The 58,723-nt window shown below is 40.3% G+C and overlaps 1 protein-coding gene across 1 annotated transcript; it reads right to left on the bottom strand.

The window, feature by feature from the left end:
* Positions 1-30,931: 30,931 nt before the first annotated feature.
* On the bottom strand, positions 30,932-41,574 carry LOC137088872 (myosin heavy chain, fast skeletal muscle-like). Its single transcript, XM_067452232.1, has 39 exons — positions 41,380-41,574; positions 41,075-41,218; positions 40,820-40,976; positions 40,706-40,733; positions 40,494-40,599; positions 40,301-40,393; positions 40,143-40,206; positions 39,960-40,058; positions 39,713-39,816; positions 39,433-39,571; positions 39,216-39,334; positions 38,964-39,113; positions 38,705-38,875; positions 37,562-37,868; positions 37,404-37,471; positions 36,984-37,071; positions 36,728-36,845; positions 36,471-36,594; positions 36,251-36,387; positions 35,904-36,159; positions 35,560-35,802; positions 35,305-35,481; positions 35,073-35,218; positions 34,887-34,977; positions 34,412-34,801; positions 34,213-34,339; positions 34,022-34,140; positions 33,746-33,942; positions 33,480-33,663; positions 33,235-33,400; positions 33,018-33,142; positions 32,621-32,929; positions 32,296-32,499; positions 32,081-32,206; positions 31,762-31,932; positions 31,579-31,683; positions 31,401-31,496; positions 31,172-31,303; positions 30,932-31,051 (listed from the first exon to the last, which is right to left on the bottom strand). The coding sequence occupies exons 1-39, from the start codon at positions 41,572-41,574 to the stop codon at positions 31,031-31,033; spliced, it is 5,796 nt and encodes a 1,931-aa protein (XP_067308333.1). The 3' UTR covers positions 30,932-31,030.
* Between the last annotated feature and the right edge of the window lie 17,149 nt (positions 41,575-58,723).

Here is a 58,723-nt window from a genome sequence, read left to right as displayed (position 1 = left end):
GAGTCAGGACCACGGTTTAATGTCTCATCGGAAGGACAGAGTCCACTATATGGAGAAAAAATCCTGGAATGTTTTTCTAAAAAATAAAATAAAATAAAAACTTGAATTGAGTAGGACATTTTAATTCTATAAACTAAACTAACTATAAAACTTTTTTTAAAAATTATTATTCCTTTATTTAACCAGGGGAAATCATATTGAGACTATTGTCTTTTTCAAATGATCCCTGGCCAAGAAAGGCAGCACTTAAAAATGTATCAGCACCTCAGTAACACCTAACAAGGACAAAAGTTAAATATAACAACAAACAAAATAACCAGAAAAGGCAGAAGAAGAAAAAACAGCAGCCTATATACAATTGCACTTATGGTTGAAGGTTTCTTTGATATATAATTTAAAATCATTAAGTGGAATTATAGTGCCTGCATCATTTATGCATTTGGCTCTATAATTGTCACCTTTTGACTTTGTTTCACTTTCATTCACTTTATGCAGGGCCGTGCACAGACATTTTGAGGGGCAGTGGCCCAAACCAAAAAAGGGGCATTAAGGGGATTGAGCATCATCTTAATGTAGAGAATGAATAACAAACCTTTTACAATCATACTGTAAATACATTTGTTAGGCTTTAGAGCTAATTAAATTTGTTTTTCTAATTATTCTTCCAAAAAAATGATTCTAGGCTAATTTGATCTCTTTTCTATTTTACATTTTTGTTGGAGATTTAAGTAGAAATGAGAATCACTAAAATTATTGAATATATTTTGAGACAAAGGTATTGTTTATGGTATTTGGGGTAAAAAGGCATATTTAACATGATGATAAACAGCTGACTGACTTCCATTTGTTGACATGACATGGTTAAGATTCAGCTGGTAAATATCTTAAGTTGGGTGTCCATCTTAAAGGTAACATCCTATTTATAATAAAAATATGATAATCATATAATACAAATATATTTAGTTGTTACACCGATACAACTTTATTAAATTATTATGGGATCTCAGTGTTTTCAGATTATTTACTTAAAAATTAGTTTCTGTATTTTAAAAATATTTTTATATTAACATTTACTGAACAATGGTTGATTATTTTATTAATCAAAATAAACAGAAAATACTGCAAACGTTGCTAGAGATTTTTTGAAAGCATTAACGTTTAATGCTTAAAAATGCCTAAATTTTTCTTAGGGTGTGCTTGTACCCTGATACAATTTATTTATATTTATAATAATAGCCTTTATTACCTTTTTTTAAATTGTGTATACGATTAATATGGTTTAAATAAAATATCATAAATATGACATGTTATAGATAATAGTATTAACTCGTAAAATTGATTATAATCAGAAATCTATTTTACAGGAGTTAAAGAGTGACAAACTGTCAGCAATATTCAGTATAGCCAACACTATGGCGATTTACCCGCTGGCATGCTGAAGCTTTGAATCCATGTTTGCACTGTTGAAACAAACAAACTAGCTACTAATTTGCGGATCAACCACTGTCTGTATGTGGATCGTAGTTTGTAGCTAATATTCTTCGACATTCTTTAACTGCCGTCTCCACAGAGAGCGAACACCGCCGCAGACTTTGAGCGATGCTGCGGAGCGAGCAGGAAAACACGGAACGGATTAGCGGAATTAGTGGATTTTTAGCGTAACAGAATGCTTTTATGGGAATCCTCTGAGGGTGAGGGAGGGAAGAGGGCAAGAGGGGCACCTTAGCCGATGAGGGCAAAGGGGCAGTGGCTCTAGCCACCGGGCCACCCCCCTGTGCACGGCCCTGACTTTATGGTTGTTTAGTTTGCCTTTGTTCCTGCCATAATTAGTTGTCATGGTTACTAAGTATGTTACTAAGCGGACCTGTTTTGTATGTAGTTTGTTTGCCTGTGTATTTAAGTCCTTCATTTCTTTCTGTTGATTGTCTAATTAATTTTGACACCTTACCAACAGAATGAAAGCCTGTCAACAAAGACGGCATCACTTTATAGTTAAATGTCCCTAGGATTAAAAATTGAAGTTTTTAATGGGTTTCAATGGGGACATTTGTGTCCCTAAAGTCCTGAGTTTAAATATCCACGGTTTAAAAAAAATAAATAAAACGAAACTAATATTAAACAAAATGGCATTAAAAGGTATATAAATCAAACTTCTCTTAAGTGACACTGTCTGGCAGTGACGGCGGTTGTTAAAGGGTTAGTTCACCCAAAAATGAAATTGATGTCATTAATGATTCACCCTAATGTCATTCCACACCCGTAAGACCTCCGTTCATCATCGGAACACAGTTTAACATATTTTATATTTTAGTCTCAGAGCATAATGCAGTCAATGTCCACTTCACTGTCCATGTCCAGAAAGCTAATAAAAACATCATCAAAGTAGTCCATATGTGACATCAGTTGGTTGATTAGAGTCTCTTGAAGCATTAAAAATACATTTTGGTCCAAAAATATCAAAAACTACGATTTTATTCAGCATTGTCTTCTCCTCCATGTGCCTCCAAAAAGAATCAAACGGTTAATGAATCAGTGAATCGATCAAAGATTCGGGTTGCCAATATCACGTGATTTCAGCAGTTTGTCACTTCAGAATCATTGATCGACAATCATTTTTGGGTGAACTAACCCTTTAAATTTACAGCATGAAGCAGCATCTCAAAGTGCTTCCCCTGAGCACTGAGTTTTAACAGACCAGAACTATCGCAAGAGCTGTTCTAAGTGTATGACTACAAAGGTCATCCCGCCCCTACAGGGCCTCTTCTCTTAATGACTGTTTTTCAATCAACATCAACAAAAAGAACGTGAAATATCAACCCACTCCTATACGTCCTTTATATTCATCAGATGATCTCTTCTAATAATAATAATTATTATTTGTTACATTTATATAGCGCCTTTTCTGGGTCCTCAAAGCACTTAGTTGAACCCTAAAGCCACAAGATGCATTATACAACAAAAGATAAGAAGACGCTCTGCTCATTAAGAACTGGTCTGGAAAATGTTTGCTCATGAAGAGCATTGCTCCACCGCTGACAGCGAGAGACAAGTGTCAGTGAGGCTTGTAGACCTTCACAACAGTAATTGGCCTGAAGTACGAATTTCAGAAATTAGGCCTACTGCGAGGAATGCTGAATAAATTTGTTGTGAAAATGCTAATATTGAAACAACTGGCTCAGCCCACCAGTGTTGGGGAAACTGAAACTAGTTAGCTATTCAGAAGTTAAATTTAGTTAAGATTAGGTCTGTGTGATTAATCAACATCGGAAATAAATTGTGTTGTGAGCATGCATAATTTCTAAACTGCCAATATAGGCACGATTTTTACACCAGTCCCGGGGTCGTTCATATGATGTGTCTAAAAAAGTGTGGAAAATGCGGGCCATGCCGCTTTCTTCTTTCCCATGAAGACAAGGAAGTTTCAGCAATGGATAAATGGATTTCCAGCCCTTGCATGTGCTCTGCTACTACACTCACCTAAAGGATTATTAGGAACACCTGTTCAATTTCTTATTCATTAAATTATCTAATCAACCAATCACATGGCAGATGCTTTAATGTATTTAGGGGTGTGGTCAAGAAAATCTTCTGAACTACAAACTGAATGTCAGAATGAACATAAAGAAAGGTGATTTAAGCAATTTTGAGCACGGCATGGTTGTTGAGCGGGCGGGTCTGAGTATTTCAAAATCTGCTCAGTTACTGGGATTTTCACGCACAACCATTTCTAGGGTTTACAAAGAATGGTGTGAAAAGGGAAAAACATCCATTATGCTGAAGTCCTGTGGGCAAAACAGCAGAAGACCCCACTCATCAGGTACCACTCATCTCTACTGCAAAAATAGGAAAAAGAGGCTACAATTTTCACTAGCTCACCAAAATTGGACAGTTGAAAACTGGAAAATGTTGCATGGTCTGATGAGTTTCGATTTCTAGTGAAAGAGACATTCAGACGGTAGAGTCAGAATTTGGTGTAAACAGAATGAGAACATGGATCCATCATGCCTTGTTACCACAGTGCAGGCTGGTGGTGGTGGTGTAATGCTGTGGGGGATGTTTTATTGGCACACTTTAGGCCCCTTAGTGCCAATTGGGCATTGTTTAAATGCCACGGCCTACCTGAGCGTTGTTTCTGACCATGTCCAACCCTTTATGACCACCATGTACCCGTCCTCTGAAGGCTACTTCCAGCAAGACAATGCACCATGTCACAAAGCTCGAATCATTTCAAATTGGTTTATTGAACATGACTTCATGAGTTCACTTAATTTGTATTGTAAAACAGCTTTTTACAATACTTACGGGTAATCCTAAACGGTGGGAAATACTTAAAGCAAAAGTTCTGTCTCTCACAGTTAAACTTCCACCTAAAACAAGGTGATGGTCACATAGAGAGTGTAAAAGCAATACGCTAAAAAAAGGGACGGAGGACTGTTGGGACCCCAAAAATTGAAGTTACTGGCAAATTAAAAGCTTTGTACTAGAGTCCTGCACGGGTCCATTTTTGGAGACCCGCCCATACCCGCAAGGTTTAGCACCAGATCCGACCCGTGAAAATATCAAAAATAAATCTGCACCTGCCCGTTACCCGACCCGTGCCCACGATAAATCACACACGCTAAAATCATTCAAATTAAAATGCTTTATTTTTTATCCTGCACCTCTCTCAACATCACAACAGCGTCATGAATGGGCTAATGAAACAGGCAAAAATGCCTTTAAAGACTCGTTGTCAACAATTTTAAAAGCTACTCCTCTCACCAACTTTACTTTTACTTCATCCATTGCTACTCCTGCAACGCTCGCTCCTTCTGGGTTACGAGAGGCATCAACAAATGTTTCAATGTCGCAGTGGTGGTGAAGTTATGGGTCAAATGGCATATCCTTGTTGCGTGTATGTGTAATGGTAATTTGGACATAGAAATTGTAATAGCCTACAATATGTTCGAGGGGGGAAGAAGGAGGCGGGAACCGGTGAACATTTAAAAGACTTTAATCAAACAAAACGAAAGTAATGTGGGCAGCCCCTCATGGACATCTGCCACGTGCACACACGTGAAGTTAATAAACGTAATTTCGGGAGGAGTACGCCCATCTAATCTTTCAATTAATACCAAGGTATAAAACCAGCAGCTTACCTCTTCCCCTTTTTGGTTCCTGAAGCATTTGGCCTGCCCAACTCTGCTTGACTGGCTGCGCTGCTCATTTCACCTGTTGATCTCCAGACCGCCGGTCTCTCCGCTCCACATAACAACTCGCCCAAGAAAACCTCTCTCTTCTTCCATCTAGAATCATCACAGGGCTCGGTCGATCCTCATCGCGATGCATCGAGGCCTTCATCATCATCAACATCATCCTCTTCAGCAGTAACGTTAAGCCTCGTACCTCCTGCTGAGGAATGGTCCGTCAACGCGCTCAGGCAAGCGCTATCCAGTGCGGGTTTTCCATTTCACCCAGAGGAATTCAAAAGCGCAACTTCACGATCTGCTCGTGTGCTTTCACCAAAAACTCTCACTCTCACGGCGCATTCAGCGTTCTCGCGGTAACACGCAAACATCAACACAAACAACTGCACGATCTATACGGGCTGTTTCAGTTTCAGTCGGCAGCTGCCGACGCTTTCACGTCCGCCCCTTAATTCGGCCGGCACTATCGCGGCCGCAGACATTAGTTCCGCGTCTGCTCGCAATAGTTCCACGGCCTCTTCGACTGTTACCTTTCACCCTCCCACAGGTAAGTATAGCTTCTTCTGTTCTTCTTTCCACGCTTCCAATATTTCTGTCCTTTTTGGCTTTTATTCTGTTAAATCGAGAAAAGCTATATAATACAATAATTTCTCCTCTGCTATTGGAGCAGGCCCAAAGCGTGAGGCTGCCTCCGCAAACGGTCCTGCCCCCCCTCCCTTAATTTCTTCTCTGCTATAGGTGCAGACCCAAAGCGTGAGGCTGCCTCTGCAAACGGTCCTGCCCCCCCCCCCCTTAATTTCTTCTCTGCTATAGGTGCAGACCCAAAGTGTGAGGCTGCCTCCGCAAACGGTCCTGCCCTCCCCCCCCCTTAATTTCTCCTCTGCTATAGGTGCAGACCCAAAGCGTGAGGCTGCCTCCGCAAACGGTCCTGCCCCCCCCCCCTAATTTCTTCTCTGCTATAGGTGCAGACCCAAAGCGTGAGGCTGCCTCTGCAAACGGTCCTGCCCCACCCCACCCCCACTAATTTTTGCCTCTACTATCAGAGCAGACCCAAGCGTGACGCTGCCTCCGCAGATGGTCATGCCCCTCCCTCTCTTTCCTTTCTCCGCCGCCATTGAAGCCGATCCAAGCATGGGGTTGCTCCCCAAGCTTTCTATTCTCCAACCTTATTCAATCCAGCTTCTGCTTCCTCTACAGTTCATTGCCTCCTTCTCAGCTGCATTGCTCTTACAGTTCCTACTAGATCATTTCTATGGATCCATCACCTGTCTCCACCAAGCCTCTGCGCCTCAATCACCCCAGGTGGTTGGTCCCGTATAGCTCATAAGCCCCGCCCCTCCGTGGTTTCTAATGGATACGAGTTAAACTAAACAATCAAATTACACTTTATATTTTCCAAGATGTTTTCTGTCTTTTAAGGCAGTTTTATCACTATGATTTTATTTCAAGTTTTTGTTTTAAATAAGTTTAGCTTAGTTAGTTGTTTGACGCTATAAAAGTTGTCACTGAGGAACCAGCAGACTTTTTCAGGAGAGGAGTGGAGTTTTTATCTTAATTTCTATATTTCCCAGATTTTGGCATTAATATTAAGAGCATTAGCCCGAAGGGGGACACCGTTCCAACCCCAGCATTGCAATCCTACTGGACAACTTGGAGAGCTTTTTCAAACGATTCCTACAACCAACTTGTTTTCCCAAATTCTCCCTCTTTTTTCATTTTTTGATGTCATACGAGATGTCGACCCAATCTAGTACCATCAAAGTCTATCTCGGCTGCTTTCAATTTCTAATCTACAACCATCCATCCGACCATCTATGATCTCTAAGTTTTAAACAAGAACACCATCCGTTTCCTCATCAAAAGCAATAAACGGATCAAATTAAAAAACTGCCTTTTCATTCCTATCTTCAATCTCCCGACACCCATCCAGCAATATCAATATCTTTCCTTCTCCCTTGCCACAGGGAGGTGCAGATCTCCTCACATCTCGACCCGCTGTTTTCCGATGAGAACAACCTTCCTGTCACCAAGGCAGTGAACTTCATTAAAAAAGCTTCAGCAAATCCCCACCCACTCTGGTAATTAGGCTTACTTATATTCACCTCACTTCTTCCGTAATGGAGCAGACACCACCGCAGGCCAAAAAGGGCTGCCACACCATCAATTAAACTACTGGGTTGGTGGTCCTCAGAGGCCTTTCGATTTTACTTTGTTCGGACCTCAGCCTCATCAAACAAGCCATCTTCACTTGATGCTGCAGTGCTCTGCCAATTTGATACTGCCGCTGCAGTATTTGGATTTACTAGATATCACCGTTGTAGTCCTTCAATTAATGCCACAGTCCCTCGCTTGATGCTCCAGGGCTTTGCTTGCCACTACAGTGCTCCTCCAGTTTAATGCTGCCACTGCAAGTGCCCTTATTATTTAATGCTGCCACTGCAGTGCTCGTCATTTTGATGCTGCCACTGCAGTACTCCAACTATTTAATGCTGCTCTGCAGTGCTCCTCCAGTTTGATGCTGCCACTGTAGTGCTCCTCCAGTTTGATGCTGCCACTGCAGTGCCCCTACTATTTAATGCTGCCGCTGCAGTGCTCCTCCTATTTGATACTGCCACTGCAGTTCTCCTCCTATTTGATGCTGCCGCTGCAGTGCTCCTCCTATTTGATGCTGCCGCTGCAGTGCTCCTACTATTTAATGCTGTCACTGCAGTGCCCTTACTATTTAATGCTGCCACTGCAGTGCTCCTACTATTTAATGCTGCCACTGCAGTGCTCCGTAATTTTGATGCTGCCACTGCAGTGCTCCTCCACTTTGATGCTGCCACTGCAGTGCCCCTACTATTTAATGCTGCCACTGCAGTGATCTGTCATTTTGCCGCTGCTGCAGTGCTCCTCCTATTTGATGCTGCCGCTGCAGTGCTCCTCCTATTTTGATGCTACAGTGCTCCGCCACTTTGACACTGCCGCTGCAGTGCTCCTCTTATTTGATGCTGCCGCTATAGTGCTCCTCCAGTTTGATGCTGCCACTTGCAGGGCTCCTCCCTTTTAATGCTGCTGCTGCAGTGCTCCTCCAGTTTAATACTGCCACTGCAGTTCTCCTCCTATTTGATGCTGCAGTTTTCCTCATATTTGATTCTGTCACTGCAGTTCTCCTCCTATTTTATGCTGCTGCTGCGGTGTTCCTCCTATTTTGATGCTACAGTGCTCCGCCATTTTGATAATGCCGCTGCAGTGCTCCGCCATTTTTACACTGCCAATGCAGTTCTCCTCCTATATTGATGCTGCAGTTTTCCTGCTATTTGATTCTGCCACTGCAGTTCTCCTCCTATATTGATGCTGCAGTTTCCCTGCTATTTGATTCTGCCACTGCAGTTCTCCTCCTATTTGATGCTGCCGCTGCAGTGTTCCTCCTATTTTGATGCTACAGTGCTCCTCCATTTTGACACTGTCGCTGCAGTGCTCCTTCTATTTGATGCTGCCACTGCAGTTCTCCTCCAGTTTAATGCTGCCACTGCAGTGTTCCGCAATTTGATGCTGCCACTGCAGTGTTCCGCAATTTGACGCTGCTGCAGTGCTCCACTAATTTGATGCTGCATCTCTCCTCCAGTTTAATGCTGCCACTGGAGTGCACCTCCTATTTAATACTGCCACTGCAGTGCACCTCCTATTTAATACTACCGCTGCAGTGTTCCTCCTATTTAATGCTGCCTCTGCTGTGCTACTCCTATTTGATGCTGCCACTGCAGTGATCCTCCTTTTTCGATGCTCCAGTGCTCCACAATTTGATACTGCCACTGCAGTGCTTCTCCTGTTTGATGCTGCCACTGCAGTGCTCCACCATTTGATGCAGCCGCTGCAGTGCTTCGCAGTTTGATGCCGCAGTGCTCCGCAATTTGATTCTGCCACTGAATTGCTGCGCCAATTTTATGCTGCAGTGCTTCTCCTATTTGATGCTGCTACTGCAGTACTTCGCTATTTTCGTGACTGTCGCTGCAATCCTTTTCTTGATACTGCCGCTGCAGTGCCCAGTGCTCCACAATTTAATATTGCCGCTGCAGTGCCCCGCCAATTCAAGACTGCCGCTGCAGTGCCCCGCCAATTCGAGACTGCCGCTGCAGTGCCCCTCCATCTTGAGACTGCCGCTGCAGTGCCCCGCCATCTTGAGACTGCTGCTGCAGTGTTTTGCTCAATGCTGCTGCATTGCCCCGCCATTTTGAGACTGCCGCTGCAGTGCCACAACATTTTGGGACTACCGCTCCAGTGCCCCGCCAATTTGAGAATGCTGGAGGCTGCTGCAGTTCCCCGCCAGTTTGAGAATGCTGCTGCAGTGCTTTGCTTGAAGCTGCTGCAGTGCCCCACCAATTCGAGAATGTTGGAGGCTGCTGCAGTGCCCCGCCAGTTTGTAGAATATCCTCTTAGAGCCCCTCTATAGCAGACAGCAAGCCAAATCTGTTTACCACTTTCACTAAGATTATATGGGCACACAAACTCGTGAAGTGAAGTTAATAAACGTAATTTCGGGAGGAGTACGCCCATCTAATCTTTCAATTAATACCAAGGTATAAAACCAGCAGCTTACCTCTTCCCCTTTTTGGTTCCTGAAGCATCCCTCCTCCTCCCCTGCTCCTCCTTTTGTACACCACATTGGTGGTGATTGAGGAGAGATCCCTGACACGAGTGTAAAGCGCTTTGGGTGTACAGTAGTACATATGAAAGTGCTATATAAATGACTCATTCATTCATTATTTTATTCATTCAATTTGCCTGTTATAGGGGGGCAATCGGAGCTCGGGTAGAATATCCTCTCCGAGCCCCTCTATAGCAGACAGCAAGCCAAATCTGTTTACCACTTTCACTAAGATTATATGGGCACACAAACTCGTGAAATAATAAAACGTAAACACAACTCAACATCAAATCCAGGTCTGGTGATCTCTCGTCCTTATATGTAGGGCCCTATAATTTCCGCGATCACGGAATCGTGGACGGAATTGCGGAATTGGCATATTAACGCGGAATCTGCATATAAACGCGGAATCTAGTGTTAACGCAGATTTCCCCGGAATTTTACATATTTGTAATGAAATTCTGTGTCGTGTGGGTGGAGAACCTATGTCTGAGGAAAGTGCAGACGGGGGGGGGAGCAAATCTCCGCGACACAACCCCTCCCGTCATTTCAGCTCGCCCTTCAAAACAATGAAAGTATGGTGAAGTTGGTCTCCACGGCTCTGCTTTCGGCTTCGAAAAAGTTAAGAAACTCGACGCTAACGGCGGTTTCACACTGCACGCGCAGGCGGCGCAGAAGCTGTGCGTATGGAGAGCGGGAGCCGCGCGCTCGTTGCGTTCGGCAGCATTGGTCGCGCGCGCACCTGAACCGCGGCTCGTGTATTGCACAGACAGACAAATATTGTCCATTCTGTCAGATTTTCCGGTGTTCTGCTCGACCCCTGTCATCTTGTGCTTTGATTTATAATGGGCACATTAGGCAGCAATGCATATCTGCTGCAAATGCGACCATTTCCCCCTCTGTTAGTCTGTTCCAAACATGCATTTAACATGCTGGATATGGGTAGTTTACATGATAAGTAACCTTAAAGTTAAAATTAAGCATCTAGTTTAAATCATTTAAAGGGGCCTTTGAAGTTGGGGGAAAAAACTTCAGGCAGTGTTGTGTTTCCGTGTATTTTTATTTTTCACAGCTCTGGATATCATAATGGATGATTTCATGGTGAAATGTGTTATTTTTTAATGTTAATTTTCAGCTTTAAATGTTTTACTTAATAGTACTGTATGTAAAAGATGATTCTTATGATTTTTTTTTTTTTTTAATTCTTTTTAAAAAAAATTACTTGAAAGTAAAAGCTACTGGAGCACTTTCATTTTAACTTATATAAACTATTATAATTTATTTTACCGGAAAGTGTAAAGCTAATAACCATTAATATTTAAAGTACTTAAAGTGCAGTGTTATGTCAAATATCATATTTGTCCTAAAAAGTAAATGTGATGTTTGTTACCTCAATAAATTTAAGGTCATTCCTTTTTAATATATACACTGAAAACAAGTCTTTTGCAATTTTGATCCTCAAGTGAATTTGTCTTGTTTAATTTTTTTACACTAGCAGTTTTATATTCTTAAACAGTTTGGAAAACACTTGAATAGCTTCATCTTGCAGTGACACACTCAGCACATTTACATGGACTTGAATAAATCTGAACTTTTAAAGTAATAATTTGCCATTTTAAAGGTGAAGTGTGCGAATTTTAGCGATGAGGTTGTTAATTGCAATCGCCCACCGCTCACCCTTCACTTGAAGCACATAGAAAAAGCTACGGTGGCTAACAGGACAAAAATGTTGTCGTCGGAGAGAGCAGAATGACTAACACTGTAGAGAAGTTTGTCAGTTTAGGGCTACTGTAGAAACATGATGGCGCAAAATGGCGATTTCACTGTAAGGGGACTCGCGGTGTACGGAGATAGAAATGGCTCATTCTAAGGTAATAAAAACCATCGCGATCACATGGTAATGCGTATCAACTGAGTGTGCAATCTCGTGGAATGTATACTCCAAAATGAGTTTTATGAGTACATATGCTACGCAGTTTTTCGCGTGCATATGATACGCACTTTATGGCGTGTATATGACGCTCTTGGGTAGGATTAGGGTGGTGGGGTGGAGGGCCCGTACGTATAATACCCCATAAAGTGCATATCATATGCACACGACAATCTGCGTACCATATGCACGCCAAAACTCATTTTGGCGTATACATTCCACGAGACTGCACACTTGTACGCATTTTCGTGAGATCGGGCTGTAAAAACATATGGTACATTATATAAGATCTTTTTACACCACTGAAAACATAGTTATGTATATTATATTGCATTTATGTCAATGGATCCTCATAAATAGTTTTTTTTTATTTTAAATGCTTTAATCCAGTTAAAATTGTCCCAGAATTTTTTTTTTTTTTTTTGCGAAGTAACAGACCTAATACAATAGTTATACCTTACACATAATACATTTACACGTTAATCAAAAACAAATGGAATGGAATGCCAATAAAGCTTTGAGTCTCAACATATGAATATTCATTGCATTAAAACAGTTTTATACTGGGGTTCCAGGGTCTATAAGAATGCATATAAGCTTTTTTTTATAGAGGATGTTTGAAGTGTGGTTAATAATAAGATTCATTTACTGAGATATATTTAAATATATTTAATATATTTTTAGTCTCTTAGACCACTAGCATAACATGAGGATTAAGAAAACCGCACAATTTCATTGCAATAGAATTACTGAGTAACTGAATGATGAGTCTATGCTAGCGCTCTCTCTCTCTCTCTCTCTCTCTCTCTCTCTCTCTCTCTCTCTCTCTCTCTCTCTCTCTCTCTCTCTCTCTCTCTCTCTCTCTCTCTCTCTCTCTCTCTCTCTCTCGTTCACCTTGCCACAGAAATATTGCACATATTTTTCATCTGCGCTACTACCCGCCCGCACAGAGTTAATTATCTGCCCTCTACAAGCAAGATTGCTACTTTGAGCCCTGTTTCCACAGAATTTAACCAGAATAATTTGTCCCAAGAACTTTTTCCCCCCAGACCTGTTGCTGTCTTCGTTTCCATCACGGTCTAAAGTACCGTGAAGATTAGTCCGGTGATGAAGGACTGCACGCGACTTTCCAGTTCCTGCTGTATTTCATCCTCCAAATTTTCATCATCACGTGTAATAAAGCCTCAAGCTTGTTGTCAGTCCATCTGTCGTATTTTTTAAAGGGGTGATGAATTGAGGAATCAACTTTTCCTTGAGCTTTTGATATATAAAGGTCATGGTAATATAAGAATATCCTCTAAGTTTCAGAGCTGAAAACTTCCTTTTTAATCAAAGAAATGCTTTTATAGACACCAGGCTCAACAAACAGTCCTGTGCTTCTACTGCTTCTACAATATCTTAATCTTCCTCGATGTACTGTTGTTGACCGTCGGTGGGCAGGGCTACTGAACTACATGTAGTCATTATTCTGTAGAGGCTGTGTTTCGTCGCGCTCAGACACTGGACTCAGACACGTATGGGCCAGGGCTCGAAAAGCCCTGAATCCGATGAATCTCTTTTTCCATTCTCGTTCTGCTATTCTCTCTCTCTCTCTCTCTCTCTCTCTCTCTCTCTCTCTCTCTCTCTCTCTCTCTCTCTCTCTCTCTCTCTCTCTCTCTCTTGTTGACATCTGAAGGGTGGCACTGGTGCCAAATGTGTATGCGTGTGCGTGTGGTTCGTGCTTTTATCGTCCGATCTCTGCGGGCTATGTGTGATATAAAAATAATAGTCCAATCAATCGCAGGTCGATGAGAAATAAAAAATTGTGTTTGTTTGATGAAGACATTTACAAGCACTATGATCGAGATAATCATTCTGATTTCTTCTCTTTCACTCTCTCCGTCATGTGGACTGACAGAGGAGCTTAAGCTCATTAAATATGCAAATCGTATCCAATCTTAGCTGTGGGCGTTTACTTCCAAGTCTTCAGTGCGGCATGCCCATCAAAACCCAGCGTTTTTGGTGAAGCCTCAAAACCAGTGTCGAAAATAGCCTATTACTTATTAGTTATGATGTTTCTGAATGTAAAAAACACACGAACATCATTAGTTGACCTCAGACAACAGTATGAAAAATAAAAAAGCCAGTTCATGACACCTTTAAAAATCATTGTTGAAAAATGCATTAAAAATTAATTGTTGAAAAATTCATTGTTGTTGCTCTTTATTCAGCTCTATCTCATTTTGAAACTAATGATTCGTATGTGAGGATGCTTTTTTATTGATTTTAGTTTGGCTTTTAATACCACCTTGGCCTCAACACCTCCTTGTGCAACTGGTTGCTGGACTTTTTTTTGGAAGACCAAAGACAGTTCGGGTTGGCACCAACACATCCAGTATTATTACATTGAACACAGGGTCCCCTCAAGGATGTGTTCTTAGCCCCCTCCTTTTCACCTTGCTAACCCATGACTGCACACCAATGTACAGCACCAACCGCTTCATAAGGTTTGCGGAGGAGAGCTGTGGTGGGTCTCATCAATAATAATGATGAAACAAACTACAGAAATGAGGTGAGTAAACTGGCCAGATGGTGCAGTGACAACAATCTTTCTCTGAACGTAGAGAAAACAAAGGAGATTGTTGTTGACTTTCGGAGAGCATACACCCAGCACCATCCTCTGGTCATCAATGGTGCTGCTGTGGAGAGGGTGTGCAGCACCAAGTTTCTGGGTGTGCATATAACTGAAGACCTCTCCTGGTCTACCAACATGGCATCACTGGCTAAGAAAGCCCAACAGTTCCTCTGTTTTCTCCAAAAACTGAGGAGATCAAGAGTCTCGGCAAACATCATGTGTTCTTTCTATTGTGGCACCATTGAAAGCATCTAGACCGGCTGCATTACTGTGTGGTTTGGTAACTGCACAACCTACAACCAAAAAGTCTTGCAGCGCATAATAAACGCAGCAGGAAAGATCATTGGTGCCACACTTCCCACACTCTCTACAGGATATCTACAATATCCGATTAACCAGGAAGGCACTCAGTATAGTGGGGGATCCCACCCACCCCTTAGTCTTCTGCCATCTGGGCGGAGGTTTCGGAGCCACCAGGCCCGAACCACTAGACTTAAAGGTCCGATGGCATGGATTTTTGTATTATTTTATAATGTTTCCTGAGGTGTTGACTTAGAAAAGGAGTGTTTGATTTAAATGATTAAATCATGTAGATTGGTTCCACATGAATCAATTAAGTTGAACAAATATAATTTGTTCACATAACTTCAACATCATGGAATTAAGTAATTTTTAAGTAACCAAACTGAGTAGTCTCAAAATGATTTTAATATGGCTCCCCAACAACAGTGGTCTGCACAGGGGCATCAGACCCTGCCTCTTTAATCAAATCACAAGCTTTGTATATTTTTGTAGTCACTTATAAGACTGTATTAACTAGCTTTCATTCTATACGCCAGCAATAGCACATAATGAAAATATCAAGTGCTATGACCGAAATGCTCTTTAATTGGTCCTCTGCCTTGAATGCTCTGTTTCAAGGTTTGTGTCTGCTGTGAAGTGCTGCAGTCCTTCACTGCTTCGGTGAAAACCCCCACTGTTGTGATTGGCTGACATCTTTGCATTTGAAATGAGATTATGTGGCGGAGGGGGCGTGGTTTAGTGAGGTGCAAGCAGCAGCTGCAGCGCTGCCAGAGAGGAGCTGGGGAAAGATTGCTAAGAATGTTATTGTACCGAGTTGTTGTGAGCGTTTTTTTTTTTTTTTTTGTGTATCTGAGAGCTCTGAATAAGCATGAGTGATGCTCAAGTGATGCAATGCTATTTCTCTCACAAAATGCTTTCACCACAACTAACAACAAACATGACGTGAATACAGTAAGTGTTGTGCAGCTTAACGCGTCATTCACTATAACAGCAGTTTGGGCAAGTGTGCACTGCAGATATACGTGTGATTGACAGATCCGAACATTAAGAGTGTTCTTTGATTGCTCTCTGTAGTTTTATCATTTAAACAGATTTGTGTAATGCTAACAGAAACGACGTGAAGTTAATCGTTTTAGTCACTGGCTTGATTCACTGATGCATCAAGACGGCCAGCGGCAGGACTGCCAGCATCAAACGATTTAGCAAAGAAAGTCTGTGTTAACTTGAATGATTAGCTACACATCAGAAATCACTGATCCCAGATCAAAGCATTAAAGGTGTCATTAACTGCGTTTTTTATTTTTTTTATACTGTTGTCTGAGGTCAACTCATGATGTTCGTGTGGTTTTTAAATTCAAAAACATCATAACTAATAAGTAACAGGCTATTTTCTACACTGGTTTTGAGGCTCTCTCCAAAACACTGGGTTTTGATGGGTGTGCAGCACTGGAGACTTGGAAGTAAATGCCCATTGCTAGGATTGGATAAGATTTAGCATATTTAATGAGCTTAAGCTCCCCTGTCACATGACGGAGATGAGAGAATGAGGGAGAAGCGACGACAAGAATGATGATCTCAACCCCAGGGCTCGTAAATGTCTTTATCACACAAACACATTTTTTTTTATTTCTCATGGACCCGAGATTGATTGAACAATTTTTTTATATTACACATAGCCTGCAAGATCGGACGATATAACCACGAACCGCGCACACACTACACGTTCGGCGTGCGCCGCCCTTCAGATGTCAACTCGAGAGAGACTAAGAGAGAATAGCAGAACAAGAACAGAATACTAAGAGATTCATCGGCCTGCTGGGCTTTGCAAGTTATGCTCTGTTAGAAACGTACACATAAGCAAAACGATCTATAACAATGCAGTACTATTACATATAAAAACACGTTTTACTCACATGTGTGCTGCACTATTCCTGTCAGATAAAAATCTAGCATTGACCGCAGATTTGTTTCATTAAAAATAAAGGTCAACCACTCATTCCTAATATAAGGATCAGAAGGAAGCTTATGCAGCGAACTGTGTTCTTCCACAACCAGAAATAGCACAATATCTTAAAGGACAACTCCGGCAAATTTTTAAGTTTATCCTGATCGTTATATCTTTGTGAGTACAGTCTATAGAGAAAAAAAAACGAACCGGATTGGTGCTTGCAACACAGAGTTATTACAGTTAATGCCCAGAGCCCCCCCTCAGCTAAAACGGTAGCTTAGGGGGCATGCACGTAAAGGGTGTCTTTGTGCCTCTTAACAAACACAAAATGCAATTAAAATGTCTGTCCAACATGAACAGGTCCCTCACACGACAACGAGATGCCTTTAGCCACTTAGCCAATGTTTAAATTCACCTGTTTTAGCCGGCTAGCTGTGTCTCGCGCTGAAATCCCGTGGGAACGCAGCGATAGCCAGTCAAGTTGGTAAGAGCGTCATGTGTGTGTAAAGCAAATTATTTTAAATTACTGCACATCTTTCCTCAAGCCGGGTGTGCCCAAATGGAAGGATAAATAAAGTTTACATTACCTCCACAGTGGCTGCACCCGTCTTTAACCACGGAATGGCATTTTTCTTCAACCGGCCCGGCTCTGTTGTGTCTTTGTAAGTTAGTCAAGTGTTCACTGCAAATTTTTACAATTCGGAAAGGCACAAACGCGAACAATTTCTTCTTCACTCGTGAGCCCAATCGGATCATCACTCTAGTGATGTCCGGTCACGAACGAATCATTCTTTGAACCGGTTCTTTTTAGTGAACCGGGCGAACCAGTTCACCAAATCGGACTGAATCGTTCTAAACAGTTCGCCTCTCAAATCAGCGCTGACCACACACGTTATTTTAGTTACTCACTTTCTGACATAAGTGACAGTCCCTCCGAATATAAATAAACTAATGTCTAGAATTATATGTTGTAACTCCAACAGTTCACTGAACTGAGTCATGTTTTACTGAGAGATCTGATGAACTTACGAGCAGCTGATACTGAGCATGCGCGAGTAACTGAGCAGCGGTCCTCTCCAAGAAGTCCTCATCGGGTCAGCAGCACAGAATCGAAAACTATTTCGTGCTAAGTGGCTAAACGCATCTCGTTGTCGTGTGAGGGACCTGTTCACTTTTAATTGCATTTTGTGTCTGTTAAGAGGCACAAAGACACCCTTTACGTGCATGCCCCCAAAGCTGCCGTTTTAGCTGAGGGGGGGCTCTGGGCATTAACTGTAATAACTCCATGTTGCAAGCACCAATCCGGTTCGTTTTTTTTTTTTTAGAAAAAAAAAAAATTCCCCACCACTTTTTTAAAAATCTTGCTTCATGGATGAACCTAACTAATACAAACAAAACATCTCTGATTAACTAGAAGAGTATAATTTTGTTTGTTTGTTAAATAAGAGGCGATCAGGCGCTCATTGCCGCTGTTATCAGTGGAGCAGGGGACATCACGACTGATAAACTGAACCCATTCTCTACTAATTCTCTGGGCAGGCAAAGCAGAGGAAGGGGAGGAAACCTTTCCTGTTATGAAGTCATAACAGGAGAATTCAAGATCAGCTCGTCTGAGCTCTCATTTTCTCAAAGTTAGAGAAAGACAGCCAGAACTCGGTTTACACCAGTAAAAACCTCTAGCCACGCGGAGACAATATTCAGGCTAGTATTCAGGCTCATATTAATGGAAACGAAGACAGAAACATGTCTGGGAGGAAAAAGTTCTTGGGACAAATTATTCTGGGTAAATTCGGTGGAAATGGGGCTCAAAGTAGCAATCTTGCTTGTAAAGGATTTTGCTGCCACAAATGTGATGTCTTTTTTTTGGTACATTTTTGTATACTGTCAATGAAAAACGTCATAAAATGAAAATTTCATGCCATGAGTCCTTTAAGAATAGTTTAATTCACCAGGCTGTCAGGAAGTTAAACTCTCTTTGCCCTCTGTGCTCTGGTGCATTTTACTAACTTTCTACCTCAATAATACACAAGCAAATGGATACACACACACACACACACACACACAAGCACACACATTGATCATTTAATGCATGAGGGTTAGCTGCCTGTTAGCATATTGTTGGCACTTAATAGTAATAATAATAATATTGACAATATTTCTTGTGCATTTGCATTAAACAATTGCATTTGGCAACTGTGTGAAATGGATGAAAATTTGCCTGCTAAGACATATAAATAAAATTGACTTCTTCCACGTGTTGATCATCTGAAAATTATCTAAAATCAAAAAAATATAGACTAGTTTAAATTTAGATAAGTTTATGTTTTTGTCCTTTGAAAGGCTATAATAGCTGATAGTGACTACGTTTACATGTGCATCAATATTGTGATTATTTCTAATAATCAGAGTAAGATCTTAATCACAGATGTTTATATGATACGAGCAGAACTCTTCACTCCAGTTCACATGTGATGTTCATTATTCAGATTATTCACTAATAGGTATGGTTATACCACACTTAGATAGGCATACAGAATGCATGTTATTGGCTATTATTTTAATCTACTCACGCAAAATTCAAAATACATTCTTAATGACCTATTAATAGGTCATTAATCGATATTAATTGGTGCAGTGATGAACATTGCAATGGCAGGCTTCCCTGCTGCCGTCGTGTTCTTCACGTTGTCTGGATGAAGATATGGAGCAGAGACTGTGCAGCAAGTTGTGTTGACAGAGTTTAGTGATTTGGAGAAAGAAAACTCATGGAGTTCATTAATGAAGTTATGTAAACAACACATGGCCTCCATTTACATCCGAGCACATGCGCACTAGTCAGAGCGCGGTAATAATGCGAATAAAAGTGTTTTATTGAAAAGTGCCAGTTTATTGCGATTCAAATCTGTGTACGACACATAGTTGAATGGGATCATTATTACTATGATCATGAGCTTAATTGCATTAGTTTGATCAAACTATTGTATTTACATGAGGTAAAGTTTAATCGCAATATTGCCAAAATCCTAGCCTGACAAGCCAGACCCACATCAAGATGTTTGGTCTGGAAACTCACCATAGACAGGGCTCAATCTGAGGGGCGGGATAAACAGTTGTCTTTCAAACTCCCTCTGCACGCGATAGGATAGCGCTACCACCAACCAGAGCAATGAATGTGAAACAGAGCTTGTTGATAGATTAAACATTCACTGTATCCGTTCGGCTAAACTCCGAACACATCTTCCCTTTTTAAGAATGACTTCAGTGCCGTTCTTTGTTCTTTTCTCAGAGAAAAGCTTAACTCCAAGTCTTCCAGAATCGCGGTCAAAGTTGATTCGAAAGACTGCCGCCATTCGCCAGTTTCTGTGTTTACTAGAAGCAGGCAAACACAACTCGGCCGTTGTCATTATGGCCCCGCCCACCGACTCGATACACGATGTGATTGGGCCGGCAAGAGTTAGGGGAATACAGATGGGGGGATACATGAGAGTTCCTAGACGACACTTGCGGGCAGATTAAATTTGCTGCCGCTAGGGTGCGTCTAGATTTCTAGGCTACCAAAATCCCACTATATGACTATCATGATGCTGTATTATTCTATTATGATATTATACAGGGAGAGATATGCTCGATTAGTGTTGTCATGGCCATGACATATAACCTTGTAGGAATGTGATATGTCGTGGCCACGTAGCCTTAAAGGGTTAGTTCACCCAAAAATGAAATTGATGTCATTAATGACTCACCCTAATGCCGTTCCTCACCTGTAAGAAGTCTGTTCATCTTCGGAACACAGTTTAAGATATTTTGGTCCAAAAATATCAAAAACTATGACTTTATTCAGCATTGTGTTCTTTTCCGTGTTCCTCAAAAAAGATTCAAACGGTTCATGAATTAGTGAATCGATCAATGATTCGGATCGCCAATGTCACGTGATTTCAGCAGTTTGGATTGCATGTCGAACTGCCAAACTGCTGAAATCACGTGACATTGGCGATTATCTTACTTTAATCATTTCTTATTTTATCTGTGTTAACTGTGTGTTGAGTTTGATGGTTGTATTGTCGAAGTTGGTGGCAAATCAGTTTCCCTAACAGGATTAATAAAGTTTTCCAATCCAAACCAATCAAATCCAAAGATCATATGTTGTGGAAACAATTTTTTTCTTGTGGGCAAGAGAAACCATACCAACCTGGGATTATCACCCAAAAAAAATTGACTTATACAATATGGACAGGAGACTCCAGGCTTGTTTTGTATCAGAATCATCATTGCAACACCAGGTTTTCAGTTTAGGTGTATTAAAGGTGCAGTACACGTGTCTGTAACCATCAGGACTATCAGGTGATGGCTGACGATCTGAAAACAATTTCACAAATCAAATATACATGAAATGTGTTGCTTTGTTATTTTGGAATGAATATAAAAATGCTTAAAAATACTAACTTGACCAAATACATAATTTGAACAGAAGTATTGGGACACATTTTACTTGCTGAATCAGTTTTTTTCAATCAGACCAATTTGATCATATAGAATCAAGCACCTACCTATGCAGTCTGCATTCACAAACATTTCTTTATTCTGAACAAACATTCTGAAGAGATTTTTTTGAATTCAAGAGTGGTACTGTGATAGGATGTCATATTAATTAATGTCTATGTATTTAGAATGTCATTACAGTCCCTGTTGAAGTAATGACCAGGTGTACTTATAGTGAATAGACCAATCATAACATTTTGAGCACCTTAATATTGTTGGTCCCACTTTTGCTGCCAAAACAGCCCTGACCCATCAAGGCATGGATTCCACTAGACCCCTGAAAGTGAGCTGTGGTATCTAGCACCAATATGTTTGCAGCAGATTCTTTCATTCATGTAAATTCTGAGGTGGGGCATCCATGGATCAGTATTGATAACACATGCTCAGTTGGATTTATCAGGGGAATTCAACACCTCAAACTCGTGCTCCTCAAACTATTCCCGAACCATTTTTGCTTTGTGGCAGGGCGTATTATCCTGCTGAAAGAGGCCACAGTCACCAGGGAATATCATTTCCATGAAAGTGTGTACATGATCTGAAACAAAGCTTGGGTAGGTGGTACATGTCAAAGTAACATCCACATGAATGGCAGGACCCAAGGTTACCCTGCAGAACATTGCTCAAAGCATCACACATGCATCCAATGACTTGCCTTCTTCTCATAGTGCATCCTGGTGCCATGTGTTCACCATTTAACAGTAGACAGGGGTCAGAATGGCCTCCCTGACTGGTCTATTCTGGTGTATTCTGACACCTTTCTATCAGAACCAGCATTAACTTATTGAGCGATTTGAGCTACAGTAGCTCGTCTGTTTGATTGGACCACACAGGCCAGCCTTCACTCACCATATGCATACCCAGTTCCCCACTGTTCCTTCAATGGACCAAATTTGATAGATACTGACCACTGCAGACTGGGAAAACCCCACAAAAGCTGCAGTTTTGGAGATTCTCTGACCCAGTCGTCTAGTCATCACAATTTGGCCCTTGTCAAACTCGCTCAAATCCTTATGCTTGTCCATTTTTCCTGCTTCTAATGCATCAACTTTGAGGACAAAAGTTTGACTTTGTTCCCTTGCTCCCTAATGTATCCCACCCACTAACAGGTGACATGATGAATCAGTGTTATTCACTTCAATCGGTCATACTGTTAAGCCTTTTATATTTTAATAAAATAATATATATGCTGATTAAATGTACCATTTCAAAGCTGGGGGTGTGCAGTGTTGCACATTTCCACAGCTGCATGCACCAGAAGAGGAACTTCTTTTGAAATAGATGCTAACACATAGCTCTCTAGGTATTACAGACAACCTTAGTATAAATTATTTGTCTAGATGGAAGATAGAATGGACAGTAACACACAGTATTCACACACACAGAAATTAAGCTCAGTTAGTAAGCTTTACCCCCGCTGAGGAATAAAATAGCTTAAGGGACCCACTTTCTCCCAGTGCAATCTTCACTGCAGGATACTGATTGAGGAGGGGGGAAAAGATGATGTCAGGCAAATATATCAGGCAATTAAAGGCTTTGAAAACAGTTGTTAAAAATCTGTTTTCCGGTCAGGAGTCTGGATACTCCTAATTCACAGATGCTAGTGTCGATAACAGGCCATAGGTTAAGTGGATGGGCAGTTGTCCAATGAGCAGAATAGTGTCCCATGTCTTAAAAATGCCAAAGTGCAGTGCCCTTAATGCACACTAAACTCACACCACCTTGAATAACGATCCCATATCCCATCATGCATTATATGTTCGGGAACTCGCATGCCCCAAAATCGTGGTATGTCGAGGAAAACATTCCACTGCAATTTAAATTAATTAGATATTACATATCATTTAGTAGTAAAACATAAAGTGTTGCACATTTTATTGGTGCAAAAATGAGTAGGCATGTGTATTTTGCAAAACATTTGCCACTGCTTTTTATGCCTATCTCTTAATTAGATGCACAACCATTTTAAAATGGCGTTCTGTTAGTTACATCAGGTAACATCGTTGAAATCGTCCCTCTGGCTATGGCCACGCCCACTGAACACCTATTACTAACCTGCAGAGAAATATACTTGATTCAATTGGCGGCCCGAGGGCACCTCAACCTCCCTCCTCTTTTCCTGGTGGTGCGGCTATTTGGTTAGATATGTGGCCGAAGTGCCATGCGTGCTCCGACTGATCTGAGAAAGTTTTCGGAAGTTATTATGTCTGTCATAACAGTCTGAAACGATTCAGATTTGTTCAGACCGCTCTTTCACTGAATCATCTGAAGCGATTTATCAGTCAACAAATAGAGAAAAAATAGTGCGGTTTTTAGTTGTTTCACTAGTTTACTTTAAACTATGCAGCATGGCCCAGTGGATAATGGAGCTCAAGCTTAAAGAAGTTGTGTTAACTCCCGTTCCAACACCATTATTAAACCACGTTGTGACCTCCAGTAGGAAGCGTTTCAATTCAACACACTCCTCTCTGTTACAAACCACAAATCACTCGGATAAAACAGCCTCAGCATTCGCAACAAGAGTGTTGAGGAAAATAGGTGAAACATTGTGCCATGAACAAAGTTAGAAGACTTTTAAATCCCCAAATCACCACCCTTACAAAGATTAACCATGAATGTACTGTAGTCATTTACCATGGTTTGAACTGAAATGTGGAATTTTTATATTGAATACGTTGACATAACTTATTAGGTGGATAGGGGAATATACTGAGAGTCTGCTGTCTGCCCTTAAACATAATTGTTTACTTTGCTTGATATAGCAAATTATGACTAAATTAATTTGTTAAACAAGATAAATGGCTGGTATGCTTCATTTCAGGATAAGTGTGTGATTAACAACAAAAGTGTGATTAGTCCGATTAAAAATTGTAATCGATTGATAGCACTATTTCTGAACTCTCTGCATCTTTGTGTGTGGACGTGTGGACTTATTTTGATACTCACCGGCAGTTAAAGAAGATATTATCAAGATAAGTGACTGTTCATTCCTCTGAGCTTCTTGGAAGTCTTATTATGGTGTCCAAACTCAGTCCTGAAAGGTCCACTGTCCTTGATTAGCTGCTTTAGGTGTCTCACACACTTATATGCACGTCAAATACATGCTCTGTACATGTACGTGTAAAGACATCTCTTCCGGTATACACAATCTGCATAGTTTACACCAACGCTAGAAGTGAATCTCGTACACGATGCCAGTGCGTGTATATTGACCTTACCGGAAGTGAAGCGTGTTCCAGGCTGTTGGATATAACATATTTGTGCCTGTTGTCTAAGCATGTTTTTTTTTTCTCTCTCATAGAATTGTTACCCATTCACATGATTATATGACTGGCACACAGCAACAGTTGGAGTTAAAAATCTTAATTTGTGTTCAAATGAAGAAACAAAGACACCTACATGTTGGGTGCACTGGGGGTAAGCAGATAAACATAAAATTTTTATTTTTGGGTGAACTATACCTTTAACGCTGGGTTCTTTGGGAAGCTGTACAGGGTTGTTTTGCCCTGACAACCAAAAACGCACATCTTTGGTGACATTGTTGGTTTTGTGAAGTCCTGTGACTGCAGCGCCCAGCCGGTGAGCGTTTGCTCTTTCGCGCGTGCCCTTTCGGGAGAAGAGCCTGTACAAGGACATTCAGCCTTATCTGACATTTTTCGAGACTTAAACTCGGAAAAAACTTCCTGAAACTTATGAGAAACCGGAAGGAGTATTTTTGGCACAGAAATACTCCATCAAACGTCAAAACGTCCAACTTTTTTTTTTCTTTTTTTACTATGTCCATGTTTAGAATGGAAATCCTTTAACAGTGTAAAAAAAAAAACTCAGTATGCATGAAACAGCATTTCAGTAATATCATACATAGTAAGTTCACTGACAAAACCTGAAGTCTAAGACAGTGCACCAATGTATGTATTAGAGGAAGTTAAGATGTAGGTATTTGTCTTTAGATCCAGGTGAAGTCTTAAGACCATTGAGGATCAGGCGTATGGAGGTATAATTTAAAAGGCTAGGCATACTTGGATCCAGACAGCGTAGGTGAAACTGGATACTTGCTAGGGAAACTTTAATGGAATGAAGATGACGCTTGAGAGACTATGAAGGCGAAGACAATCTTGAGGTTTATTGAAAAAAACAAAGAAGCACAGAAAAGGTCCGACCAGGCTGAATCTTAAACTTTAAAAGTAGATTTAGATTATGAATTATACAAATCACATAATTCCAAAGAGCCCGTCAAACCCAATAGAGGGAACAGCGTCTGTAAAAATGTTGAGAGAACTGTATGTTTCAAACGATCATTATAGAGAAAAAGAAATACAATTCATTCATGACGATCATAAATAGCATTAGCTTCAGAGCTATTGGAGAAGCTGTCAGCTTAATTAGGTGACCTGCTGCTACACACGGAAATAAAATGGCTCAGCAGGGGATGAATCTTGCTTTATTTTTTGTCACTTTTGGGTGAGATCAAAGAGTTCATGCAATCCAAAGGCGAAGCCACCTCGCTGCTGGAGGACACTGAGTGTATACTTGACCTTGCATTTTTAATGGACATTACTGGGAAACTGAACCATTTGAACTGTGAACTGCAAGGCAAAGGTAAAACTGTTGCTGACATGATAAGTGCTTCAAATGCATTTAAAGCTGAAAGATCTTAACTTTAGAATCCTATGTTATCTGTTTGGTAACCATGGCAATTTCAGTTGCATTTAGGCATTTAGGACCACATTTAGGATACAAGCTATTACACAATGACATTTCTTAAATACAGCATCTTATCTTAACTATGGATAGGAAACAGGTATCTTAACTTTAGGACAACCCCCCTAGTGTACTAACTTTAAACCTTTTGTTTTTAATCCAGTGGTAAAAAAAAAAATCACAGTACAAAAATCATTTTTCAAGAGAGCTTTACATTTATTAATTATAGAAGATGAAGAGCAGCAACGGTTTGATGGTGGAAATACTTTTGGAGGACCCAGAGGGTGCTGTGCTTTGATGAAAAGAGCAGCTGAGCAGCTAATCCAGCTAGGAGCCGGTGTGCAGCTACTCCTGCGATGTTACAGATGCTGCTCAGTTCGTCTTTAGTGTTGGATTCCTTCCGTGTTGACAGTTCAGGACCGTGGTGAAGTTAGTTTTAAGTTGATAGATTAAGAAGATGCCACTTGAAAATAACTTCAACGTAGTCAGTTCAGGAGGTTTCTACCAGGAGTGAGCGAGTCAAGTCAAGGCGTAGTAGGGCGAGTTGAGCTAACATTAGTAGGGACCTAACCTTACCATAGCTAATGTCACTGAAATATACCAAACTAAACAATCAGCACTCAGCACACTCAGTTCACCGTTATTAATATGGCAGTACGAAGGGAGAGTTAGAGATTTCATTTAGCGACTATGCCACCCTGGAAATTCGCCAGGGACGATAGCAAGTAAATTCTCCTTTGTTAAACACCACAGGTTCGTTATCTATATGGGTGAAGAGACGCAAGTCGTATGTATAAGAAATTACCACTTTATTGTATCAATGTTGAATAAGAGAAGACAACTTCAGAGCAGTATCGTCAATCTGCATCACACACACACACACACACACACACACACACACACACACACACACACACACACACACACACACACACACACACACACTATGCAAATACAAAATGACCAGAAGCGTAGGTATTTGGAGGCCACTTAACATTCACACTGACTTCTGGCAGTCCAGCTACAATGTCAGAGTGAGGCGACATGTCTGGACAGAATACACACACAGTACTGATATACAGCCACTAGAATCAAACAGGTGGCAGTCGGTGGAAACAGATTGGCCAGCAAGGCCGCCTAGACCTCAGAGGCAATAATCTCACAAACCGTTACTATTGGGAAGATAAAACTAAACAGCACAACGATGAAACTTTGGTAACAGAAGACTTGTAGGAAAACCGAGTGGCAATAAAACAGCAGCACGAGCCCAAACGAGTTCATGCAGGAGACAGTCACCCCAGCATCATTTATGAGCGTCCGTGACAATTGGTTAGCTCACTTAATTAAAATGTTAGTCAAAAAGGATAACCATACGTACTGAGTGATCGTCACGGCGTCAACTTGTTCAGATTCTAAATCGGGGGAAAATCGGGGGAAAAAATCGGGTAGTGTATTCCAGCCTTAAGTTTCAAATAGCTTAATAATTATTCAACAGCAAAGGAACATGCATAGTAAGTCGTAAAATTTCGTATATACGCTTTTTCTAATCGCCATCCTAAAAATGTAATTGTCAGAACACCTCTCAAAATGAAACAAAGATGAACAGAGGTCTTATTGGTGAGGAACGACATTAGGGTGGGTCATTAATGACATCAATTTCATGTGAACATAGTTTTGGGTGAACTAACCCTTTAAGTATACAGTTCAGTTATATATGTCACTGAATTATTTTGAGCTTGATGCAGTGGTAAAAATTTTTCACATTAACATAATTGACTAAAAAAAATATAAAAAATATTATGTGTTCTGAAATTCCTTGAATGAATGTTTGGATGGCTTTCATCCATTCAAACATTTATTAAAGGTATTCCACAACACATTCCAGGGTACAATGCATCAGTGATATGAGCTAAAACTTAAAATAAATACTTACATTCGATATATGATATATCAGTTGATTTAAGGATTCTGGAAAACAGGCAGACAAAAAGTCAGAGTGAAATAGAGGAAATCCAGGTGAGGGAATACTAATATAGTTATTTACAGATGCATCAAATGATCCAGATAATGAACATGCCGGGGTAGCGTTTGTTGTTTGAAAAATGCAGATATTCAGAAAAATAAAGATATTAAATAATTTATCCATTTATTTTTATGTTTTTTTATGGGAGTTAATTGCAATAATGATGGCACTGAGATGGATAAATGAGGCAGGATTAAAGGATGTGGTAATGTGTTCAGATTCCAGTTTTGCTCTTATGTGCATTGAAGCACAACAGTCAGACACTAGACGGGATTTAATAGTGGAGATATTGCAAGAATTATACATGTTACACCAAGAAAGAGTGAGGGTAATTTTCATGTGGGTACCAGCTCATGTTGGGGTAAAAGGGAATGAGGCAGCAGATAAAATGGTGAAACAAACTGTGCAGGATGATAGAATAGAAATGGAAAAACACTCGAAAAAATTGACATGAAATGAAAAAGCAAATAAATCAAAGATGGCAACAGATGTGGGAAACAGGAAGTAAGCAATACAGCCAAAAGTGGGGAAAAATAGGTACTAGGGTGGAAGTAGAAGGGAGGAAAACATTTTATCAAGGCTCTATAGGTCATTCAGGACCTAATAAAATATTGAAATTAATGTCCAAGCATCCAAAAGGATTCTGTGAATGGCGTGGAGAAAATGAAACAGTTGGCTAGACATGATATTATATATTGTGAAAGATACAAAGAGGATAGAGAGAGATTAGAGATTCTGAGGAAAGATGAGACTGGTATAACTTTGAGAAACATATTAAAGGTGCCCTAGAATGAAAGAATTGAATTAACCTTGCCATGGTGAAATAATAAGAGTTCAGTACATGGACATCACATCTGGACATGTTTTCCCTTAAATAAGCCACATACCCTCTATGTAGATATCAGAGAACAATTTACCATATTGTTTCAAATCATTCTAAGGCACCTTTAAAACCAGAACAGGGGAATGATAATAGAGAAGCTTTATATACATATTTGGAAAATACAAGTTTAATTAACAGGATTTGAGTTTTTTATTTTTTATTTTTAAACCAGAGGAGCTGACATTCCCTGTGTGTTTTTGTGGACTCTTTTTACGTTATTTCCTGTTATGTGTTTTGTTTTGTAGTCCTTTGTAGTTTTTCATGTTGATTTAGTTCTCCAGGTGTTTTCTATCTGTTACATTACCTCGTTTAGCTTGTGTATTTATAGTACTGGTGTTTCACCCGTGGTTTAGCAGTCGTTGTACGTATGTATTGTTGTGGTTTCATGAGCTCCTTGTTTCTCTTAGTTTTCCTCAGTAAATATTCCTCCACGTAGATCCGCTGCCTTGTCTGCTCATTCCACACTCATCGTTACACACCCCTTTAAACAGAGGGGTTCTTTGCCAATACTGGTTCTTAAATTAAATTAAAATTGTGGATTGCTCTTCTGAAACATCAGGCAGTTTACTTTGTCAGAATTATATTGTCTTTATGTCTAAAATTTTATATTTGTAGCCAAGTTTTTACATGAGTCATTGATCAAATGCAGGCAGTGTTAATGGAGGCAGGTTTTTTTTTCACACTCCTCACGGACCACAGAACTGAGAGTTTGTGCTTTGTGATGCATTAATTTCTATCCTGTCGTTAAACTAAAGCTATGTATTCCAACACAAGAATTACCACTATACAATGCCATTGATGTTAGATTGAAACAACACTTTTCTCTTTTCCAAAAAGATGATTCCTCTGATCCTAGCCCAAAATCTGAAGTCTTTGCTAGTTTAACGCATTCGCCGACACCCTATTAATGACTTTGTGATAAAATTTTACTTCAGACGAAATTCTGGCAGTGTCAGAATTTTACGCACAGTCCTGCAGTATGACTTCTATGACAACTGTCAAATCAAAAACCAATAGGAGTGCAGAATGCAGTTAGTGAGAAAACAAGTGACCACTTGCTCCACACACGTATTTGTTTTTCAGTTAACTTTTTTTAAGAAAAGCCATAAAAATGCTGAAATTTGTTTTTGTTTGCTAACCACGTATTCAAGATTAAAATATTCTTGTGTACTTTTGTTTTTAACAAATCTTGACTGCTGTACAGTCTGACATAATGACAATTGCAATCCTACAGTGACATGGCTTACAGCGGAGATTGCGTTCATACAGTCTGACAAGCACCAGTCGTTATGGATTATTATAAATCATATAATCTAAACTCAGCTTTAAAAAAAGAATAGATAACATAAAAACAGGTTACTAAAAACAACATCAAAAAATAAAAGGAAATAGTAAGATTTAAAAAGATTAACAACTATTCAGCTGCATAATTTATTCATGCTGCAATGCATGCTGGGAGTCATGGATGAGTTTTGTTATATGTTGGTACCCCGCATGCATTACAGCATGAAGCTTCTGATTTTGGTACCATTGTTGAGTTTCATATGCTGATTTTGAATCATTTCTTTTGCCCAAATATTATTTTTTTAAACAAATCTAATTTATGCAATTTTGTCTATAAGGTAAACATTTTTGATGTAAATAGATATGCCTTATTTTTTGCATGAAATCCTAGAACTGCAACTCCATTAAGACTAAGATGGTCGTCAAACAAAACTAAGCTTCTCATGCCAACAGTGGCATATTACCCAAAAGCAGTGTGACCAATTGGTAGAGAGCATTGCCTAGATGCATGGAAGGTCTGACTGGAATCCACATTCAGGGTTATTCCACCAAATATTGATTTCTGAAGTTAAATCATGAGCTTTCTGTTGTTTAAAAATGAATATAAACTTTTTTTCTTTGCTTTGAAACATGGCATCTTTTGTGTTATTTTTACCAGTTGTCATTTTCTGGAGTAAAAATTGGAATTTGGAATACAATGTTGTGAGTAGTTTATAGTATATTTTAATTTCACTTTCCTCAAAATCATTGCATATAAATAGTGAATCCAAAGAAACTGCTACTTTTGCAGCGGCAATTTTTTTTAGAGCTGTATATTAATATAGGACTAAACGTGTGAAATGGTTAGAGCAAGTCAACATTTTAAATAATAATAAAAAAAACACAGCCATTGTTGTCTGGTGGGCAACTTTATTGACCACAAGGCTCATATTATATTACAGCACAAACTCATATTATATGCATGTTTACTGCTGTCTCTTCATGGAGGGTGATATTCACTCTGCAACATCTTTTCCCTGTGGGGAAATAAAATAATGTTTTTTTTTATATATATATTTTGGATTTTTGAGTTTAGTTTCAGTTTTTGTGTATATTCGGGAATCAACATGTTCTGGATAAATAACTTTAAGAAATACCTTTCCGAGCTCACGACTCTTTACCCGGAGCTTGTTAACTTGGGACTCCGCAATGTCAGCTCTCTCCTGAGCTTCCTCCATCTCGTTCTGCACCTTCCTGAATCTGCTTAGGTGAGTGCTGGCCTGTTCCTCCTGTAGTGGATTTACACATGCATCGGTAGTTTATGAAATCATCAAAAAAATGATGTCTTGATTATTATTGCATAATACGGTATAATACTGTACTTACAGATTCCTCAGCTTGTCTCTTATATGACTTTACTTTCATTTGCAGCTTGTCCACCAGATCCTGCAGTCGGATTATATTCTTCTTATCCTCTTCAGTCTGTTAAAAAAAGACTGCATTATTGCTAATGCTGCTCTGTTGACAAACCGTTTTTTTTCAGAGGTCAAGTAAAATAACCTACCTGGTAAGTTAATTCCTTAACTCTTCTCTCATACTTCCGAACTCCTTTAACAGCTTCAGCACCTCTTCTTTGCTCAGCTTCAACCTCACTCTCCAGCTCACGAACCTGGAAATTAGACAGAGAATTTAGATTACAAATATTACAGGATTTCATACACTTTCTACATACTGCGCAAAATAGTACCCTAGCTTCCAGTTTCTGGAGCTGCTTCTTTCCACCCTTCATGGCCAGACTCTCAGCCTCATCCAAACGGTGTTGCAAGTCTTTGACTGTAACCTCCAGGTTCTTCTTCATTCTCTCAAGATGGGCACTCGTGTCCTGCTCTTTCTTCAGCTCTTCTGCCATCATGGCAGCCTGAAATCAACCATTAAATGTAACAACAGCTCTTATCTGTATTCAATAGATGTGATTAATTGGGTTTGACTAGATAAAATGTTTGTAATTGTGTGTACATATGGTCATTTAGAACATATCGTGTATTTTCTTATAAATAGGTACTCACATCAGTAACAGCTTTCTTAGCCTTCTCCTCTGCATTTCTTGCCTCCTGAACAGCATCATCCACTTCACCTTGGACTTGAATGAAATCAGCCTCAAGCTTCTTCTTGGTGTTGATGAGACTGGTGTTCTGTATATTAGAGAGTAACACATGGTTTACCAATTGGTAATTTTGTTTAAGAGGAAGAGGAAATAAATTTGAAACATTTGAGAACAAACCTGGGAGTGCAAAAGTCCTACACGTTCACTGGAATCCAACAATTCCTGCTCGGCCACTTTGCGGCCTCTCTCAGTCTGCTCCAGTGCAGCTCTTAGATCCTCAATTTCAGTCTGCATCAGGTTGTTCCTGCGTTCAACCATGGCAACCTGCTCTCTCATGTCCTCTTGAACCCTCAGAGCATCATCAAGGTGCAGTTGGGCATCCTAATAAAAGATGAATAACTTTTTGCAATAGAATAAGGATTGAAGAGTTTGAGGTTCGGCGTCCACCTCAGGACAACTGCAATTTTTAAACAAAAAGGTACGAAGAGCTCCAAGACTTTACCTTGAATTGTCCCTGAATGTTCCTGAGCTGTTTCTGGGCTTCAGCAGCCTGGCGATTTGCATGGCTCAGCTGAATCTCCATCTCATTGAGGTCTCCTTCCATCTTCTTCTTGACCCTTAGGGCTTCATTTCTGCTCCTAATCTCAGAGTCTAGAGTACTCTGTATGGATTCAATCACTCTTTGGCTATTCCTTTTGATTTGTTCGATCTCCTCATCTTTCTCACCCAATTTACGATCAATCTCCCCTTTCACTTGGCCTAGCTCAAGCTGGATACGGATAATCTTAGATTCCTCATGTTCCAGGGTTCCCTGTGGATCAGTGGGACAGCAGTAGTTAACGATATATTTAAGATGGTTATGGTAGTTATTTAAAAAAACAAACAAACACAAGATTTACCTCAGCTTCCTCAAGAGCAGACTGGATTTCTACTTTCTCTGTTTCAGCTGTTTTCTTGGCTTTGTCCAGCTCATGAATGGTTTTACAAGATTCACCAATTTGTTCAGTCAAGTCTGAGATTTCCTCTACAAGCAATTTAAAAAACAGAGTATTCAAATGCAAGAAAATGAAATTTGTCTATTTATCATCTGGGCTTTGTATTTGTGAAAAATCTTACGCTGAAGATTCTTGTTCTCCCTCTTGAGGGTCTCCAGATGATCCAGGGCTTCTTCATAGGAGTTCTTCATCTTAAAAAGCTCTGTACTAAGTGAACGAGCCTCTTTCTGTGCTCCTTCCAGTTCTGCTTGGCTTTCCTCATACTTTTGCTTCCACTCAGCCAGAACCTTGTAAAAAGTAAATTAAATTTGTGAGCAAGGACATGTTGTTGTACAAAGAAGTTGCAACTATCAAAACATCCAGAACCTTGTCAAAGTTCCGTTGTTTCTTGTCAAGATTGGCAGCAACAGTATTAGCTCTCTCCACATCAATCATGAGATCTTCAACTTCAGCATGCAGTCTCTGTTTGCTTTTCTCCAGAGTAGCGCACTTTGAGTTCACTGCCTCAAAGGACTCCTCAGCATCTTGTAAACGCTGAGCAAGCTTTTTCCTAAGAGCAATAATGAAATATTAGTCATTGCTACTATTTAAATTCTTGTTGTAATTACATTTAAACAGGCAATTTAATTTACTTTGCTTCCTCAAGCTCTTCGGTACGTTGAATGGCATCAGTCTCATATTTAGATCTCCATTGAGCCACCTCACAGTTTGCCTTTGACATGCTGCGCTGAAGCTCAGATTTAGCCTCCTGTTCTTCCTCGTACTGCTCTCTGAGCAGATCACAGTCATGTCGTGATGACTGCACAGCATGTGCCAGGGCATTCTTTGCCTGAAAAGTGACAATCACAGCATTATTTGCTAATGTTCCCCGTCTTGCTATAGATCCTTCCAAATTAGTAAACAATTACCTTGATTTCTTCCTCAATGTGCCTCTTAAACTCGTCAATCTGCTGAGTGAAAGCTTGCTTGCCTCGTGTCAACTGAATTACAAGAGCCTCCTTTTCCTCTAGCAGGCGACTGAATTCACCTTTTAAAAAGACAACAATTCCATTAATCCTTGAAAATGTAGTTCAAAGTGTGACTTTGTATTCTAACATACCATTCTCAGTTGCTAGTCTTGCTCTTTGTGTACTTAAATCATTTACTTGACGGATTGTTTCATCATTTTTGCTCTTAAGTTCACTCAGTTGATCTTCAAGTGAACGGCACATCTTTTCCAAGTTACTCTGAAAGGAAAAAAATACTATGAGTATGACTCTTATATTAAAAATGCAATATTCAGGAAAAACATTTCTTGCCTTTGATTTGGCAACTTGCTCCATATTGCTTGACAGATCATCAATTTCCATTTTGTATTCGCTTTTCTCTTTTTCTAGCTTCTGTTTGACACGCTGGAGGTTGTCGATCTGCTCTCCCAGTTCTGCAACAGTGTCAGCCTGCTTCTTGCGCAGTGCCGCAGCCGTTGCTTCATGCTGCAAGGTGGACTCTTCCAGATCACGGCGTAGTCTCTGGAACTCAGCCTCACGTTTCTTGTTCATCTCAATCTGGGCAGAAGTGGCACCACCTGCTTCTTCAAGCCTCTCACTGATCTCTTCAAGTTCTCTGGAGAGATCAGATCGCTGCTTCTCAACCTTAGCACGAGCGGCACGCTCTGACTCGATTTCTTCCTCCAGCTCCTCAGTTCGGGCCTGAAATAAATGGCACTTATGATGATTACTTGAGCCAGATTATGTGATCAGCCATCAACCCTAATGTTATATATTGAGAAGTGACCTGGAGTTCCTTGATCTTCTTTTGATGTTGAATACTAATAGACTGTTCATCCTCAATCTTGCTTAGGAATTGACTTATCTCAAAGTCCTTCCTATGAGAAATAATTTTAACAAATGTATATGAGTTGCATACCATCAAAATGTTTTATTATCTTCTAAACATTTAATATTAAAGTTAAAGTCTTACTTCTTAATCTTCTCATCTGCTTGTTGCTTCTCATTTTCCAGATCCATAACGGATTCTTGGGATAGTTTCAGGTCACCCTCAAGCTTTCTCTTGGCTCTCTCAAGGTCCATGCGGAGTTTCTTTTCTTGCTCCAGAGAACCTTCCAGCTATAGTGTAAGATTGCAGTATTGCAACATCCACATCTAAAATTTAACAAATAAACCAATATATTGTAGTAAACATTGTAACTTACATCATCCACTTGTTGTTCAAGTTTAGCTTTAGCTTTCGTCAGAGTATTGACTTTGTCCTCCTCTGCCTGCAGATCATCCAAAATTTGCTGATGTGCCTCTTGTAGGGATTTCTTCTCTTTGGTTAACTTAGCAATGCTTTCATCCAGTGAGCTCATCTCCTCTGTAAGATTTTTCACCTAATAAAGAAATTTAGTGAAATTGTTAGTCACATCAGGTCAGATACTTGAAGGGAAACATGAGTTGAGAAAGTGAACCTTGTTTTCAGTGGCATGTTTCTCCTTTTCCACTTTGGCCAAAGTAAGCTCTAAATCATCCATGTCTTTCTTCAGCTCAGAGCACTCGTCCTCTAGTTTTCTCTTCTTGGCTGTCAGTTCAGCATTGATTTCTTCCTCATCTTCTAATCTTTCATTTGTCTCTTTAAGTTTCGCTTCAAACTGGATCTTGCTTTTGATGAGTCCTTCACATCTCTCCTCAGCATCAGAAAGATTTTCTGTTTCCTGTTGATTAGAACATAATCTGTTGTTATTTGTGCATTAATTGTGTATTTATTTTAGAGATGAGTTTATCATCTTTTCAGGAAGCTACTGGAAAAACTCACAGATGCCACTTGTAACTGCAGGTCATTTTTCTCCTGCAGCAGAGAAACCATTTTCTCCTCCAGCTCCTTCTTCTTGGCAAGTGCCTTTGCTAAATCCCCCTTCATTTTTTCAAAATTCTCCTTCATGGCTACCATTTCCTTCTCAGTCTCTGCACTCTTTAGCAGGGGCTTGATCTTAAAATACAGCTTCATCCATGGCCAGTGTTTCACATTCATGAATGAGCGGATGTTGTACTGGATGCTGTAGATGGACTCTCTGTATTATAGAATCAGAATAAATGGTCAGATCCTCTGTGTGAATATAAAGGTTTATCCCCTATTGCATATTTCTTTAGGCATAATCATACCTCATCTCCATCATTTTGACAAATTGCTTCCTCATAACAAATCCGCGACAAAGAGCCTGCGTCATGGTAACCAGCACAGCTAGTTTTTCATCTCGCATCTCCTCAAGGGTTCCCAGCAGACCAGCTTTGAAGAACACCTATCACAAATAATTGAGCAATTATGCACTAGTATCTAATATTGTCATTTACACAATAAGTCAGGTGGTTTGATAGTGAGTACCTTAGTGTGTCCAAACTTGTACTGGGTATGATCCACATCAATAGAGCCAAGAAGCTTCTCTGAAGCCTTCTTGTTGTCCATGAAATGACCCTCAGGGATGACACTAGCATTCAGTACTTTGTATCTGTAATAAGAGTTATAAAGTTATTTAATTACAATTAAGTTGAATTTCCATCTGATGTAACCTTACACCACAAATACAAGTGTCATAGTAGAAAAAAAACATGACGTCCACATATGTATGTAATGTAAAATACCTCTGCTTAAAATCACCATAGAGGATTCTGCTTGGGAAACCTTTTCTACAGATTCTGATTCCTTCCAGTACACCATTACAGCGCAGCTGGTGAATCACCAGAAAGTTCTCCATAAGACCTGGAAAATTATACAATGGCATACACCTAGATTTAATCGCAAATCTTAATTAAACATTAATATTCTTAATCTTAAATATTCTTGGTGATATTGTTATACAAAGCACTATTTATTGTTGGAATAAATAACAATACTTACCAGGTGTTTTTGATTCATTTGGAATCAGGCAGCGCACAAAATGAGGATGTGTGCTCCTCAAATTGGTCATCAGCTTTCCCAAGTTCTCCTGTAGAATTGTGCCCAAAACATTTTGAAATAAGTGAAGTGCATACACTCGCCAGACACTTTATTAGGTATTTGGAGATTCTCATCATGGATGTGCAGCTGACAAATCTTTGTGGTGCTATTATTTTAAAACGGGCAAAAATCTATGAGAAATCTTTCCAGCACCTTGTTGAATCTATGCCACAAAGAATTAAGTCATTTCTAAAGGCAAAAGGAGGTCCAACACGGTACTAGCAAAAAACTTATAAAGTGGTCGGTGAGTGTATATAACTAATATAAGCATTTTTAGAACACCTATAACATAAACACATAATTAAAATGATAAAAACTTACTCTAAACATAGCAGACACTGTCTGAAAGGAACCACCCTTCTTCTTGCCAGCCTTTTTACCTGCTGCCTCTGTATAGTAAAAATATAATAAATAATACATTTATTTAAGGAAATGCAGAATATTATTACTTTAGGATAATGCTGTAATCTTTTGAAGACCTTCAACAGAAGCATGAGCAGAATACAGATGAGCCAGCAGTTTCAGTGAAGACTTCTGGTACAACTGAACCACTGAGTCGTTTAGAGGATCCTTGTTCTTATCCAGCCAGCCTGTGATGTTGTAATCTACAGTTCCAGCATAGTGCACCAAGGAGAAGTGGGCCTCAGCTTTGCCTTTGGCCGGTTTAGGCTTCTGGAAGGAAGGAGTTTTGCCAAGATGCTGGTCATGCAGCTTGTTCTTGAATGTCATGTCTGTTGCTTTAGGGAACATGCACTCCTCCTCAAGGATGGAGAAAATGCCCATTGGCTGCAAGAAAGACAACATTTCTTTGAGATAATGCAAGGGATCAAAGTATAGCAGTTATGTTAGAAAAACAGAAAGCAAAATACAGTGCTTCCAGAAAGTATTTGCAACACTTCACTTTTTCCATATTTTGCTGTTACAGCCTTATTCCAAAATTGATTAAATCATTGTTTTTTTCTCAGTTTTACAAAGAATACCCACAATGAAAATGTGAAAGGAGTTTGTTTGAAATCTTTGCAAATGTATAAAAAAAAAATACATAAGTATTCACAACCTTTACTGAATACTTCGTTAAAGCACCTTTGGCACCAATTACACAGCCTCAAGTACTTTTGAGTGTGATTTCTCTCTACCCTTCCCGAGAGCTGTGCCTTGATACAATCCTGTCTCGGAGGTCTACAGACAATTTATCTGACTTCATGGCTTGGTTTGTGCTCTGCCATGCACTGTTAACTGTGAGACCTTATATAGACAGGTGTGTCCCTTTCCAAATCATGTCCAATCAACTGAATTTACCACATGTAGACTCCCAGTCAAGTTGTAGAAACATCTCAAGGATGATCAGTGGAAACAGAATGAGCTCAATTTTTAGTGTCAAGGCAAAGGCTGTGAATACTTATGTACATATGACTTTTAAATTTTTTGTTTTTAATAAATTTGCAAAGATGTCAAACAAACTTCTTTCATGTTGTCATTATGGGGTGTTGTTTGTAGAATTGAGGAAACAATTATAATTTTAATCCATTTTGGAATAAGGCTGTAACATAAAATATGGAAAAAGTGACACGCTGTGAATACTTTCCAGATGCACTGTATGACCTGAAGGTAAAACTGCTTACCTTCTCAATAAGCTCAATGCAGGCAGCCAAGTCCATACCGAAGTCAATAAACTCCCACTCAATACCTTCTTTCTTGTATTCCTCTTGTTCCAGCACAAACATGTGATGGTTGAAAAACTGTTGCAGTTTCTCATTGGTGAAATTAATGCACAGCTGTTCCAGGCTGTTGTACTGCAAATAATATAAATTCAGCACGTGATCCAAGAAGCAAAAGCTAAAGCATAAGATTATTATTTATTTTTTTATCTTGTTAACTTACATCAAATATTTCAAACCCAGCAATGTCAAGCACTCCGATGAAGAACTGTCTTGCCTGCTTGGTGTCCAGCATCTCATTGATTCGGACAACCATCCACAAGAACATTTTCTCATAAATTGACTTGCACAGAGCCATGGCTGAATTATTCACCTAATTTAGAAAAAAAGAATGCTGTTTTATTCATAAAAACATATATTCATAAAAATTGAGTTATGTAGCATACATTATTGATGCATTTTTAAATGCACATACCTGAGGAACAGTTTGACCTTTAGTCACATATTCATTCCCAACCTTTACTTTGGGATAACACAAAGCTTTCAGCATGTCCGCAGAGTTCAGTCCCATGAGGTAAGCGATTTTATCAGCCACTGGAAGAAATATTTAAAGTAAATTACTTATATGTGTCAACATTGTGGCAATACAGCCTATGAATGTTTCTATAGATGAATTTAGATTGAAATCACACCCTCATTTCCATCAGGCTCTGCCTGCTCCTCCCTCTGTTTCTGCTTGAACTTCATGTTCCCATGATGCATCACGGCTCCTGTCAGCTTGTAGATGCCAATTTTCTCCTCAGCAGAGAAGCCCAGAATGTCAATGGCTGACTGCAAGTCAAAAACAAGAAATCAAATGTCTTGTATATAACATATTTTATAAAGTGATACATAGTATGCAGAGATACAGAGTATCCATTCACATAATTGTGCATAAAATGTTAAGTGCTCAAATATTTGACTTCTACTTACATCAGTTGCAACAAACTCTTCCACATCATCAATGCTCTTGACAGTGATCTGTCCGTGACTGATCATGGGATAGTCGTATGGATTAGTGGTGATCAGAAGAGCCTCTGCATGAGAATTATTAATAAAAAAAAATTAGGAAATCATACTTCTCAAAAATATCATAGTATCTGTTATTGCAATCTTTGGAAAAACTTTATTAAATTTAAATCATATATTAAAATGTGATGTCCAGGTTTTTTTTTGTTACCCAGAAGTTCTGGCTTATGGCCAGTGCAGAGCTGGTAGAAGATGTGGTAGCTTCTCTCAGCAGATAACTGGTAAGTTACCCTTGACTTTTCCAGCAGATCTACAGATCAGTAACATGATTATCAAAAGAATGAAATGAATGTTTATTTTAATAAACTGAACTGTGAAAGAAAGAAGCACTTACAAGTTTCAATATCAGCTGAGGCCAGTTTACCAGTGGTGGCAAAATGAATTCGGATAAATTTACCCTGGGGATATTACCAGATATAAGATTCATTAGAAAACAATTTTCCATTACAGAATCAAAACACAGTGGCGCGATTCAGTTGGCGCAGTACTCACAAAGCGGGAAGAGTTGTCATTCCTCACAGTCTTGGCATTTCCATAGGCTTCCAGCAAGGGGTTGGCTGCAATGATTTGATCCTCCAGCGACCCCTGATGTGTACAGAATGTAGCAGACATACCATATCAAATAAGAGTTTTACTGATTTGCTCAATCCTTATTATCATATTGACAAACAAATACTATATATACCTGCATTTTTCCAGGCTCTACCTTCTTCGTTCCAGATACAGCGATTGTTGCAAAGTACTGGATGACACGTTTGGTGTTCACAGTCTTTCCTGCACCGGATTCTCCACTGAAAATAAAATAAAGCAACATAAAATGTATCCAGTTTCTTTGATACTGCATTTAATTACAAGATAAAATACTCCTTCAAATTGGGAAATCTGAGAAATATTCACGTGATCAAGATCGACTGATTGTCACGATCTACAGAGAGTGAAAGACATTTGATTTTATCCAACAAATATAGATAGATACAAAATCTTAAATTATTTTCTTCCGCAATCTCATACCTGTGAGCATGAACTGATAGGCGTTGTCAGAGATGGAGAAGATGTGAGGTGGGGCTTCAATTCTTTTTTTACCCCTGTAGGCTGACACGACTCCAGAATCGTACACTGGGAGCCACTTGTAAGGGTTCACAGTGACACAGAATAACCCGGAGTAGGTCTGCAAGAGAGGTTAGTAAAACTCAATTGCATTTATCAGTTAAACAGACATTTTAGTTGAAGTAAAACAGCTTGAAATTTGAAGTACTGCTCTCTTACGTAGATCATCCATGCTGCATAACGCTCTTTGAGGTTGTACAGCACAGTGGGTTCACTGAGGTGGGTCATCATGGCCATGTCCTCGATCTTATCAAACTTGGGGGGATTCATTGGGTGGATTTCATCCTCCTTCACTGTGATGGTCTTTTAGAGGGAGAGGAAAACAGGAAAAAAATGCAGATGATACATCACTGAGGCAGATGATGTTTATTCATAAGACAACCTCCTGAGCTAAATATGAAATCTAGAACAAATACTAAATTCACATTATTATATCGCTTTTACTTGCAAACTTCTGAACTTACTTTGCCGCACAGAGTTTTGACAGTGGCTTTGCCACCTTCTTTGCTGATTAGCGCCCCTTTGAGGTACATCTCCTGTGGTTCAGTCACAAAGTAAGCTGTCTTTGCATCAAACGGTGCGTTCTGAGCCTCGAGTCTCTCCTTCTCTGGCTTCCTGAGGTAAATGGCCGCCGAGCCAAAGCACTCCAACTCAGCCATGGTTGCTCAGTACTGCGTAGAAAGACCAAACATTAAAGACTTGCATGAAGTGATAACTAAAATTCTAAGCGGTTCAACACAATAATGTATATTATAATAATGTAAAGGAATTTTGTTTTTTGGGGTGAAATAGTAGATTCTACCTCCTTTCCAGTCAGAAAAAGTTGGCTAAATGATGTGAACAATCTAAAAAAAAAAGGATAATCTTTTTAGCATGCACATCTAAGCAGGTTATCATTTATGACACAGAATGGATGTGATAAACTTCTTTAACTTTTAGTATTTTGCAGAATATCTTCAATTTGGTCAATGTTTTCAGTTTGACTCACCTACTTGAAGTCAGCCCCAGTAAATGGATTTCACTCTCGACTTCTTGTTTTATAGAGCAAAATATGCTGAGTCAGCAAAACAGTCTCTCTATATTTGGTGCTTGGACTGCCTTCAATTCCACATAACTTTTTGGAACATTATTTTTATCTGATGAGGGATTTTGGATAGGATATTGCAAATCTGTTTTCATTTTTCAAAACAGTGTTGGCAGCTTTGCATATCAAAAACATGAAGCCTAGTAAACATGGCTATTTTATTTTGTGTGATCAAAATGATAGAAAACACATGAATCAATATCATTACTCATGTGAGAACTCTGATGCTCTGTAACAAAATGTATACACTACATTAAAATCTATAGCACTGCAATGGTGTAATTGTGTCAAATTAATCTTCATAATGTTTATTGGCACTCTTGGGCTTCTGTCTTTAGCTGAGGTGAGCTTATATATGTCACTTTTATACTGTTGTAAATTCATTCCAAGCATCCATTTGATAAAAGACATGAAAATATTGATTTTGACAGGAGATGCATTAGCACACACAGATATAAAAGTGACCAAGCTGCTAAATGAATAATGTTTGCACATTTTACAACCAAAAAGTTGATTTTATGTTCTTTTTTTTCTTTTTCTTTTTTTGATTGAGCCTTTTATTCTTTCTGTGAGGTTATTGAAAAGATACCATTGCTGACTCATCATACATTCCTTGTCATTTGTTAGGATTTATTCATCTTCATTTCAGATAAAAGACGGCTATATTTAAGACAAATTAGCATTGTTTAAACACAATAATTGTCTCGGATGTTTGCATTTTTATGGTTTAAAGAGGGCAACATAATCTCTGCCAGCTTTCCATTTTGACCCACCTTGACTTGTTCTCAAAGTACTTCATGCCAATTCAGCAAGGGGTCAAAAGATTTATACCAATAACACTCAGTGTCCTTGAGATGGGAAACAAGATAGGGTTCTGTAAAAGGGGAAAGTGCTGTAAAAACTCTGAGGAGTTTACCCATGACAGTGAGCTCATCTCCTCAAAGGGGATATATGATATTTTAGATTTCATATTATCTTCTTATATGGATAAAGTACAAATATAGATACACTCATGCAGCTGCCCTTTGAAAACAACAAAATATAAGAGGTTACGGTTCTAGACCACAGTAACCCGGGGTCACTTGTGCTTTTAGAGGGCACACTTATACATTTATCTTAAAGGGATAGTTCACCTAAAAATCATTATTTGCTCACCCTCTTGTTACGAATATGACTTTCTTCTGTCAAAGTGTATATATATATATATATATATATATATATATATATATATATATATATATATATATATATATATATATATATATATATATATATATATATATATATATATAAGGGGTGCAACAATACAGGGTCCATGGTTCAATACATACCTCGGGTTTAAACCAGGGTTTTTCGGTTTGGTTCGCTTTTTTGCTATTCTATTTTTAGGCGACAGGAACAGAAAAAGGTTATGGAGAAAATGTTTTTTATTGCAATACTCTTTCTTTATTTTACTTAAAAGACTTGAAAACCCTTACTTAAACTTAAAACTTTACTTTAAAAAACCCTTGTACACATTCCTAGTGTAATATAATATAAAATAAATATATATATAAAGATTTACAGTGGCAGCTCAGAGATGCCTACAGTAGCATTTAAGTATGAATTTGAATGAATAATTGTAATCTAAAATTAAAACTACATAGTCCTCAATATACAACATTGATTAAAAGCTACTGTATTAAAGGTCTTTTGAACTGTCCCTTTAAAGGTCCACTGAAATCAAAATTAATTTTTTTAGCTTTTAGTATGACATTGTTAGCCTTAAAGTTATGAATAAGCTGGTATGGTCCAAAACTATGACAAAATTTGCATTTAGGAGATATAAGCATTCAAAATTTACAGTCTTCCACTTCCTTTAAAACGAATCTCAGATTTTGGGGACATCATCGCAGACTTCACCTTCTCGTCAAATCTTCTGTCCATTAAAAATGCTCTCTAAAGCCCGCCCCCTTACACTGCTGAAGCTGCTGCGGACTGAAATCGGTTAGTTGTTTACACACATTTACTAATTTCTACATGGTGAAAGGCACATAGTACACTATAAATGCAGGAAATGATTCAGTGTAAATATGCTTTAATTTGAGGCGAATAAAGTCTGTTTTCACGTTAGTTTCACGCACCGCCACAGCGCATACACCCCAAAGACTCTGGTCTAAATTTAGACTACAGACACGAGAGCGCAGCGCAGATCATATGCGCGAGTCCGCGCTGACAACAAACATATATCGACCCATTTGAATTCTGCACAGAATGCTGCATTTCAAAGCGATATGGAGGAGATTATGATGGTAAACAGTTAGAGGAAACTGCTGGCTTCACCAAACAGAGAAAGGTCCACTCTTGCGCTCTAGTCAAACTGTATATTAACGAAACACTATTGGCTGTTTTAAAAAAGGGGAGGAGCTACTAACAGCTGGAGCCGTTTCAGGGGAAATTACGTCAACACATTGAATAATATGGCGCGTTTCAAGGCACTTCAGCGGGCCTTTAAGGACAGCGTGTTCACCAGGCTGCGCTGCGGTCAATTGAAGACCTGGTCACATCTCATATATAGACGCACGCGATTTTACTTTCACTTTAGGCAACTGGCTGTGTTTATACATGTGAACATTGTGTGTATTTGCAGTAAGACTGTCCAGTAATCACGTGTGTTTGACCGACGTTTAGTGTGCGTGCTCAATGCAAAACAGTGCATTAGCATAAATGTTTAACCGGCAAGGCTTTAAAACGCGGGTAAACACCCCTTAACTTTAGTGCATATGATTGGATATTTGCTCATATCAGTGCATAGACTCATAGGGACACTCAAAAAGAGCCTAAATAAGCTGAGAGAAATATTTCAAACGGAGAAAAATGGAAATAATGAATTAAATGCAAAACCGGAAAAAACGCAATTCACCAGCGCGTATTGAACCGTGAATGCTGTACCGAACGGTTCAATATTATATTGAGTATTGTGGCATCCTTAATATATATATATATATATATATATATATATATATATATATATATATATATATATATATATATATATATATATATATATATGTATATGTGTGTGTGTGTGTGTGTGTGTGTTTTAGTGTTATAACTTCACCAAGGCTGCATTTATGTTAATAGAAATACAAAAAAGCTGTAATATTGTGAAATATTATTAATATTGTTATATAATATAATATTATTAAAATATAAAATAACTGTTTTCTATTTGAATATATTTTAAAATATCATGTACTCCTGTGATGCAAAGCTGAATTTGAGCATCATTACTCCAGTCTTCAGTGTTCCATGATCCTTCAGAAATCATTCTAATACAGTATAATGATTTACTGCTCAAGAAACAGTTATGATTACTATCAATGTTGAAACATTTGTATTAATTATTATTTATTTTTTATTATTTGATAAATATAAAGGTCAAAAGAACAGCATTTATCTGAAATATAAGCTTTTGCAACATTATAAATGTCTATACTATCACTTTATCAATTTAATGCATGCATGCTAAATAAATGTATTCATTTCTTTATGTCTCCCCCAAAAAAATAAATAAATAAATATTGTTTTTATTTAAATAAAATAATACCAACCCAAAACATTTAAATGGTAGTACAATGTTACATACAGCCTTTTTTTCAGATAAATACTGTTCTTTTGAACTTTCTATTCATCAAATAATCTGTTTCAGTTGTTCAAGTGTTTAAACATTGATACTAATCATAAATGTTTCTTGAGCAGTAAATCATCATATTATAATGATTTTGGAAGAATCTTGTAACACTGAAGAATAAATTGCATTTTATATTTTAATAATTTAAACAATATTATAGCTATTTTTTGTATTTCTAATAACATAAATGCAGCAGCCTTGGTGAGCAGTAGAGACTTAGTATCTGTTCTAAAACATTTAACCAGTAGTGTGTGTGTATATATATATATATATATATATATATATATATATATTAGGAACACCATACTAATACTGTGTTTGACCCCCTTTCACCTTCAGAACTGCCTTAATTCTACGTGGCATTGGTTCAACAAGAAATGTTGGCCCATATTGATAGGATAGCATCTTGCAGTTGATGGAGTTTTGTGGGATGCACATCCAGGGCACGAAGCTCCCCTTCCACCACATCTCAAAGATGCTCTATTGGGTTGAGATCTGGTGACTGTGGGGGCCATTTTAGTACAGTTAACTCATTGTCATGTTCAAGAAACCAATTTGAAATGATTCAAGCTTTGTGACATGGTGCATTATCCCCTAAATGCATGACTGTTTCGCCAAACATTCTTACATATTCGGGTCGTTAGCGCCCCGGATATACAGTCCCCTCCAAAAGTATTGGAACAGTGAGGACAATTCCTTTATTTTTTCTGTAGACTGAAAACATTTGTGTTTGAGATCCAAAAATGTATATGAGACAAAAGATCAATCTTTCAGCTTTTATTTCCAGGCATTTACATCTGGTTCTGATACACAACTTAGAAGATATAATGGCTTGTGTGCGAATATGAAAGCTCAAAGGATGCGATTTAAATTAAATAAATAAATGCCCAGTGTGTTAGAGAAGAGCGGCTCTGTGATAAACGCTGCTCCGTCTGAAAGACTGCGAGTTTGAGTCGCGTTTAAAAAAGCAACAAGAGTCAAACATCTTCAGAAACTAGTGAAGCTGTTCATAAACCTGTTCAACAAAAGACAACGTTTAATAACATGCTTTACCTCACTTCATATCGTCAGTCGAGTGTGTGTGAGCTGATGTGGCTTCGCATCAGAGTGAGGCAGACGATGCGTTATTTTATAGCATTCTATGTCAATCAGCACTGCATTGTAATACACTTTATTATTATGAAAATACCCTTGAGGGCTTGAAGAACTCAAATACACCATATTTTGCTGCAGTCGTGTTTATTGTCGTCATGTTTGATCAAAGCGTCTCTATCTTCTGTTTAAACCGCGTTAGCTTCACATCATGGATTTCCTGAAAACTAATGCCAATTACTTCTCTGGGGCAAATGTGGCGGTTTCCGCTCGAGGGCGCCCTCTGGCTTTTAGTATGAATTAAAAAACTTGTGGGTAATCAATAATAAGAAAATAATGCTTAATACATTTTAAAACTTAATAAACTTTAAAAATTATAAATTTGTTGGACAATCCATGTTTTTCTTCAATGTACAGGAGTTTTTTTCCCCCACAGTGGATGCACAAGAGGTTCATATTTCATATTAAAGACAGACTTTAAGAATAACTCCTTAGGCTTAGACCTTTCTAATGTTTTTTAGTCATAGGCTGTCTGCATATTAATAGGTAACCCAGCAGTTTTTTCTTTTGTAAAATAAGTTTTCTGTAAAATATTACAAAAATAATAATAATTATTAGTATTATATTGTTATATTTATTCTGACGTACTCTTTTTTATTTGTAATTATGAAAATGTTATTGTAATGGTAATATTTCTTATTTTAAAAAAAATATTTTTAGCAGTAATAATAATCATAATTATTATTATTAGTCACATTAATATAAAAACACAAAATGTTATATACACACACTTTTCATGTGTAAAAAATTATAATAACAATAATCGCATTTTAAATCGCAATCGCAATTTTACCCAGAATAATCGCAATTATATATTTTCACCAAATCGTGCAGCCCTAGTTCAAACAAAAGGTTATATCTGCTAAGTTGTGTATCAGATCCAGATGTAAATGCCTGGAAATAAAAGCTGAAAGATTGATCTTTTGTCTCATATACATTTTTGGATGTCAAACCCAAATGTTTTCAGTCTACAGAAAAAAAAAAAGGAATAGGCCTCACTGTTCCAATACTTTTGGAGGGGACTGTATATTTAACATGGATAGACCTCTACCTGTTGCGATACTATATAAAACTCCTGATGTTAGATAAACACTTACAGAAGAATAAAATAAAACCTATTTCGTTACTGTGGCGAAGGGGCATGGTTCTGCGAGGTCTGCAGCGAGACAGAGAGCTCAATTACTGCAATTCTGATTGCAGTAATTGGCGTGGAGAGAGCACATTTAAGCCGCCGCCGGGAGAGAGTCGAGAGAGAGAGTTGGACTGGGACTTCGCCTGCACAGCAGAGACACTGAGAGACCTGACACAGAGACTGATTGAGAAAGGAGCGATCCATATCGTGGAGTTATCACACACACACGTGTGTTTATTGTTTATTTGAAAAGACTGAATAAAGAGAGCGAGTCCCAGTCAAAGCCGAGTCTTTTCCCAGTCTCCCAGTCTTCTTCCTTCCTAATACAACAAACTTTACTACACTGGTGCCGAAACCCGGGAGGGAAGAAGAGAGCCGCCGCCATGCAAACTCCGCCGAAGACACCACTTGCAGACATCATCCAATCGCTCGCGGGTCTTCACCAAGAACACCATCAAGATCTGCTGGCCGTGAGGGAGCAACAACAGAAAAGGTTCAAAGCTCTCCTCACAGCCCAGCATGAAGACCACGAGCTGTTCCGGAGCTGGATGGACCAGGAGATTTGGGCCGTTCCCCAGAGACAGACCTGCGACTCGGGAATGGCCCAAAGCGGACTGGCCAATGCGGCTACTGCCTCTACTGTCCGGAGAGGCACAAGTAGCCGCCCACCAACTGCCAGTCCAGAATCTCCTGGTCTACGACGACCTGAAGCGCGCAATCCTCCAGAGGGTCGGCCGGACCCTGGAACAGCACAGACAACGGTTCCGGACACTCACCCTGGATGAGTTCGGTCGACCCTTTGTCTTCGCGCACCAGCTCCGGGACTCCTGTCGCAAGTGGTTGATGGCCGATGGGAGTGACGTCGAGGACATCATCGATCGTGTGGCAGTGGAGCAGTTCGTGGCAAGGCTGCCGAAGAGGACTGCTCAGTTGGTCCAGTGCCACCGCCCGGCGTCGCTAGACCAGGCCATCCAGCTGGCGGAGGACGAAATGGTGGCGTGCCGGGAGGTCGGTAAAACCTTGCCATCAGCTTCTCTCTCTCTCTCTCTCTCTCTCTCTCTCTCTCTCTCTCTCTCTCTCTCTCTCTCTCTCTCTCTCTCTCCCCTTCTTCCCCCTCCTCTCTCTCTAAGCCTGTCCGTTTACCCAGGTCACGCAGTGCTCTGACGCCCCGGCCGGCTCCACGGTGGAGGTCGGGAGCTCCAGCCGATCCAGCTGCCGGGTACCAGCCGTCAGCGGAGGAGAGGGAGGAGCCTTCCTGGCACCCGCTCTCTCCACGCCAATTCACGACCCCACTGCCAGCCACTAGGGCTGCGGGGAAACCTGGGCCGGTGTGCTGGCGCTGCAGGGACCCCGGACATTTTATCGACCAGTGTCCGGTGATGGAGGTGGGGACGCTGGCCTGGGTCCCTGATGCACCGCACGCCACCCCCGATCAGGATGGCCTCTACCAAATACGCGTGAGTATCAAGGGGGGTACTTATCAAGCTTTGGTGGATTCAGGTTGTAACCAGACCTCTATGCACCAAAGCCTGATTCAACCCAGGGCATGGGATAAGCGCCGCATGGTTATGGTGAGGTGTGTACACGGGGAGGTGAGAGAATACCCTTTAGTGCCGGTGGATATTCTATTCTGGGTTCAAAAACATAGAGTTGAGGTGGCCGTTAACCAGCACCTCCGGCATCCACTGATTTTGCAGACCAATTGGCCAGCTTTTAATAAATTATTGGGATGTTTATGTGTGGATGCCTCTTGGGGGAAAAAAGAGAAAGGGAAGGTGGCGGTCGCACAGGCGGGGGAGGTTAAGCCGAGACCACTGGGCGCTGATCCGGGGGAACAGAGTGCTCCGGAAACGCCAGTGTTTTCGGAGCGCGATTATTTCCCCCTGGAACAGTCCCAGGATGAAACGCTCAAAAATGTGTTTAATCAGGTCTGTGCCATCAACGGCCATCCCCTCCGTCCTGATCAACCGCTCACCTTTCCTTATTTTACTCTGTTAAAGGACAGGTTGTATCGTAAGTTTGTTCACGAAGATGCCAAAAATTGGAACAAATTGCTAGAACCTCTCTTGTTCGCTGTCCGTGAGGTCCCCCAAGCCTCCACAGGCTTTTCCCCCTTCGAGCTTCTCTATGCCCGCCAACCCCGAAGGGTTTTGGATGTCAATAGGGAAGATAGGGAAGACGGACCATCCGCTAGTAAAAACTAAATTCAGTTTGTGTTGGACCTGAGAACAAAACCACACGATGGGACGGCTTTCGATGGAGAATTTGTTACAGGCTCAAGACAAACAAAGACAGCTGTACAACAAAGGGGCTAGATTACAACAATTTTCACCGGGAGAGAAAGTACTTCTATTACTCCCCACCTCTAGTTCTAAATTACTCGCCAAGTGGCAAGGACCGTTTGAGGTCTCACGACGAGTAGGGAATCTGAACTATGAGGTAATTCAATCCGACAGGGACGGGGCACGTCAAATATACCACCTCAATTTATTTAAAAAATGGTTTGAGGCAGAGGCTGGGAAGCTGGGGGCTGCAGGCCGGATGGCTCCCCGGCCTGAGTCGGGCGGTGGGGGTATGTAGCGAAGGGGGCGTGGTTCTGCGAGGTCTGCAGCGGGAGAGAAATGAGACTGTCAGTAGAGAAAGTCTTTTATTAGTAAATCTTGAGAACAGATTGGAACTTGAGCGAGAAAGACCACAGAACTGAGAGTGTGTGTTTTGTGATGCATTAATTCCTGCCCTGTCATAAACTGCAGACGTAGTTCACCGAAGCCAGTGGTGTCTGGGAGTTTATTTGAAGTGTGAGACAAAGACCACTACAATGCTGCCACATGATGAAACGCATGGCTGGGGACACCACATAACAATACTAATAACTGTACACTGGCTAGCACATGGTCTGTCATACAGTGTGATGTCCCGGGTCTGTAAGGTGCCAATATTCTCTGTGTGCAAGTTGGTTCACACAGGAACCATAAAGATCGCAGCCCTGTTCTAGCAGATCATATTGTTGACATCTGTCCAGGAGCTTCATGCGATTGGATTTGGCTAGGCTTGCTACGATAGTCAGTGTTGCCGGTGTTACCATGATTGAAAAGCATTAGAATGCACAATTCACTTAACTCCTCAAACACAATGTGATTCTGAAGTCTCTGAAGTTGTTGAGGACAGCGGTTTGCCTCCACCCTGTCCAGTGAGAGAGGACCAAAGTAGGAATGCCTGGAGTAATAGACGGGCAGCAAAACTCTAAGCTCCACAGGTTTATCCGGTGGAGTTACATGTGGAGCATGCATATCATAGGCATCTAAACAATGTGATTATGTTCAGAATATGGCTTAAATAATATTATTTTATCAATGCTGTTTGCAGTACATTATATGTAGTGCAAATAATACATCTACAAATACGTCTATTAAGGTATATGTCAAGACACAAAACAATCTCAAAAACAAAGTACATTTTGAAGTACATTTTTGAACAATTTTGATAAATTGTTCAAAGAGGTCAGGGAACCTGTTGGTTGGAGTCATCATTAGTTTGTGCATGGCATGAAATCATTCCTCCACTTTTTCACTCTCTCTCTCACTCGAGAAAATCTAGATGCTTCTCCTTTTTTTTTAGCAGGCAGGGGGACCAGACGAGGTTGTTTGTGCCAGATGGTACAAAGGGTCAATTCCTCCTCTACCTCCACACTCACCTGGCTAACAGCTGCAGGATGCAATGAGCTAGCATCTGTGGCCTTTGCTGCACAGGTTCTGACCTCTGTGTCACATGAGTCTATCAGGATCGGAGTCTCGAATGAGGGTCTCCTCCCAATAGCCTCATGCATCAAAACCATGTGGCTTCTGTGGCCTCTTCACCATCTGTCCCTGTTCCCGTAGGAGGACAGCAAAGCTTCTAAAAGAAAAGAATAGTAATGATGAATAAGCCTTATTGAACTGGTTGGGTGAAAATAAAAAACAAATGAAATTTGGCACTGTGCCTCCTCCCTGTAAATTACAAAATACTGTAAAATACTTTGCATTAAAGTGGTGCACTTCTGAATGTTGATCTTTTGCATAGTTACCCCTGCAGGTATAAGCTACAAAATATTGTGTGATCAGTATGCTGAAATATAAAGTTTTGTTCTCTTTTGTAAAATATAAGCAGCAATATTAAAAAAAATCAGTTTTACACATACTTGAGTTAGCGTTAATAGTACCTCTATATTAAAATAAAGCAAAAAAACATGCTTAAAAACTGTTTAAAAATATATGGTATGTTTAAAATTATACATCAATATGAAAAATATTGAAATTAGTCTACATTTAAAATAACTTAAAACTGAACACTCACCTTTTTAAAAGATTTCTTATTTTGTATAAGTACCATATGTTTTTTTTTTTCATTTAGTACTAATACTTTTCATGTTTCCCAGCTGTAATGTATTCCATGCAACTGCACTAGCATATAAAAAAAACATATTTTTCCCCACCAAGCTTTTAAATTTGCATGAACAAATATTGTAATTCCACCCCTAGAGTCATAGTTATGCTGCTCTTTCTCACCATACAAAAATTATTTCCTAAATAATTTGAAACCACATTATTCAAAATTATGTGTCATACCCAATTTAAAAAATATTATTATTTTTTCCTCCATAGACATCAAGCCCAACCCTATAAAATATTCACAACAAATGAGATTGAGGATGAACTTTTAAACTTGTAATATATAATTTATTTTGAGCATTCTGCAATTGTATCTATCATACTCTGGGAACTGCTAAACCAAAAAGAGGATTCATAATCAAAATGCTGTTGTATCAAAGCACCTGCCAACACCTTTAAGGTATGAACATCCCAAAAATCTGCTTGTCTCACTGAAATTTTAATTCTACTACATATTTTTGTAAAAACCTTTCTAGCCATAAAGTCACCTGTTTATTTATAATCAATAATAAATCCCAAATAATTAACAATGTTCTTTGATTCAATTACAATTGATCACTTTTAAAAGTGGATGTAAGTGGGTCATCAACAAAATTGGATATATTATTCACCCAATCAGAATTGTGCAGCAAGACCTCCAGTGTAAATGAGGCCATATAGTGTCAATGCAGGCAGATAAGTCATTTAGTTGAAATTTTGAAGTGTCCCCAACTGAGCAAGCTAAAAGCCAAAGGCGACAGTGGCAAGGAACCAAATCTCCTTCAGGGCCAGAATGGGGAAAAAAAAACCTTGGGAGAAACCAGGCTCAGTCGGGGTACCAGTTCTTCTCTGGCCGACAAACAAATAGTGTATGATTATGATTCTGGCAACATTACAGGTCAGAAGTCATATTAGATCAATATATATTTGTAATATTATTCGAAAGACTGGAGTCGTCACGCCAGAGACGGGTTTATTGAGGATGTCGTGTCAATGCAGCATTCACAGGGGGAGTTTAAATTTGTGTTAACTGTATGCATTTTGTGTCAATCTGGGTTGTTTTTCTATGGTTAGATGTTAACTGAGTGGAAATTTGTTAAAAGTATTGGAAAAAATTGGCATAGCATAGCAAAAAAAAAAAAAAAAAAAAAAAAACCTAGTTCTCCTTTCCTTCGCTCCCTGCCAGTTTGTTCCAGTTTGAATTAATTATCATAAATTAAGCGTGTTTATAATTTTCTTTGTCGAGCACCCAACATGAGCATTTTTTTGCTTGTTATGTGCATGCTTTGCATAAACGAAGTTTGTATAACGCAGGTATGCAGGTGAAACTAACAATGTGGCTGCTGTGCATACATGGCAAACATGAAACGAGTAGAAGAACACAAGAGGAAGTGTACATGACAAGAAGTTTCAAAAGTTCATATCAATGATGTAGTTAGCTAGCTTTACCAGCCCACAATTCATCAAAGTGCAGTGAAGTTAATGAATCATACATCCTGCAGAAGCAGCCATTGTAGCCCTTGTGCAGCTGCAGAGACCCCCTCCAGAGGCAATTGGGTGTTGACATTTTTCCCAGATCCCCTGGAGGCTATCAGAGCTAATCTTAATTAAACGTAAGGGCATGCCAATGTATTCACAGTAGTTTTGATAGTTAAATGTCAGGTTCTCCTGCTGTGTATGCTGTCAGAACGAGTGAACCACACCCCACAAGCCATTCACCTGATATACTGCAGCAAGATATATGATGCTTGTGCACATGAAAATAAAACAAATGTTAGGTTGTTTCAGCATTTTTTCCCCCACACGTAAAGAAACAGTGGGGTCCAATGTTGTTTCAACATCATCTATATATATTTTTCTTTATATTTATTCATTTAGCAGATGCTTTTTTTCAAAGAATATAATGGCAGTATTAGTGGTTCAGGTAGGTTGGCTACAAACCAGAAGGTTGGGGGTTCGATCCCCAGTTCGAGGTCGAGGTGTTCATGAGCAAGACACCTATCTCCAGCTGCTCCAGACAAGCTGGATGGCATTGCATGGCGGACAACGCCATCGGTGTATGAATGAAAGAGTGAATGGGTGAATGTAAGGCAACATGTAAAGCGCTTTGGATGGCTATGGGTCTGCTAAAAGCGCTATATAAATGCAGTCCATTTACCATTTACCATAATATAATGAGGCAATAACAGTGCTAACAATAACAATACAAATGCTGTGTTTATGCACCTCAAGTTCTGGTGGCTGTGGAGCTTGGGCCACTACAGATATCTGAATCTGTATCAGGGCGAGTGAGACTATTTACATTTTCCTCCATTCCAGCTCCTACAATATTAGTCTGAGACAACAGGGTTTTTGATAAAAAATGGAGATGATCTTATCGTATTCAAGTGTTTCTGTCAGTTCACGTTCAAAGGAGAGAAGAGATATTGTTTAGGCATCCAGTAAGCATTGAGAACCGTAGACCGTAGGTCTACACTAGGGACCTGAGGACCCGAGTCGATCGGACACCCGGCCGTGATCAGAGTCATTCAGCACTATCCGTGTTTTGTAACGTGCAACTTGTGCAATTACAATGAGAAAAGTGATAGCTGGGAAATAAGGTTTCAGAAGCCATCAGAAGCAGAGCAGACAGTTATTATGAGTTTTCCTTTTTCTATGTGCAAAGCATTAAATGCAAACAAACTTCAAATCTCAAACTGCTTGCAGCCTTGCACAGTGTACACTCACATTCAACATATTTCAAATCAAGTCACATGAATGTTCCCTATATCGAGGGAACTTCGCACTGCGTCGAAACGACAAATTTGGGGATGCTCCCTAAGCATCAACGCATCTGAAGTATGAATGAAACTAGTCCAATCCTGATTGGTGTTACGTCATGATGTAGATGTGACGGCATACCCGTAAACTATAAAGGGGAGGCCGGCGCATAGTAGCATCGGTTATTGCTCTTCAGCATAACGCGCAGTGTGAAATTGTCTGTCTATTTATTGTTGTTTGTCAAAAATATATATTGTGTGAGTGGCGACTGAGAGAGAGTTCAAGCAATGTGTGCACCCGTGTCCCCGTTTCATGTGGGCTCGGACACACATTTGCTTTGTGTGAAGTGCCTGGGTGTTCAGCATGCTAGGGCGGCTCTCGGATCTCGAGGGAGCCGCGCATATTGGCATTGTGATAAGCTGACGCTCAGGGTGCTTCGCTCTCTGTTGGCTCTGTTGGCTGTGTGCTCAAAGAGGCCGGCCAGCCTCATCTGTCCCGTGTCTGTTTAGGCAGCGCGCAGCGGCATAAATCAGTGTACTCGCTAATGAACTTATCAGCGGGTCTTGGGACTGCTGAGGCACCATCTCAGTCCTCGGTGACAGTTCAGATGTTCTCCTTTCCCGAGTGGAAGCCCGCTATGCGGCCTCTTCCCCCGGGGTGGAGAACCCGATGCTTGAGGCATCTGACGTGCACAGCATCGAGGCGGGTGAAGTTAAGCACCAAACACAATACTTCATTCATAAAATAAGGGCGCTCGGGCAGTTCTCGAGAGGCCTGCCTGTAGTTACTCGGTGTTCTCCGTCCCCGTGTGGAAGCCCGCTCTGCGGTTTCTTCCCCAGGTGGAGAACCAGATGCTTGAGTAGTTTGATTCCAAAGAATTAGACGTAATCAGCATCGAAGGAGTGAAGTAAATGAGAGCTCGCCACTTCATAATGCAGGCTCGATCTTGTGTTGCCGAGGCAGCGCGCAGATTACGGGTCTGCAATAAAATAAATTGAACACACGCGATCGGTGTACATGTGATACTGTTTGGGCGAGGCAGCACCCACTCCTGAGGGTGCCGGCTGTGATTATTGAGAAATATCTCGACGCTTGCGCTTTTCGGGCATTTCAGCCTCGCACCTGTGGTCTTTTATCTCAAGGGATGGAAGCTAAATATGTTGTAATCGGATCGAATCTCACGTTTGCCGAGGCAGCGTGTAGTTGACGATTCCGTATGAAGAAATATTAAAACAGTATTGACTGGTGGTGATTATGGCCGAATTTTAATTCTGAGGAATTAAAATGAATTAAATATTATCTGACTTGAGGAGTTAGATATGTTTATTCAGTCTATCATTCTGGCCATGTTTATTGATGGGTGACTATGGTGGCATTTAATAATCTGAGGGATTAAAAAGACTTTTCGAAGTAGATATTTTATGCCTATCATCCAAATCATGTCCACTTATTTATATATTAATCTAAAAGAAAATCTTCCGGAGAGCGATCGAGGTTGCTTCCTCCGTAGAGTTTTTTTTTTTTTTTTCTTTGGAAGTCGATGCTGCGATCCGCCGTTTGGACTACACCGATTTCCAGTGAATGCATGCTGCTCCAGCCGCCTCTAGAGGACTTGCAGCTGGGCAGCAAACGCGTTTATACACCAAAAATCCTCCCCGACTAAGTTCTGGGCAGGAGGCTCGGTGGGTACCAGAGGCCAGCATCGAGAGACTGGTTCCCCTAGTAGAGTATTTTGGGGGCATGGTTATGCCTCCCGAATATATTTACTTTGGCTCTGCGTACCATGGGCAAAAGGGTGCAGACTGCAGTTCAGTGTTCCACCGCTGAGTTTCATCGGTGTGGGTTGGACTGTGGTGTGCCCAGCTCAGTGGCCTGCTGGCCAGCCCCCTCTCCCAGGGAGTCTTATGGAAGTCATTGCTGCGATCAGCCGTCAACGACGTTCGGGTCAAATTGATTTCCAGCGAGCACATGCTGCTCCAGCCGCCTATAGTAAGACCTGCAGCTGGGCAGTAAACGTATGCGCATACCGAAAATCCTCTGTGGAGTTTTCTGGAAGTCGATGCTGCGATCCGCCATCTACGACGCTCAGACCACATCGATTTCCAGCAAACGCTCGCTGCTCCAGCTGCCTAAAGTAGGACCTACATTTGGGCAGTGAACGCATGCGCATACCGAAAATCCTCTGTGGAGTTTTCTGGAAGTCGATGCTGCGATCCGCCGTCTACGACGCTCAGACTACATCGATTTCCAGCAAACGCACGCTGCTCCAGCCGCCTATAGTAGGACCTACAGCTGGGCAGTGAACGCATGCGCATACCGAAAATCCTTTGTGGAGTTTTCTGGAATTCAATGCTGTGATCCGCCGTCTACAATGATCGGGCCACATCAATTTCCAGCAAAAGAATGCTGCTCTAGCCGCCTCTAGTAAGACCTGCAGCTGGGCAGTGAATGGGTTCACACACTGAATATCCTCCCCGACTAAGCTCTGCCGGGTGGCCGCTTCAGGGGGTCGGGCAGGAGAATCAGTGCGTACCAGAGACCAGCCTCTAGGCTGGTTCCCCAAGCAGAATGTTTTGGTGCACGGTATATATATCTGCTGGGGCCCTGTGTACCGTGAGCAAAGGTTACAGACTGCAGTTCAGTGTTCCACCACCGAGGTTCATCTGTGTGGTCTGGACGGTGATGTGCCTAGCCCAGTGGCAGGTTATGGAACAGGAAATGTCTCCCTGTTGGTAAAGGAGGCCATAAAGTGTCCCTCCGCCAGACAGGGAGTCCGGCTTTTATGGCCGCTACTTCATAATTTAAAAAAAAAAAGGATGGGGGGGGGGGGGGGGGGGGTTGCATCCCATAATAGATCTGAGGTACTTGAACTGTTCTCTGAGGAGATTCAGGTTCAAGACACTCCCTATTCCATTGTGAGCAGATCCCGTTCGAGGACTGGTTCGCCACGATAGATCTTAGGACGCATATACCGCATCTCCATCCCTCCTGCCCACAGGAATTTCCTGAGGTTCGGTTTCGGGGCAAAGCGTACCAGTATCGGGTTATTTCGGGCTAGCGCTTTCCTCTCGCACCTTTACCAAGTATGGATGCAGCTCTGGCTCATCTCTGACTCCAGGGCATCCGTATACTGAATTTTATCGACGACCAGCTCGATATGGCCCAGTCATGATAAATGGCAGTTCGGCATCGAGATGTCGTTCTGGCCAATATTCGGTGTTTGGGGTTGAGACTCAACGCAAGAAGAGCGTTGATGCCATCCCAGAGAACCATGTTCCTGGGAGGCGTATGGAGCTCGAGTACGATGAGGGCACAATGGTCTCCTGCACATATCGAGTCCATACAGGCGATGGTCTCCAGAGAAAAACTAGGCAGCAGCCTTACTGTGGAGCAGTTTCAGAGACTGCTTGGGCTCATGGCAGCAGCATCCAACGTGAAAACCTTTTGGTCTGTTGCACATGAGACCCCTACAGTGGTGGCTGTCGACCAGGGGGTTCTCCCCGAGGGGAAAACCATTCCGTATGATCAGGGTGTCAGGATTCCGTATGATCACACCCACTCTGGTGTTTCTCTCACGCATCCAGCCCCGCTGGATTGGACT

The sequence above is a fragment of the Pseudorasbora parva genome, chromosome 9, assembly GCF_024679245.1.
Source record: "Pseudorasbora parva isolate DD20220531a chromosome 9, ASM2467924v1, whole genome shotgun sequence".
Lineage (NCBI taxonomy): Eukaryota > Metazoa > Chordata > Actinopteri > Cypriniformes > Gobionidae > Pseudorasbora > Pseudorasbora parva.
The sequence above is the reverse complement of the archived record's forward strand: the minus strand, read 5'-3'. Positions and strand labels throughout refer to the sequence as shown.

What these genes read in the sequence shown, in the direction of transcription:
- LOC137088872 (XM_067452232.1), bottom strand. Translation starts at nt 41,574, where the DNA reads ATGGCTGAGTTGGAGTGCTTTGGCTCGGCGGCCATTTACCTCAGGAAG. An exon ending in ATGACAACTCTTCCCGCTTT is followed by an intron (nt 40,207 to 40,300) that starts GTGAGTACTGCG and finishes TAATATCCCCAG; the next exon opens with GGTAAATTTATCCGAATTCA. An exon ending in AAATGAATCAAAAACACCTG is followed by an intron (nt 36,846 to 36,983) that starts GTAAGTATTGTT and finishes ATAATTTTCCAG; the next exon opens with GTCTTATGGAGAACTTTCTG.